The sequence below is a fragment of the Cryptomeria japonica genome, chromosome 7 (genome assembly GCF_030272615.1).
Source record: "Cryptomeria japonica chromosome 7, Sugi_1.0, whole genome shotgun sequence".
Classification (NCBI taxonomy): Eukaryota; Viridiplantae; Streptophyta; class Pinopsida; order Cupressales; family Cupressaceae; genus Cryptomeria; species Cryptomeria japonica.
This window is the reverse complement of record NC_081411.1, coordinates 663,274,465-663,346,553: the sequence shown is the minus strand read 5'-3', so window position 1 is coordinate 663,346,553 and position 72,089 is coordinate 663,274,465. Positions and strand designations below refer to the sequence as shown.

The following is a 72,089-nucleotide window of genomic DNA, read 5'->3' as shown; positions in this document are numbered from 1 at the left end:
GTATCCTTAAATCATTCAAAATCATTCATCGTCATTTAAGTTTTTTTACAATACATTCATCCAGATTCTTTTAGTTGCATGCATTTATTTATCTATCCATTAGTTAAGTGCATTCATCTATCCATCCAGTATAATTTTATACTCATTTATTTCATCTTAAAGAGATTTCATTTAGGATTCATTAAGATACATTTATTATCCTTTTCATTGCATTAAGGTGCAGTTATTCATTATCTCTTAGTTGCATTATCATTTTAATTCATCATATTTTAAGTCATTTAGAATCATAAAAATAAAAATTTATCTCAAACATTTGTTTATTCATTTTACAAGCGCATTCATTTAGAAATCATCACATAAACATTTGTACTTTACATTTGTTTATCCATTTTACATTCATTTTTAACCATCTATACACCTTTATATAAAACATTTTCATAACCCATTATTCATTACATTTCATCATATCAAACACAAGATACATATAATTATTTCATCAACATAAATACAAGTACTATCTAACTCATAGTCAACATCATTCATCATTATGCATACATAGTCATCATGGCATTACATACATCACAACATTACAACAACACATCATACACATATTAACCTGCATCCACATGTTAGCATCACATTCATAAACATGCATATAGACCTCATAAAATCATCATAACATGCATATAGAAATCATCTCATCAACATATACATCTAGCAAGTAAAAACATCTATCTAAGCATAAATCATAAATCATCATCCTGCATAAATCCATACATATCATCAAACATGCATATCATCACAAACATATAGGATCTCCTCATATATCACATCATATATCATCTCGCAAAAACATACATGTATCAGAGTACAGTGATGTCAAAAATATCGGCTACCAAGAGCCATCCAAGTCATAGTCCAAAATGATAATATAATAAAATACATAAGGCTCTCTCAAATGGCACTCTGGCCCAATGCTGCACCAACATCACCACCGTCTCCTCCACTACCCCCTGCACCACCCGCACTATCTCGTCGTGGAGGACCCATCACACCACCACTGCTCTGCATCCTCTGATACCACTCTGATCTCGCTCGATGCATCTGTGAATAGCTTAGTGCTCATTGACCGGATGGCACCACTTACTCATATAAACCCCGCCAATACTCTATCTCTGCCTGAGATCATCGTATCTCCCTCATCACCTCCCCAGTAGGAACCTATTCTCCTACCCCAACTCGTACACTCTCCTACAGCTCCATTAATCTCTCCACCACATCATCTCTCTCTCATAGCACTACAGTCAACTCTGACTCCCGTGCAAACAGCTGAACATCTCTAGCTGCAACCTCTACCTCCATATCCTCTAGTCGAGTCTGCAAAAATATTATCATCTGATCCCATAGATCTCCTCCTCCCATCCCCATTGGATCCTCTCCTCCACCAGTAGCTCCCTCTCCCATATCCATAGGTGCCTCTCCCTCCCCCATGTCCTTGCCACCTAATCTAACTCCTCCTTGCATCAAAGGCCCCTATGATAGTCACAATGATTGCCCACCTCTCCCTCTCTGTTGTAACCATCCTCCCCCACCACCTCCACCTCCAAATCCACCACTGCCACCCCCTCCACCTCCTCCTCCTCCTTCGTCACCTCTACCTCGTCCATCTAATATAGGTCCTCTACCTCCTCTCCTCCTTCGTCTTTGTCTCCTATCATCCTCAAAATCTAGAATTGGCTTTGTTGGATCCACTATACGTGGAATAGGATGTGCAATAATGTACTGTGTGTACTCATCTGTAACCCCTGCATCTACAATCCTCGACCCCATATGTCGTGGTCTCGCTTGTAAAGTTTGAAACTCTGTTAAGGATTGATCATACGCTAACATTGGCCCCCACTGGAATCTCTCCCGTACCGTCCATGCATACTCCCCTGATCCACTCGACAATCCCTGCCTCCGACCAAAATGCCTCATCACTCTGCCAGGTACCTATCTCTCCACATTGTAGGATGTCATACCAATCAAGTATCATGTCATAAATACATAAGGCAAGGCCTCTGCATCATCATCCCAAGGCTCACACTCAATATAGGGCCTCCGGATCACTATATCTAGATTATCTAATGCCCGTTGCCACCACTCTAAGTTCCCCAGGTGGGGCTGACTCATCATACCTCCATACATATACACATAGGGCTGATCCACTGCCCTAAATCTCAGACTAACATGTCGTGTCACATGTAGGTGCTTCCATGCCCAGATATGCAGGAGAGTGATCCCAACTCCTACAGAACTCGTCTCTCGATACACCACCTCATGCAACTCCCGATATAAGTGTGTCAAAATGCATGGTCCCCATGCAAAGTGGGTCCCCTTAGTCATCATCTTCTCTATAACTTGGCCCCAACCCACGACCATTCTATGTGATCGTCGATCTGGGCATAGCAAGCCCCCAACAATCCCTAATAGTACAGCTGGAAGTGGCTCATATAATGCAGCTATCTCCTCCCACGCTACCAAGCCGTCATGAATAAACACATCCTCATCAAAAATACGTTGCACAATTGTTGTCCCTCATGCTCGATCATATGTCACAAGATCCCCTCAGATAGGGATGTGTAAGATCTGCCACACATCCGCCAGTGTCATAGTCATCTCCCCCATAGCCAAATGGAACATGCAACTCTCGATGTGCCACCGCTCCGCTAATGTTGTCATCAGGTTGCGATTCGTCCGAATCACGGGCATGTACATCACATCATAAAGGCTTGTCACTGCAATGCAATCAATCTCGACCTCCGTCAACCGATCTCTCAACTCCTGTGTGGCTGGATGTCTTTCCCACATCTATAAGACGGGAAGATCCTCCTACACATCATCACACATTCGCATCATCATCAGTTGTTTTGTTTCAAAATTTCTTAAGTTTAAACCTAGACTATCAATAGATACTCTAATCAAGTATCTTCGGGTCTTAATAGGTAAGCAATCGTGACAAACCTAGACTACAATAGACATTTATCATAATGACCTAGTCTCAACGGGGCTACTATGGTTCAAAACAACTAACCTATCCATCCATCTACCATCGGCATCAGGAGATTATTTTTCTAAACACTGGGGCATCTATTTTTCAGACAATAGCGCTATTCTGCTAACAATCACGCTAAAAAAATTACACACTAGCGTTAAAAACCAATAGCGCTAAAACCACTGCACAACAACGCCATTCGAGGACAACAACGCTACAACAATGACTTGATTGCACTAAAACTACAATCGTGCTAAAACAACTGCATGATTGCGCTAAACCGTGCAAAAGCGCTAAAACCACTATGCAATAGCGCTATAGTGACACAAAAGCGCTAGTTTAAGTGACAACAATGCTAAAACACAGTTTTAGCGCTATTGACTTGACTCAACTTGGATGCTTGAAAAAAGACATCAAAAATGCGTGAAAAAAAAAATATTCAAATTTGCGTACTAGTGGTCCGTAGTCATCTGGCTGCTGGAATCAACGGACTCGCTCTAGCCGATGATCTTCTATAGGTACTGACATCCTGACTGTTGCTCGCTCTTCCAAAGAAGTCACTATTAGAGCTCTGAATTGCTGTGGAGATGGATGCAAATGACCTTGTTTTTACCCCTTCACCCCCATATATACCCTTCGCCCTCAAACCTAATTTTACCCCGCTCACCGTCGTGGTCCCCGTGAACTTCCAGTGCCTCCCATTTCTTCGTTTTATCTCCGATTTCTTCTATTCCTTCACTGTTATTGCTAAATTCTTCTCTTCTACCTCCCCACCAATTCTCGTTCTTTTTCGAGAGATCGCCTATTTTTTTGAAATTTTTCGACCCATCTCTCGAGGGGGCATACCACCCATTAAATTAACATTTATGGGGCATATTTTTTCACGCCTATTTTTCTTTCTTTGAAACGACACGATAAACCGCACCGTCTCAAAGAGGGGCAAATGTAGTCACATAAATCTGTCCATTTTGATTAAATGAATATTTGTTATTTATTTGATTAATAAATCCACTAGCCAACAGTTAATTAAATTAACATTTAATTAATTCATCTTCAAACATTCTCCTATTAATTAAATAAATTATTCAATTTATTTTAATTAATTCATTAAACCAAATTCACAATCAATTAAATGAATAAATCCTATTTTTTTAATTTAATCCTCTTTCCTCTTTTAAATAAATAAATAAAATATTTATTTAAATCATTAAATCCCCCCCACACTTGCATTTTCCTACAAGTACAAGTTGCAACCACAAGTTGAAATAAATTAATTTTATTTTAATTTAAATCTTATTTTCCCTCACCCACCAAATCCACTTGCAATCCTAAATCCCCTTCTAGACCCTTCTAACCACTTTCTAATCATTCCTAATTAGCCTAATCCATCTCCTAAATATTGTCACATCCCTAAACAACTTGAAGTCACTTCTCAAAGACTCCAAAGTATTTTAAAAGCATTTAATGCTTTATGTGTTCAACAAGTTAACCTCTAAAGTCTTACAAACCACTAATGGCTCTTACATAACCATTAATAGCTCTTACATGACCATTTATGGTTAAATCCACTTGCTCCCATGGTTAGAGACTTTACCTCTAACTCAACCCTCATTTAACCCATGGGTCTCTTCAAGTATTTATAGCTTTGACCATGGTTATCCTCACTAATTTTTGCACAAGAGTTTATCCATTGGATAAAGACATCATTTATTTGATAATGGCTTTATTCTTTCAACTCAACATTAACCTTACCTCTCAAGTTAACCCTCAAGTCATGTCAAGCATTTAATGCTTATTCCCTCTCCTCTCAACCCATCTTATGTTGACATTTGTCATCCTGGGATTGGATTGAAAGTCCTCACATGGATCTTAAGCCCTTCATTCCTAACCCTTGTTGAGATTGTTCAATCTCAACCTTCCATTGTTCCATTTTACCTATAAATAGAGCTCATTTCTTCACAATCTAGATCTTGAAAACTTGTATGCATTTAACCTATAGTGAAATTTAGAGAGAATTTAACATAAGCATTTACATTTACTCTTTTGGACTAAAATGAACACTAGATTAGATAATAATCTCAATTTTAGCTTGTTCACATTTGCATACTTTCACAATCATATCATGATCTTGAATCTCCATAAGACTTCCATAGCAGTGCACAACTGAGAGCTACACTCATGTGGAACTTGGAGAGGAGAGGAACAAGGGAGGAGCAACTATGAGCATCTTGGTTAGCATTTGGAGGAGCATAGTTTATCTATTCTATGTTTGTATGCTTTTTATTTCATGCTCAATATCTCTCTTGATATGCCTGCTTAGAATAATCTTTGGTTGCTAACACTAACGTTTGCTTCTTGTGTTCTTGTGTTCTTGTGTGTGTTGCCATCAAACAAATTTTCTAATCCTTTTTGTAGATCATCAACTATCATATTATTGCATTTTAACACTTGCAATACTTGTCTAAAGAGAATTGCATAACCACTTTCATGTGAAGCTCCATAAGAGAGTTTCATACCTAAGTCATTATCATTTCATTTTAGAATTTCATTATCATTTGCCTCTATTAGCCCTAGGTATTAGCCCTAGGGCACACACTCTTTTTACTCATCATAGTTGTTGTGGAGGTTGGAACACCAACACAGAGTTTGACACAAGTGACTATATGGCACAACCATTCTTCCCCATTTTTCATGTGTGCAAGTTTAGATATGACTATGAAAGAGTTAAAGGAACACAAAGTAGACTATTATAGGTTGTTATAAGAATTTGAACAAGTGAAAAACCTTGGACTAAGGAGGAGGGTGCCCTTGTGATGCAGATAATCCAACACACAAAAACTAGGGAATATCTTTCTCCCAACTCACCTACTAAATAGGTGATTACTCTTCACAAACCCACAGGAACCCTCACAAGGCTAATAGGCGCTCAATAGGCTTCAACAAACCAAAAGTGAACTCATGCTTCCCAAAAAATTTCCAATCATTTAAATACCTTAGACTAGGCTCATTTAACTTTCCCAAGGCCAATTTAGAACTATTAAATCACTAGACAACACGAAACCTTCAAGACCCTACTCACACAAGCCTATCTCCTAGTAGGACTCCAACTTGTGCATATAGGCACAACACACATTGACCAATAGTCATCCACCAACTCACAAACTTCAAGACACCCTTGAAAATACTCTTCATCATAATAAAATCATTGTTCTTTACTCTTCCATCCACCCCAAAACCATAAGAAGACCTACTGCTACAATATTGATTCATTGTGTCAGTCACATACATTTAGGACAGTCATAATAATCTGATCCATCTCCACTCTCTAGGGATTCCTAACACCTTCAAATGTCACTAAGGACTCCCACACAGCTTCCCCAATTTTCCTCCACTCATCAAACTCACTCTTTACATTGTAATCTCAAAATCTCAGTCCACTAGTTCATTAGGACAACAATATACATAGTTTTAGGACAATCATAAAATAGTGATTATTTTGACCAATCAAGGGCCACAAATAATTTATTAGGGTCTCCACTAACCCCTCACACCTCTCAACTCCTTCACCCAACCTCTGGGATCCCAATATTGCACTTATATCAACCCACACATCACCAACTTGCTGCCATTTTTAGTCTGAGACACAAAAATCAGATTTTGTGTCACTCTTAGCACATGCCATTCTCATAATGGAACCCTGAATTAAAAGGAAAATAGAAATAGAAATTTACAAGGGTCACCCCATCCATTTCCATGGGTTTTTGATGATGGGATGATCAAAAGTTACATTATTTTATGTCACCGGTTACCCTAGTAAGGGTTTGTGACAAATTTCACCAAAACTTTAATAACTTGCTCAAAACAAAGTGAAAATGAATGAAACCAAAAATAAAAATTCAAGGATTCATTTATATTTAATGCCCAATAGGTTTTAGGTATCCACACTAAGTATTTCACAATGAAAAATTCTTCATAATAGACTATAACGTCTAGGAAACTTAAGAAAATGCAAGGAAAAATTCAAGTTTTCATTGATTGTGCACCATTACATTAGCCAAACGACCCGTGGGTTGATGGCAAATAGATATTTATAGTATTTTACATCCCTTCAATGTCCATAGCCACCATTTAAACATCAACTAACACTAAACCACCCTTAATGCACTTTTTTGCAATAAAAATGCATTGACAACTTTTGGCAAAACTTAATCCAAGACCCAAAATAGGACCTATATGCCTTCGACCCATTATGAATGCATTAAAATAGGCCCAAATACCCTTTAAACATGATTAAATACCCCATTTGTTTCCTTTGACACACTTTCACCTAATAATGACAATTTTGACAAAATTGAGACAATCAGGACTACAACTTGAACTCAAACATTACGAATTGGTCTCAAGGACCTTATTACATAAATAATGGTCATTAATGACCTTATTACACCTTGACATAGCATAAAACTTGAAAACAACTCATGATGGCCAAAAAGAAGCATATGGGCCACCTAGGTGATCTTGCACCATACACCCCCCATAAAAGAAAACTCATGTCCCATGAGTGCCATCCAACTCCATGCTACCATGGAAATCCTTGAACACCTGCACCAAAAGGATATAAACCAGCATACAAACACATATCAGATGTAATGGGGTTAGAAACTATTGCCAACTGTGGTTCACACCTATAAGTGTTACTTGGTACTTGCTCTTGCACCCTTTCCTTGTCATCCTCAGTCCTTCCACCTTGGACTTGAACCCTTGTGGCTGAAAACTCAATTTGGGCATTGATCTTATCCTTCACAAATGGAAAAAAGACTACCTCAATGAGTATACCATCATCCAACCCTACTGCCCTAGTGCATTCAAGCCTTGAAATGGCTACAACTCCTTCACTCAACAAAGGTTCTCTCTTGCCAAACATGACAATCTTAGTTTTACCTTTCCCTTTATTTTTTTCCTGCAAAGAAGTGAGTTTAAAGGCATTTCCATCCTTCTTGATTAGGTAGGTGTTATTAATACCATCATACATTGATTGTCTATGAAATTGCCATGGTCTTCCCAATAGCAAATGACAACAATCCATTGGCAAAACATCACATCGGACCCTATCTTTGTACTCACCAATCTGAAACTCAACAAGTGCTTGCTCATTCACCAAAAATGACTGATTATCATTTACCCAAGAGACTCTATAAGGTTCCTCATGATGTATTTTATCCAGATTCAACTTATCTTCCATCTCCCTAGATACTACATTATCTTGTGAACTAGAATCAATAACAACTTTGCATACCTTACCTCTGCACTTACATGTGGTCCTGAATAGACTCCTCCTTTGGCTGATGTCTTTCTCCTTAGGTGTCTTCAACAAAGTTCTTCTCACCATCAATGATTCCCCTGATTCAGGATCAACATATCTACTTGGAGAGTTGACACTATCACCCTCTTCTTCTTACACCAATTTCACTCTCTTTTCAATTCTCCTTTCTCCACCACTTGAAGTGGAACCTTTTTTTTCAGGGCACTTGAATGCTAAATGATCAAACTCATTGTAATTGTAGCATCTTCCTGATAATGTGTTGGAACTTCTACCTCCTCTAAATTTTCCCCTAGAACCTTTGAATCCACCTCTTTGATCAACAACTTGGTCCTTACCTTTGCTTCCATCTTCTTGGTCTTCATGGGACTGTTTGGATGTAGTGAAGGATCCTCTACCCCTCTGATTGTTTCCTCTTCCTCTCATGGACTTGTCTTGTTTCCTCTTCAACTTGTCCTTAGCCTTGATTGCCAACTTATAGCATTCCTCCACTGTCCTTGGTGTAATGAGACTCAACTCATCTTAGATGTTGTATCACAGGCCATTGAGGTACCTTGCCACCATCTTCTCTTCATCTTATTCATGCTTTGTCCTTATACTTAGTTTGTAGAACTCTTCGGTGTAGGCTTGCACATCTAGTTCCTTTTGCTTAAGGTTTTGTAGCCTCTTGAACAACTGTACACTATAATCAAGTAGGAAGAAATTTCCCTTTCAGTTTTGCCACCATTCTATCACAAGAAGTTATCTTGTTTTTCCCTCTCTTTCTCCTCTCGGTTTGTACAAAATTCCACCAAAGCAATGCATGTCCCTTAAACTTTGACTTTGCTATCTTCACCTTTGGTCCTCTTGTACAACCTCATAATCAAAATGATTGTCCATGGTTCCTATCCAATCTAAGAGCTCTTCTCCATCTAACTTCCCTCCATGAATTTCACTCTTGGCTTCCTTCAAAAGCCTAGCCATCCTCTCTTCTTCAGGGTCCACTTGCTCCTCTTTCTCCTCCTAGGCTTCTCCTTCTCTCTTGTGACCTCATCCCTCCTTTTCGTTGGCTTCAAAGGCTTCTATTCTAGCAACCATTCTTTCTTTTAGTTCCCTCAACTCCCGAGCATGCTTTTCTTTGAGTTCAGTAACCTCTCTTGCAATGACACTCTTTGGAGGCATCTTGTATTCACAGTTCTCTCAACCTTCAACAAATCTACTCCCTTTGCTCTGATACCACTTTGATGCAGAGCATCCAACATACACAAACTAGGGAAGATCTTTCTCCCAACTCACCTACTCAAATAGGTGATTACTCTTCACAAACCCACAGGAGCCCTCACAAGGCTAATAGGTGCTCAATAGGCTTCAACAACCCAAAAGCGAACTCATGCTTCCCAAACCTTTTAAAATCATTGAAATACCTTATACTAGGTGTAGTGTCATAAAATTGTGACCTTAGCAATTTTTGACTGCATTAGGGTCCTCACGCACATGAGATCGAATCCTCTAACCTGATCGGAGACCGGAGATTGCTCAGCCCTTAGAAGCAACTTCTTCCTTGGCCTCTGCATCACTCTGTCTGCACTCTTCTATGGAGAAAGGGGTAGGACAAGGGTGTGGCACCACTATCCCCCCTTGGACATGGGCGTGGTTTCCTTATCCTCCCAAGACAGGGGCATGGCGCCCCTATCCCTGCCCTATTTTGGGGCAGGACCCTTCCTAGGGTTGCATTGTTGGTTGTGCATCGGGCGGGAAAATCCCCTGATGTTGGCCTGTGATGAAAATCAAATCCACTGACATGTATTTAAGGTGCATTCATCCTCTCATTTGCATAAGTTCGATAAGTTGAAGTTGGATAAGATTAGAGTTTTTTAAGTTGCATAAGCAATCAAGCATTCAAGCACTCTTTTTCAGCATTGAGCATTCTCAAGTCTCCCTTCAAGGCTAGGTGTTGCATTCAAGTCAAGGATTCAACTATTGAAGAGGAGATTGATTTTAATATTCAATTCCACACAAGCACTTCTATCAACATTACTATCACAACCTCCCTTGAGGTGATTTACAATTCAGTCTTTCATTTACATCTATTTGCAAGTACTTTATTTCATTACTTAATTAATTCCAAAAATGGGGTTTGACCTAAAGGCAAACCCCCAATCCCAACCCATTTTCCTCTCTTTTCTATGTGTAGGTTGTAGGTGCACAGTTGTACTTTTGAATTCAAACTTCATTTGCAGAGGCGGAAAAACCCTTTTCATTTCACAGATTTTTTGTAGGACCGTGTACATTCCCGCCATGGTTCGGGCAACTTTTCCTCAAATTCGCAATGCAATTTCGTCTTGACATATTACTGCCAAATCCAAGTGCGCAACTTCATCCCATATTTCGATCTCAAGTTATAATCAGTTCTTTGTCACTTTTGCACTACATAAATCAAACAATTTCCTTTCCATTTCAAACAAGGAAGAGGGGATCAACTTATCATTCCCAATTCATTCTGAATTCAATCTACCATCTTCATGTGGAGAGATTGAATCTAGTGAATTATCCTCTCATCTTCCTAATGTAACATGGTGAAAAATGTTTGAAGGGTAATCAATAGTGAAACTCTCATCTCTCTTTAAGGGAAAGGGTAACTTTCTTCTTGATCTATCATTCACCATTTTTGCACCATTACACTAGGCTCATTTAACCTACCCAAGGCCAATTTAGAACTCTTCAATCACTAGGCCACATCAAACCTTCAAGACCCTACTCACACAAGCCTATCTCTTATTAGGACTCCAACTTGTCCATGGGCACAACTCACATTGACCAATTATCATCCGCCAACCCATGAGACTTCAATCCACCCTTGCAAAGACTCTTCATCATAAGCAAATCATTGTTCTTTAACCTCCCATCCACCCAAAAGCCATAAGAAGACCTACTGCTGCAATATTTATTCACTATGACAGTCACATGCATTTAGGACAGTCATAATAATCTAAGCCATCTCCACTCTCTAGGGCTTCCTAACACCTTAAAAGGTCACTAAGGACTCCCACACCCCTTCCCCAATTGTTCTCCACTCATCAAACTCACTCTTTACATCATAATCTCAAAATCTCAATCCACTAGTTCATTAGGATAGCAATATAACCAGTTTTAGGACAATCATAAAAATGGTGAGTATTTTGATCAATCGATAGCCACAAATACTTGATTAGGGTCTCCACTAACCATTCACACCTATCCAATCCTTCACCCAACCTCTAGGAGCCCAATATTGCATATATCAACCCACACATCACCAACTTGCTGTCATTTTCAGTCTGAGACACAAAAATCAGATTTTGTGTCACTCTTAGTACATGTCATTCTCATCATGGATCCCTACATCAAAAGGAAAACATAAATATACATTTAAAAGGGTCATCCCATCCATTTCCATGGGTTTTTGATAATGGGATGACCAAAAGTTACATTATTTTATGTCACTGGTTACCTTACAAAGGGTTTGTGACAATTTTCACCAAAACTTTAATAACTTTCTCAAAACAAAGTGAAAATGAATGAAACCAAAAACCACAATTCAAGGATTCATTTCTCTTTCATTCTCAATAGGTTTTAGGTATCCACACGAAGTATTTCACAATAAAAAATGCTTGATAACAGACTGTAATATTTGGGAAACTTAAGAAAATGTAGGGAAAAATTAAAGTTTTCATTGATTGTGCACCATTACATTAGCCAACCGACCTATGGGTCAATGGAAAAGAGATTTTTATAGTATTTTACATCCCTCCAACATCCATAACCACCATTTAAACATCAACTAACACTAAACCACCCTTAATGCACTTTTTTGCAATAAAAATGTATTGACAACATTTGACAAAACTTAACCCAAGACCCAAAATTGGACCTATATGCCTTCAACCCATTATGAATAAATTCAAATAGGCCCAAATACCCTTTATACATGATTAAATACCCCATTTTTTTTTCCCTTTCACACACTTTCACCTAATAATGACAATTTTGACAAAATTGAGACAATCAGGACTACAACTTGAACTCAAACATTACAAATTGGTCTCAAGGACCTTATTACACAAAGAATGGTCAATAATGACCTTATTACACCTTGAAATAGCATAAAACTTGAAAACAAATCATGATGGCCAAAAATAAGCATATGGCCACTTAGGTGCTCTTGCCATTTCAAGCTAAAGTTTTGGGAAACAACATTTCAAGACTTCTTGACTACATTTATACACACCTTCATTAGTCACAGACACCTTCAAACTAAGGTATCTTGCACCCATTTCTACCACTTCCAGCTCCATTTTTTGTCTACAAGTTCCTTTATGTATCTCTTTTCTAGATCCGACTTCCTATATTTTTCATTATTTTTGTAATTTATTGTTATTTTTGAAATCTATCATTTTGTTATCATTAACCCTAGATCTTATACACGTACTTCACAATCTCAATTATATTGCAACAAATGAACAAAATCCAAGTGTCAATCTCTTTTATTAAGGAGTGTAGTTGAATATAAATTTGTATTCTAATGTTATGTGATGGAGATTTGAGATCTTATCTTGCACCCATAGGATTAAGATCTCATTTCCATACATATCAGCTATGGTGTTGTAATCGATACAAGACAAAAATAATTATTTAGATTGTTGCAACCATAACAATTCGTTGTTGAAACCAATGATATTGTTATTATATATTATGTCGTTGTTGTAATTGTAGACACCTAAAATTGTCCTGTCTAATTAAATAAATATTTTTATTTATTTCATTATTTTATCCTAAGTCTTCTGTTAATTAAATAAATTTTTATTTATTTATTTAATTCATTTATCCTTTTCTATCCTTTTTCCTCATTTAAATAAATAAATATATTTATTTAAATTGTCTTTTTCCTAAATTAAATAAATACTTTTATTTATTTAATTGATCCCACTTCCTCTATTAATTAAATAAATATTTATTTATTTAATTAATTCATTAGCCTTTTCTACCCATGACACATGTCATTCATCTCTTAATTCCTACACTAACTACCCTCTCATTATTTTCTTATTTCCTCTACCTACCCTATAATCCTAGCCGACCATCTATCTTTTACACCTTTTAATCCTATCCCTTCATTTTCTACAGTGTCTTCTATATAAGAGGATACTCTCCTTCATTATCAACTCTCCTAGCATTCTAATCAATCTTATGCAATCAGACCTTTTTGCGATCAAGCTATCAGCCACATTTTCATTCTTTGTTGAGCTCTTGTGCACACATAAAATTTGAGAGAAAATATATCAAGCAAGATCAATGGAGATTCAAACCCTAGTGGACATGTGATGGTATAATCTTTTTTATTTTGTTGATTTGCATTGTCTTAGGTAATCTTCATATGTTATGGTAGATTTTTGTTGTTGTTAGGCTAGGGTTTTGTGGTTGAATCTATTTTAGTCTTTCAATATTATTGTTTCCATTATCCACTTTTCACCATACACATTAATCATGTGTCAACTCTCTATAATCATGGCAGTTTGTAAGTCATAAGTTTTAAACAACAACATAAAATGGAGGGGCATGAAATTAGAAAATAGTGTTGAAAATTTGTTACTTCGGTATATGCCTAATTTTTTATATGAGAAATGGCATGAAAGAATAAAAGTTGGTTGAAAAAGTAATGTTGCAACAATGTAATAGCGCAAGGAAAGAATAATATAGAAATAAGAAAAGCAATGCAATATTTTATCTAAATACATTATAATATATATACAGTGGCTTATATTTTGAAGAATTAGAAACATTATAGCACATCATTCTCATGTGGATGTAGAGGAGGGCCCATTCTAACAAGCATTGGAATAATCTATTGTATTTTATTTATAATATTGTGTTATTTAAGTTTGAATTTAATTTTTACTTTGAAGAAAAGTAAAACTTAATTTAATTATTTATTTTTGTAATGAGTGTGATTATCATTTATCTTTAGATAAATTTTATTTTAGCATTTTGTTTTTGTTTTTGTTATTACTATCACCTACATATAATTCTATAGAATGATACAATTTTTCAATGTGTGTAGCAACCTATATAGTTTTGCAAACTTGTCCAGCTCTTGTAGAAAGTTTTAGCAATGTTCAAAATTTTTGTAGTAGTTTAAATAGTGGTTTTATTTTCTAGTTACATCTCATCCACTCTCACCTCACTACATGTAGCCCTTGTGCATATAGCCGTTGTGATTTTTGCAAGTTTATGCCCTCAAATTGACACACATACCAAACTAAAATCTTATTTAAATTAAACATCAAATTAATTTCCTACACCACCTCAATTTCAACTTATCATATTGACATTGTTGTTGAGGAAAGGCATTGAAGGCATATTAGCTTGGTGAGATAAGTTAATACCAATGCATTAGGAAGAAATCTCGTTAACTATCAACCTTTCCTTGGTTATTAATCTTAATTTTTATTGTTTAAGATAATATAGATGCATGATTATAGTTTGTAGAATATTTTTTTATAAGTAGTAATGTAGGTAAATCTTAGAAATGAACATTTATTTTCATATCAATACCCAATGTTGTGAGATAATTAGTAGAAAAGAAGAAAGATCAATTTAATTTGGATAAATAATCAAGAACAAGGGCAAGAGAGAATAAAAGCATAAAAAATGTTGCATTTTTAGAACAATCTAGGGACATTAATTCATAAAGAAAATTTCTCACAAGTTTTTTAAAATAATTGAAGGTCATGGAAGAAGGAAAAATTAAAAAACAAAAATGAAATTGGTGGGGAAATCACATTGAAACAAGGTGTTATTTTTATATCCCCTCTACCTAATAGATGCAAATTAGATGATCTCAATCCTCCATTGCCATTGTCACAACCATCTATAAAAATTATTCTCATAACTGAGAAAGAACAAACAATTAACGAATTTTTAGAGGGATAATGAATTTCTAGAAAGAAACTAATAGATGAAGATTTGACCATTTGTTTTTATAATTGTTGCAAGACGGAATTTTAGTGTAGATTGCAAGTTGTCCAAGCAAATGAAAAATAGATAGTAAAAAAGACACAATTTGTAAGTGATCCTAAACAAAATAAAAATTATGAAAGCGAACAAGTCTTATTTGTAACTCAACCATAACCTCACATGTGAAATCAAGAAGATCAAATATACTTAATTATTTCAACGTGTCTTATAATTCTATTGAATTAGAAAGACATCTTAATTATTTCAACGTATCTTATAATTTTATTGAATTAGAAAGACAATATGTTTCTTCACAAGATGTTTAGATCCACCTAGTAGGCATAATGGATAGAAACAAACCCCATTATAGTAAAAGTAGCAAAATGAACACTCACAACAATCACAATATCAACCATGAAAATAGTCATGGAGAATCATACTACCTCCACCATACCTATCCTACTTAATCGTGCACCCACTATCGATCCACTACAACTATTACTATTTTCATGATTCTAACTATTTCATCAACCATCCACTTTAAAATAGTCAATAAGTGCAAGCACAATGCATGATACATTATTATTTGATAAGGTGGCTCAAAATGTATATAATAATAATATTTCAAGGACCCCTTTACATTTCATTAATGCGCTAGAAGTTGGTAAATCATATTTAAAATATGTTATTACAACTAAGGGATGTGATTTTATTATAATTAAATTAGAAAAAACTTATCTATAATAAGGTACTCAACTTAGTTCTTCTTGTTTGACTAGAAAATCATCACAACTTCTAGAAAGAATTCACACACATAAAGAAGCATGTTGATCTGAGTTTAATTTTATCATTAGAATTTATCATAGATTAATAAATGTTGCACTATACATTATTTCTTCCTTGCAAACATTATTGTCCTCAAACATCTAGAACCTTGTAGGACAATGGTAAAAATAAGTATTCCTCACACACTTGTTGATCTAGGTCTAATAATAAATATTATAATTAGTACAACTAAAGAAAAATAAAATTGCATGCATTGATGGCTACAAAAATATATGCTACATATGGATGATCATTCATTAAACAAGGCTCAAGGTATTGTAATATATGTCATTGTTATTATTGTCTTTGTGTTATCATATTGCCTCATGGTTTTGTTGGTTGACTATTGATAAAGCCTTCATTAATTGTTTCTCTAATGGTTTTAATAAAATAATGTGTATGGCCTGTGGAGTGAATAAAGGTATAAATTCTTGTATCAGTTATCATATTTGCAAAAACATAATAATTATGGAATTGAATTGTATTCCTTTTACACAAACATTCATAGCAATAGTATGTTTTTTCATCTATTTTATCATTATATGAAAAGATATCAAGTATTTTTTCATATTAACCACTCTATCATTCATTTTATAATAAATAATCTAGCTATTAAAGCTAGATTTATTAAATCAATGTTGTTGCACAAATTTAACATTACTATACTTTATATGCTTGGTCATGAGAATATGGTTACAGGTTTCTTTTCCAAGATACCTGACACTTTTGCACAAATTACTTCTCTAGATAAGCATCTAAGGAAATATTTTGTTGGCCTTGTTAACTATATCAAGATGTGCAAACTTTTCTTTTGTGTTTCTATCATAGAGCCCATGAGAGGATTATGAGGAAAAGTGCTCAACATTCATGGGTAGAAGTTCTCTTTTGCTCCAACCTTGATGAGAACCATGATTCTTGCAATGCTATATTCTTAATTAATTTTGTACAAGCCACACATCTATGGATAAGTTGAAGTCATGAGAAAGGAGCTTAAGCATATTCTAATACAAATTTTCCCATGTGCACCATCATAGAGATCGAACCATCCATCTACCTAAAGTTGTATGTGCACAATGGATAAGTTGAGAGACTATCATTGGCCTTTTCTTAAACAACATTGTCTTTGGAAAGGAAGTTGTATTAATTGAAGCTACAGTATTTTATAAAACTTTTAATTTGTGTATGGATCTAAGATCTAATGCCCAAAAGGAAAGGATAATACAACTTCATGAGATATGTCAATAGAATTTGTTTCAAATAGAAGTCATAACACAATAGTGTGTCTTGTAGAAAGATTGCTTTCATTTTAAGCACTTATTTCCACCAAGTGATTGGGCATGTCTATTCCAAGACTTTGGAGGCAACTTCTAGATACATAATGGCATGAGCTGAATGAGATTGATATTTTTTATAGCAATGGTGCTATGAAAATATGTATGGTGGATTTTGATAAAGGTATATTTCTTGTTGCTATCATCATTTCAAGCTGTACTAGGATACCAATTTAAATATAGTGACATTCTTTAAAGGGCTCTAAAAGGAGATCTAGGTTTTGGATGATGTCACTTCAACACCCATATCAAAGTTTCACTTTCTTTGATTAATTACATGTATTTTATTAAGAGAAAAAATAATATATGAACAAAAAATAAAGAAAGAGGAAAAATAAAAATGCAACAATTTCCAACAATGAAAATCTTTGACCATTATTAGATAACTACAATTTAAAAACTATTTTATAGCATATGCAAGTTGAATAAATTATTTATGTTAATAATTATTTTCACAACAGTTTAGTAAGTGACAAGTGATTAAAAACTAGCTTGCTGGTAGTCACTTGACATGATCAAAATCAAAAGAAAAGGAAAAAGGCGAAAAAGAATTAGAAAGGAAAAAGGAGAAAAAGAATTAAAAAGGAAAAAAAAAGGAAAAGAAAACATAAAAAAATTATAATTATTTGTATTGTTTTATGAGCTTCTCCAACTTCCTTGTGATAATTTTTTATGTCACCAAACCTCTTTATCTTAGAGGAAATTTTTAGGGTTGTTCTAAATAGTGGTTGCCCATGTATATTATCCTCCTTGTTGGGTTCCATTGAAATCATCCTATCAAAATATTGATAAGATTTAAAGAGAATTTTATGGTTCTCCTCTTATCAATGAAAAGTGTAGACGTATAAAAATGACCATATTCCTAAAAGAATATTTAATGTTCATTTTATTCTCATTCCTCTATTTAGTTAAATCTAATTTATTTAAATCATCGACATTCCTCTATTTGATTAAATAAATTATTTTATTTATTTATTTAAATTCACTTAAACCTTTCACATCATTTAATTGAATAAATTATTTTATTTAATTAAATCCCTTATCTCTACTTTTAATTAAATTTACATTTAATTAAATAGTTCACCCCAAATAAATAAATCTAATTTATTTAATCCTCCACTTGCAACCACAATTGAAATAAAGCAATTTATTTTAATTAAATTCTATCATCCCTCACCCACTTGCATTTTCCTACATCTCCCACTTGCCTCCTAAACCCCCTTCCTAAATTCTTCTAGAACCCATATAATCCTAATCAATTAGCCTAAATCCTTCAATTATCCCCTTTCCCTAAATTTGAGGATGTCACTTCTCAAATTTGGAGTAAAGCCTTCCAAAGGCATTAAAGCCTTTATGCCTTCAACATGCTAACTTGTTGAAAACCCCCAAATTTGGAAGGACTCTTACAAATTTGTCCCCAAAGTCTTTTAAACCATTAATGGTTAACTAACCCTTTGTGGCATGGTTAGAGACTTTTGCCTAACTCAACCCTCATCTAACCCAGGGGTCTCATCAAGCATTCATTGCTTTGACCATGGTTATCCCTTTAACCCTTGCACAAGAGTTTATCCTTTGGATAAAAGCTTTATTCAGTGGATAACCCTAACCTAACCTTAACCCTTACCTCCTAAGGTAACCATGAGGTCTTCTCAAGCATTTAATGCTTCTTACATCCCCTCTCAATCAGTCTTATGTTGACAATTGTCACCATTTCATTAGTGAGAATTGTAAACATGGATTGATAACTTTCAATCCTGACCCTTGATAGGATCATCCAATCCTGACCATCCATTGCCCCATTTTCTCCTATAAATAGAGCCCTCATCCCTCATTCTTAGAATCCAAGTCTTTAGCATCATACTTATACTCATTTTTAGAAAAGCATTTAATCTCTCTTTGGAATAGAAATAAATCTAATAATCATTTTAGAAGCATTTCTATCATCTTAGTTAAATCATATAAACTAGTATATCATGTTAGGATAGTATTTTACTAATCTTGTCATCTTATCATCACTAATTTAGCTCATTTGTTAAAATCATGCATAGATAGGATGCATTCATACTAAGATTTATCAAAAGCATCCCTCATTCTCATGATTGTCATCCCTAGGTCACTTTGCTCAGTGATCTGAGAGAGCAAAGGCATTGGCTTGAGGGGTATTGTGAGATAGAGAATAATGGAACACCCCTTGGGAAGTTGAGCTATTCCACATAGCTCCATAACTTGCACCAAGAGTCCCATTGGTGTGTGGGAAAGTCTTTGAATATTGTTTGTAATTTCCATTTCATTGCACTGCTTTTCCTGCATACAAAAAGGTTTTTACAAGGAATTACCTAGGACTTTTGTTGTTTCTCTCATGATTTATATCGTCTTTTCTTTATTGGTGTTTAATGCTAGAGATTAGCTTTGTGTATTAAGTAGTTTATTAGAGGTCTATAAGGAAATGGATCCTAGACATTCATACTTCATCATTGTCTCTCTTCTAGTATTCCTTATGGTCATAAATCCTGAAAGGAAAGCAAGATTTCAACATTCTTATTATGAAAGAACCTGTTTAGATTTGGTAAGATTTATATTAAAAAAGAAAATGGAAGGATTGTGAAGTTACCAACTATTAGTTTCTATAGAAAGGGAATAGTTGTTGCAATTGATTATATAAATCAACAATCCATTTAGTAGTCTCACGTGATCACTTACTACAATATACCTCTTGCTCTAATTCCTTGGATTCATGTCCTAATGATTTTCACATACACATTGAGACTATTTCAGATATTTTTTCAAAAACCACAATAAATTTGTTGGCTTGGACTAAGGTCAAAATGAAATCTATAATCTTCGTTCAAGATTTTGATTTCATCTAGATAATTTTTTTATTGTATTCTTATTGAAAATCTTAAAAAAATAGAGGTTAGCTTTAGTAAACCCTAGAAGCAAGTTTAGAAATAAATTCTTAATATCCCATTTCATAACCATGAATATCACAAAGGATATGAATGGATCTCCTTGTTTCTTCATGTGGTATGTAAAACATCAATAATAGATGGGAATTATAATCCCCAACTAGCTCATGGATATACATATTCCAAAGTATTTGGACAACCATTTTTTAACCAAATCTTTCTCATTTTTCTTGGATTATTCTCTACTAGGGTCTTCCTATGAGATCTAGATTGACCCATCTAGGAGCTCTCAATCCTTGCTATAATTTATATATAAATTACTAATAAAATATCAAGCATCTTCTCTAGTTTTTTACATTATAGCTCAATTCCCTTAAATAATAAGACATGTGACTTCATTATTCCTTTTAAACCAAAGTCTTTTTCTTAGCATATAAGTATTTCAGGGGATTGGCTTGTATTTAGGTTAAATCTACTTAGATTATTAGGATTAAGGTGTCACTAACCTTGCAACTACTATGGATTTTTTAAGTGTCTATAACACTTTAGGAAGGTGTGTATGGATGCCTAGAATGTGATCGAAGAAATCATTTATAACTTAATTCTCTTATGATGCAAGACGAGTACTCTCCTACCTGCAAATTGAAAACTACAAATACCAAAAACAATACAAAGGCTATCTGTCCAATTTTTCACCTAGTTTGCAATGAGTTTAATTATAAATATGACCTTCAATGGCCTCTCTCGCACTCAAAACTACTCTCAAGCCGATGTTTCTTGGATTTCACTCTCTCTACTTCGTAGCCACTTTTATTTGGCCGATGCTTCAAAATATAAATATCCATTGTTTATTTATTCATATGCTCCATCCCCTCGCATTCTCAAATGTTTGTGCCTTTTCAATTGATTATTTTTATGCTGAGAGGCATCTATAATGACATCAAAATGTTTGTAAACAAAAAATCAATTTTGAAACAATTTGACATGCAAATGATGGGTAAATGCATGAAATATGTCATCTTTTGGTTTTTGTGGAGGTGTTATTTTATTACTCCAAATAAAATAGAATCCTTGCCACTTGTCTCCAACTATATGAAACCATTACATTCAAATGATAGTGGAAGAGTGCCATAATATTAAAAAGGGAACAATCAATAAAATTGAGTAGCAATCATCAGATTCCCTTCTATTATAAGATATCTCTTGGCTTAATTTACCTATATTTTTAAAATATAGATATACTAGTTTATTATGTCGAGAGGCATCTACAATGACATCAAAATGTCCATAAACAAAAATTCATTTTAGAAACAATTTGACATGCAAATGACAAGTAAATGCATGAAATATGACATGTTTTAGCTTTTGTGGAGGTGTTATTTATTACTCCAAATAAAATAGAATCCTCACCACTTATCTCCAGCTAGATTCACAGATTTTTGCATGTAGGACTTGGTGTTTAGTATTTTAGAAGAATATTTATTTTATAGATGATTATCTTCTATTATAAGATATATCTCGACATATTTTACATATATTTTTTAAATATAAGTATACTAGTTCTTTGCTAAGTCATTTTCCTCAGACCATTTCATATCAAATTCCAATCCATGTCTTTGTTTTATGCACGTACACTTTGTGAGAATCTCTGATACTAGGAGAAAATTGAGAGGGGGGGGGGGGGGTGAATCAGTTTTCCACAAGTATAAGCAATTAATGCAAATTATAAACAATTTATCGGAGCACAATATAAACAAAACAATGAAAGATAAAGCATGAAAGCACTTAACACATAACACCAATATTTTTGACATGGAAAACCCGGTAAAGGGAAAAACAACGGCGGGAAACCCTACCCACAATCAAATAATACTTTTGCAGCAGTATGTGAAATTATTACAATGATAATTGCACTTGCAATCAGGCCAACTGCCTAGAGCTCACTGCTCATCACAAAAACAAGTCTCACTGACTTACATAAACATCGAACTACAATCTAGATAAAATGAACTGTGAAGATAGCATCTACTAATGCTTGATAGAGTTTTGGTTAAGCATAGATTTCTGCCCTGCAACACCAAAACCTTCTCAAACCTTCGATGAATGATATATCTTGTTCGCACATAAACCTCTCTCTAATAATGCAGACATAACCATACCGACATCTAAATTACATGAATAAGTCACCTATAAATATAGATCATCAACCTTGATAACAAGGTCAGCTAAACCCTAAACCCATAAACCATAATTACAAAAATTGCATCACACGATACCATCAGACCAATATTATGATTTACATTACACAGCATGGACCTAATTCAAATTCCCAATCAATTATATCCATCAGAAATTCTGTTAAGACCTATAACAACATGTTTCACCAACTGGTAGAAACCCTTAGTTCAATAACACAGAATAACCAACCGGATCCAAATAGGACCACCAAATCATCACACCAGCCAATGCGAAGCCACCAAAAAATTAGGACATGATCAAGAACGCCTTCAGTATGTTAGAAACCATTTCTATAAGCCAAACCAAAATCAGTTAACCAAATCATCGATTATTACCAACCGATAAAGCCAACCGATACTAGGAAATACCAATAGATAATCCAAAACACAAGTGATAGCTTCTGGAACACCAAATCATGAACCAAATGAATGTGACAAGCATATAATCATCCTGAATAACCATCCAAAACTGAAACAACCAATCTGATCATTCTGGGTCAAAATCAGGCCAAAACCAATTCGAACCAGGATAGCAATAACCAACCAGGAAAGAACCATATCTAACCGGAGCACAGTGTTGACATCAATGACAACACATAAACAATTTCTACATATTGCCAACACACTTGTCATGTTGCGGTTTCATACCTCGTCTCCTTTGCTATAATTTCTTTCTTATCGATGTTTGCAATTCTTGATGGATATTCATTTGTTTGAGGAATTATTGTCAAACATTTAGTGTGCCACTCTATGCTACTAGATTTTGTATTTTTGCCAGAACATGTAACTTATCATAATATTAGACAAAAATCATCCTTTTACAGTGCTTTGATGACTTTAAATGCCATGTTTAAAGTTCCCATTTGGCATAGGCAAGGAAGATGTGATAGAGTTTGTTAAATTTAGCTTTACACCGACCAACCTGATCAACAAATCCATTTTGTGCACATCCTGGAGGGTCGGCCTTAAATCACACACAATGAAAAAAAAAATCAAGTCTAGAGGATGTTAGTCAACTCTGAGCGTTAACACTTTTAAGTCTAGAAGTGTATTCTTAGTGTGACAACATACATTAAGAAAAATATTATGCCTAAAAATTGTCAACCAACTCTAAGTATTTAACACTTTTAATTACCTAGAAATATAAGCTTAGTGTGTGTGATTTAAGCCATTCCATCCTGGAGTCGTTGCAGTCTAAGGGACATTGTCTATTTGAAGCATTTTTCAAACAATTCGCATACCCGATCTATGCTTACACATCTATATACATGTTGACCAGGGCAATCACAACTTCAACATGTGACAAGGTTTATATCCCGTTTATGATTCGAAGGATGTTCATGTGCCTTGTGCATATCAAGTAGTTGCAACTCTAATCATGCTCATGGCTAAATATGTATTTTAAACTTTCCCTTTCACTCTTTATAGTCACAGTCAAACTTCTGCAAGATGAAAACGGGACGTCATCGACTACCAAATCAAACCAGAATTGAAAAATGAATAATAAACTATTTTTGGTTGGTGTTGATTGTAGGTTCTCCCGGGTGCTCCTGCACCATCTTAGAATATTGTTATAACTTGTCAAATGCACTCATAAGGAAGGTGGAGCACTATGATGATGGTTGCATTTGATGTTGGATTCACTATTTATGCTATATTGAGAATCCACATCTCTTCATCAGTTCCCTTCCAACACAATTTTTTAACAGTCCCTTGAAATTATCAATTTACCATTTAACAACTTCTAAGATCTATAATCATTAGTTACAATAACATCCCATTTGTTTTTTTATCTTTCAATCTCTTCTCATCTTCCTTCCACTAAGAGGAATCTCCAAATCTAGAAGAAGAGGAGAAGGTATCAAACTAGGCTACTAAGGACACACATGCTAAACTTGTAGACTTTCAACATTTTGGATTCCTTGTACATCATATGTACATGAGATCAATTTATTTATATATGTTTTGATTATATTAGTTTATATATGTTTTAGCCGGTGTGAGGGGAATGACCTAAGTGGGAAACGACTTTGAAGCCAAGTGTTCCAACCCACTATAATCAAAAGTGGAGGGTGACGAAAGTCCCTTTCAACGGTTGCGCACAGCGATTAGCCTTCCCCCAATATCTTTATGATATGTAAAGCCTTTGTTTTAAAGGTTGGGAAGCCTCCTGAGGGAGTTTATCACTGACGACTGAACACAAAGCCTGATTATGAACCTTAGCATTAGAAACCTTGAGCCGAGTTAGTATCCAGACATTTGCAATATCATAGTGCAAGGGTGGGGAATAATCCACCCCCAAGATTACTCACCATATATCTCCCAAGATAGCTACTCAATTGTGAAACAATTCACTTTGAGTTAATTTCTGACAAAAGGCAAAAAAACGAGCGCCCCCTAGGGGGTGACAAGGTTGTTTGACCTGACGGAGTATCAAGACTAGTGGGCTATGGTATTGTCGATGACCCTTGAATAAAGAGTCTAACTGAATTGTATTTTCTGTATCCAAACCTATCAAAACACTAGGGATTTGAACACATCCTTGCAAAATATACACTGGTTGTTTAGACTAAGCAAAATGGTTATCTCTTTCATGTCGTGTTTTCATTTTATAATTCAGAAAATCATCCATCACAGTTGAAAACAAGTTTAAAAATCATAGAAAAACCTAAACCAGGGCAATTTAGCGCATCAGAGTAACATCTTAGCGCTTTGGAACCATATTTCAGTGCATACAAGCTTCAACATAGCACATCGGTTCTGAATTTTAGCGCGTAAACAATCCAAGCATTCAATAGTTCAAACCTTAGCGCTTATTGAAAATAGTCTAGCGCTTTGGAGCAACAACTTAGCGCGTTGAGATAAAAAATTGGCGCATTGAGGTCAAAAGTTAGCACGTCGACAGAACATATTAGCGCATAGCTTTCAAGACTAGATCAAAAGCAAATAGTCCAAATTAGCGCATCAAAAGGGTAGCTTAGCACATTGAGATCATTCTCTAGCGCATTGATAGTATTCGGTAGCGCATTAGGTTTCTGGTTTAGCGCATAGCCAAAACTGAGAAAACAGAGAGCAAACATAAACTTTTTTTGAAAAATTCTAAAAACAGTTTAGGAAGCCATTTTTCCTCGCAAAAAAACCATCAGGTAGAAATTCAAAATCAGAGTATCAAAACTATTCTAAAAACAAGATTTTCTTAGAACAAAGTTGTCAAAATCCAAAAACTAGTCAAAAGATAAACACAATTTTCCTATCAGAATCAGGTAACATCATCACACACATCAAAAGGTCCTCCAATCAAATAGATTTTATCCCAAAAACATACTTGTTTCAAACTAAAGTTGTCAAATCGAGTTTCCATATCGGGAAAGCTCTTATTCCATAACATTTGACGCACTTTGTCGTGAGGGGGCATCTAAACCTTCATATGATAAAATTAGACTTAAGTTTCCAAACAAGATATATTGAATCCAAAACAAATCAAAGGAAACCATTGATCACCTGTGCATGATTACTCCTCATATTCTGAGAAGAAAGAGTATTTATCACAACATTAAGTTGAGGAAACAACAACCTAGTTCTCACAAACTTGCTAAACGAAATAGGTTTCTATACATCAATCACCAACTCTTCAAATCTCATCGAACATTCCTCCATCATATGCGCTTGTATCTTCAAGACAAATCAAATGAATTTAACGAGGAACCATTGAGGAGTCGAGCATTCTATCAAAAAGCGGCATTCAGCTAGCGCTTGAATCACAAAGGAAAAATCAATCCATCTTTCTTCCTAGAAGTTTGCATTACTTTCAATGTACCTCGAGTAGAGCTGCCAACTCTTGAACATAACACGGATGAGGAATTTGTTCCCTTCATCACATAAAGTTTCTACTAAATGCCCACCATCACTCACTCTCAACAAAGAAAACAAAGCAAAACACAACCAGAATCCAGTATGGGGCGAAGATTATCAAATCTTTTTTGACTATCCGAATCTTGAAGAAATGGAGATTACTGAAGAGCTCCTCCAAGAATGTCAAGAAAGTGCCTCATTTCAAAGACTTATGGAAAGACTCATAGAAGATGACAAATAAAAATACCTACTCATGCTCGCAAGCAAAGGAGTTAGGATTCCTGAAGACTTTGATACAAAGACTTTTAGAACAAGGTCTAGACTATATACTTATCAAGAACAACAAAGAGAAGAGGACACATGCGACCCTGAGAAAAACATACCTGAGAAAAACATACCCGAGCAAAACATCCTTGAGCAAAACATACTGCTACACATGCCATTCCAAACTAGAAACAATGAGAAGGAAGATCTCTTCCCTTGACAAACAAATGCACCCTTGGTTGCTCTCACACAGCAAATGCAAAATTCTACAAAAGCAAATGCAAGACATGCAATAAGGATCAACAATACGGTATTCATTAAACGAAATTTGTCCTTACCCTTTTGACAGAAGATTAAACATGGTACCTTTTCCCCCAAATTCGGACATTCCCAAATTTGACAAATATGATGGGAAAAGCGATCCGCGTGATCATGTTTGGGAATTTTGTACCATGAGTCTGGAATTTGCCCATGATGATACCTATTTGATGAGGTTTTTCCTAAGAAGCTTGGGAGGACAAACAATGGAATGGTTATCCAAAATCACACCTCCTGTCAAATCCTTTGATGAATGTCAACAAATTTATCACTCAATACTCATACAACATTCAACATGCCATCACCATGCTAGATGTCTGCAATACCAAACAGAAGAACAACGAAACATTCATGGTGTTTCTCCAAAATTGGCGATGGATGGTTTCAAGATATCCTCGAGATGTGCCCGAAAAAGAAAAGATGGAAATTTTCATTGACAATTTGAATAACGAGATGAGTTACATACTCAAGCTCCAATGCATACCATCTTTTGCTAAATTGATTGAAAATGGCATCCAAGTAGAGGAGACATGTGTAAAGAAAGGAACATTGAAATTCTTCAAAGAAGGAACAAACTCATCCAACTCTCATTACAATAACCAGAACAATAACAATAACCTAGACAAATCCAGGTTCTGGACCAAAAACAAAAATACTGGAAATGAAGGAGGAAACAAAGCTAATGATTTAAAATCCAAACAACCAGTGTTGGAATTATCAAGCAATCCTCAAGCTACCAACAATCATAAGGGTGCTAACCAAAGCACTAATACTTATACACCCAACACCAATCAAGATCATCTCAACACAAACAACACCAACAATGCCCAAAACAATAACACCAATAGAGGACCTAAAACAAACTCACGAGGTAACACCAACAACTTTCCTAAACGCATTTACACACCATTAGGGCAATCATTGGAGTCTGCATTCAGAGAACTCTTGGCAAACAAAATTATCTCCTTACCAACGATCAACAAATTTGAACCACAAGTCAAACCACCTTGGTGGAATGACACACTTTTTTTATTTTCATAGAAACAAAGGACATCAAAGAAATGATTGCATAAGATTGAAAAAACATTGTTAAAGACATGATTGATAGAGGCGATTTAACAGTCGATGCTCTCAAGACAAATGGTGACCATGGCACCTTTAAGAATCCTCTTCCTAACTATGAGAAGGATGGATCTTCAACATCAAATGATACACGTGGAGCTCGTATCAATCACATATACAATAACACCATCAATCATCTATCAACTGATGACAATCAAGTAAATTTCATTACAATCAAGGACAAACACAAACATGAATCAATCAATGTAACCACCAGAGCTCAAAAATATGTCTTGAAGGGACATACATCAGTAGCAAACATCATCCCCAAAATTCAATATGATCTGGTTAGTCAACTACGCAACTCCCACTCAAATATCTATACTTGAGTTGCTGAAACTTTCACCAAAACACAAGGACATCTTGGAACAAGAACTATTGGAAACAAATGTACCTCAGGATTTGGATACTGACAAATTCCAAGCCATGGTGGCTCACATGATAGGGCCTCATAATCTCACCTTTTTTGAGTATGATAATATTTCATTAAGCCATCCACACAATACTCCACTCCACATTGAAGTCTTGGTCTACAAACATTGAGTCAAAAGAGTATTAATAGATGGAGGAGCTGGACTCAATATCTGTACCTTAAAACTTATCCGTGCATTAGGCTTCTCTGAGCAGTCTATTGATCCACGCAAAAAGATCACTATCAAAGCATATGATGATGAAGAAAGATCATCCAAGGGAACAATGGTGTTGCCAATACAAAAGGACACTATGTGCCAAGTCTTAGACATAGACCTCACATATAATATCTTATTAGGTCGACCTTGGATACATGAAATGCAAGCAGTACCCTCAACTTACCACCAGCGTGTCAAGTTCCCATACAATGGACAGGAGATTTCTATATCAGCAGATCATAACCCTTTTCAATATTATAATTCTATGGGGGCAGCCCAAGACAGTTTGGTTCCACATAACAGAGAAATATTTTTTTCCTCAACACCAGATCTTCAGCAAGAAAAGCCTAAATCTTTATCTATGGAATTCAAACAAAAGATGAAAATCAAAGAACAAGGCATGGGAAAGTACTCTTTGGAACCCTTGTGTTTAATCAACTTACCAGTATTGCCTAAATCTCATGGGTTACCTTTGACATCAATACATCAAGAAACACAACCCATCACCAAGTTTGATGGCAAATTTATTCAACTAGGCGCACTAGCTCATGCATCATAAGAAAAGGACATCCTTAGTTGGCTATACAAGGATGAAGGAGAAGTCAGAGAAGCTACTATGGAAGTCGCTATACCAACATAGCTGTATGGAAAAGGCTACCTGATCATGCAACAAATGGGATACAATGGAAAAGGACCTATCGACAAGTGTCAGGAAGGTGTCACAGAACCATTGGATCCTCCTTCACAGTTTTCTAAAGACAAAACACGATTAAGCTATGAACACACTCTACCCCCAAAGAAGACACCAAATAAATATCCAAAACCTCAGTGGAAGGAAAAGAAGAAATACAAGGAAGACTCATGGAAGGAGGCATTATTTGAATCAACATAGACAATACGAAAGGAACGTGAATACTAGGAAAAAGAGAAACAACACGCGAAGTCAATCATTCAAGAGGCACCTTGTGTAGAAGTACATCATGTTCAAGAACCTATTTCAAACAAAGAAGAATCAACCCCTGATAACATCAATACTCCTAGAGGAGAGATAGTAAATAAACAAATGCAAAGAGTAGAAGAGGGATTTGATACAGAATCAGAGAAAACTATCAGACTAGTATCAATCATCAAGGACCTATTTTCACCCTACAACATACCAGTCCACAACACTGAAAGAACCTAGGATAATACCTCTGAGAATGATTCAAATGAATATGAATGGGGTAGTTGTTCCAATGTTACTGAAGACATTGTTGCAAATGCTAGTCATACACCCCTTTCTCAAGAAGAACAAGGCACAAAGCCTAGACTACTTGAATTTGGTCCACAAAATATCTATGACGCCAAGGAAAATGAGCAACGACATTACGAGCAAGTTTACATGGAAGATGATACCATTGAAGACCTCAACAAAATCATTAACTTATTTAATATCCCACCCAACCTTGATGATACCTCCATCCTAACACTTACAACATCTGAACTCGAACCACCCAATGACTCTTTACCACTCATTTTTCTTGACCTCATAGACTGGGATGAACCTAAAAATCATGACATACCAATTTTCCTAAATGATGATTCCATTATCAATTACTTATGTACCGTCAACTCAGAAATAGACTCTACCAATGAACAAAGTAACGACATCTGCAATCAGGGGAGTGCCAAGTCTCTCAGTCACAAAAATGAAAGAAATAAAGAATCTACTATTGAAAAATAGTCAATGGTAGCACTAGATCACAAAAAGTAAAAATAAAGGACGCATCTACAAGTGAAAACCTTTTTGAGGCACCTAAAGATGGGAGACTTGACACTCTTCCTGAACATTATCAGGAGCGATCACCCATATTGATTGAGCCCACTCAATCAATCAACCTTGGTACAACAAAAGCATCTAAAAACATACACCTAGCAGAATCTCTGACAGAGGAAGAAAAATCAGAGTTTATCCAATTTTTCAAAGAAAAGAAAATCAATTTTGCATGGTCATATGCAGATATGCTTGGGATTGATCCACACTTAATCATGCATCACTTATCCATTGCTCCATGAGCTAAGCCAATTAAGCAAAAATTGACAAAGATGAATCCACATGTAGCACTCATGGTCAAAGTTGAGCTAAAGAAACTATTAGACGTCGGATTTATTCGACCTATTGAATATGTTGAATGGATTTCCAACATTGTGCAGGTTTCAAAACCAGATGGCAATATCCGGATATGCACCAATTTTAGAGATGTCAACAAAGCCTGTCCAAAGGATGACTTTCCTTTGCCTAGTATCGACATAATTGTAGACCTCACAGCAGGCCATGCAATGCTATCACTAATGGATGATTTTTTTGGCTATAATCAAATAAAGATAGCTCCAGAGGATCAAGATAAAACAATGTTTACCTATCCTTGTGGAACGTACTATTGGAATGTCATGCCTTTTGTCTTAAAGAATGCGGGGGCAACTTATCAATGAGCAATGACAATAATCTTTCATGACATGATGCATACCTTCATGGAGGACTATGTGGAAGATTTACTAGCTAAGTCATTTACTCGAGCAGAACATCTAGGCATCTTAGAGAAATTTTTTGAAAGGTTGGAGAAATTTCAATTTAGGCTCAACCCTAAGAAGTTTGTCTTTGGGGTAACATCAAGCAAGTAATTAGGCTACATCATATCAGAAAAAGGAATTGAAGTAGATCTAGCAAAGGTACAAGCCATCATGGAGATGCCACCACCTAAGAACATCAGCCAACTCAGATCTTTGCAAGGACGACTCCAGTCAATCAGGTTCATCGCCCAATTAGCAGATAAAAGTCTACCATTCAATCATTTACTACATAAGAATGTACCATTCAGATGGGAAGCCAAATATGCAGAATCATTCTATCAAATCAAGCAATATCTAATGAACCCACCAGTTCTGGTACCACCCATAGCAGGGAAGCCACTTATTCTCTACATATCAACAACAGACATATCATTAGGGGCACTATTAGCACAAGAAAATCAAGAAGTCAAGGAACGCGCTATTTATTACATTAGTAGAACTTTGAATGGACATGAGCTCAATTATACATTCATTGAGAAGGCTTGTTTGACAGTGGTATTTGCTTCTCAAAAGTTTTGACACTATATGCTAGCTCACACAATCAAGCTAGTAGCAAAAATTGACCCTCTTAAATACTTACTCAGCAAAGCGGCTTTCACAGGCAGATTGGCTAAATGGGTAATGATTCTCAATAAATTTGATATCCACTACACAGAGCATTGACCTATCAAAGGACAAGTGACTGCAGATCAATTAGCCGATGCACCACTCCCAGATAAACAACCAATGGAGATTGAATTTCCAGATAGGGATGTTCTTACTATTATCACCATGCAATGGACCCTATACTTTGATGGTTCCTACACTCAACATGGCTCAAGTGCTGGCATTCTATTCATCACTCCTGATGGACACACCATACCAAGATCATATAGGCTCATGTTTCCATGCACAAATAACATTATTGAATATGAGGCACTGGTTACAGGGATAAAAATGGTCATGGAATGGAGAATCACATAATTAAAAGTCTATGGAGTGTCACAACTAGTCATCAATCAGATCAACAATGACTATCAGACGAAAGATGACAAGCTGCTACCATACAAACGAATGGTGGATGATTTCAAACAATATTTTGTACACATACCTTTGAGAAAAAACCAAGGTTGGACAACAGAGCAGCCGATGCAATGGCTACTATCGCTTCACTCCTACAAATTCCAGAACAACAGAGTCATTACAAGTTTCTGGTAGAGCAACTGTTTTCCCCATCCTATGACAATTTTGCATCCCATGTTATCTATGCCCTAACCGGTTCAGACTCTCCGTTATACGGAACAATATACGACTATCTCAAAACCAATACCCTACCCATTGACCTATCTCAAAATAAAAAATGTAACTTTATCCGGCAAGCTACCCGTTACACTCTGACTGCTGATACTTTTTACCGTCGAGGTCTAGATGTACTCTTCTCTATTGTGTTGATCGTAACGAATCTGACTCTGCTTTACAAGAGCTTCATGAAGGTATATGTGGCACACATTCAAGTGGTCCTACTCTTGCTAAAAAACTTCTAAGAATGGGATATTACTAGTCGACAATGGAGAAGGATTCTTATCATTTTGCAAAGAAATGTCCTAAATGCCAAATCCATGGCAATGTTATACATGCACCAGCACAGGAATTGCAGCCATTCACAACATCCTGGCCTTTTTGCCAGTGGGGATTGGACTTAGTAGGTAAAATACACCCTTCATCTTCAAATGGACACAAGTTCATTATCACTGCAACAGAATATTTTACCAAATGGATTGAAGCAGTCCCCATGACCATAGTCACTGGAAAACAAATTGCCTCTTTCATTCTTAATTATCTAATCTACAGATATGGCATTCCCAGTTCTATCATCACAGATAATGGATGACCTTTCAAAACCAGGATGTGCGAGAACTATGTGAACGATTCAAAATCCAACATCATTTCTCTACACCTTACTACCTAGAGGGGAATAGTCAAGCCGAGGCATCCAACAAAAAAATATTGAAAATCCTCAAGAAAACAATGAATGATGCAAGAAAAGATTGGCACGTGCAACTCAATCCCACAGTTTGGGCATACAGAACTAGCATCTGCACACCTACAGGAGCTACGCCATATTCATTGGTGTATGGATTAGAAGCAATTTGACCCCTAGAGGTAGAAATCCCATCTCTCAGAGTATCTTTGAAAGGCCTCATTCAGATGAAGAGTATCGAGTAAACCGACTGCAAGAGCTAAAACTTCTAGATGAAAAGCAACAACATGCCTATACTCACCTCAAAGAATATCAACAACGCATGTGCCGAAGCTACAACCACAAGGTCATCCCTAGGATTTTTAAAATCGGTGATCTCACACTCAAAAAAAATCCCATAAATCAACAGGATCGAGAAAAGAAAGGGAAGTTTAAGCCTAACTGGTTGGGTCCCTATGTCATCATATCAACCTATCGATCAGGCACCTATCAGCTAACAACTTCAAAAGGAGATGTGCTCGACGAACCAACCAACATCATCCATTTGAAGAAATAATATACTTGAGCAATCTAAAGCACGAAAAAATAAATAAATAAATAAAATACAAAAAAAAAAAAAAACAGAAAAGGCAAACAAAAAAAGTGCAATAAAAACAACTGGTGAAAACCTGGCAACAGGCGCTATTGTGAGAGGACAGCTCCTCTATCTATCTATACTCTCAAACTTTTATATCCACAATCAAGCACTATCGGCCATCGCCCAACACTTTATCAAAATAGCATCATCTAAGATATACTTAGCGTAGTCACTATCCTAGTTTATTCAAAAATCATGTCATCATATCCCACCATGGCTTGGTAATCACTGTACATATCCACATCAGGAGGTAAATTTAGCTAGGGGCAACATTGATCAACATTCTGTCGTAAGTCAAAACTTGCAGCAAACTAAGAGCATCATTTCCAACAAACAAATCAACAATCAAGAGAACAAAACATTGATCACTTAACAGATTCACAACACATGATGGATGATTTTCTGAAGTATAAAATGTTTGCATCTTGCTTGAAGTTTTGACTATTTTTGCACTTAAACTTTTTTGAACTATTGGATCCTCTAAAAATTTTCTTACCAATGCATCGAGCTAGAGAAAGTAATTGGGACTCCAATATTTTTTAGTTTTCTGTCTATGAAGCGATCACTTGTACTGTGCAAATACTTATCTCACAACATGATTCAAAGCATATCATTGAAGACATGGTTCCACTTTGCACATACAAATGGTTTAATCTTGTTTGTTTATACGCAAGCCACACTCAGGTCATCTTGGTTCAATTATACCTCAACGTTTGTGCCATCTTGCAAAATAAAAAATCATGTAAATTTTTCTCAGGTCATTATGGTTTAATTATACCATTATGCTTGTATAAATTTTCAACATATCCCAATAGCTCAATGATGATAAACACAAAGAAAGCAACAACATGTGACTATACAGGAATGACAAACTAAAGAATGGGGATGATCAATTAGTTGCATATCATTTTACAATTAGTTGCATATCATTTTACAATTAGTTGCATATAATTCTAAAATTAGTTGCATATCATTACATCTCATTTTCAAGATACATCTCACATCATATCATTATCATACATCTCATTTTCAAGATACATCTCACATCATATCATTATCATACATCTCATTTTCAAGATACATCTCACATCATATCATTATCATACATCTCATTTTTAAAATACATATCACATCATATCATTATCATACATCTCATTTTCAAGATACATCTCTCATATCATACATCATGCATCATCATATCATATCCATCAAATATCAAATCACATGCATCTATCTAAGCATTTCAACATCATCATAGAATCATCAAGATCATATATAAAGCATCATCCATCAAACATATCACATGTGGATCAAAGAAAACGGTGTTGTATGTATATATATATATATATAATGATCAAGTATACAAAATATGTCATGTCTGTCCCAAATACAACAAATGATCAAAATACAATAGAGACAAGGTCTCTCAAGTATGACTATCTCCTGAGGGTAATAGTCTCACAATAGATGTCCCAACACTTGGATCTCTAGGTGGATCCTAACGAGTCAGCTCGGTCACACCTCTGCTCTCTGTCCTCGAATCGGTCTTCCTAGATTGACTCGATCTCATTGCTGCAAAACTAGGAGCTCTGTGCTCCCTAGGCACCAACTCCTCATATAGCCGCCAGTAGTACTCAGCCTCCTTGGTTGTATACTGCATCTCCCTCAAAGTGTCTCTCATTGAGCCACCAGTCACCGCTCTCTCCAGACTATCTGCTCGAGCCTCTGCTCGACCCAAGCACTCCAACACTATATCACGCTCTGTGGTCAGTTGTGTAATCTGACGCTGATGCACCAATAATTGTGTCTGCATATGATGCATTGACAACTGTAAGGATCTGATCTGAGCATCCTCTCGGTGAGTGGGAATCCGAATCTGGAGGGGTACCTGTGTCGTGGTACCTCTTGTCCCTCTCCCTATCCTTGGTACTGGTGGGGGTAACACATCTGACCTCCTCCTCTGGGTAGGTTGTCTTAAATTATCTATCCCACCCACCGTTGCTATAACCTCCCCTGCTCGCCAACCACCCCCAGCTTCAATCGCCAAACCTCCTTTGCCTCTATCCTCCACTGCTTGCTGCACTACTCTCTCAACCCGTATCCCTCCATCCCCACCAACTCCACCTCTATCTCCTCTCCTCCCCTGATCTCCTCTCCCTGTTCTATCTCCATGTTGAACTCGACCACCTCCTCCACCATCTCCACCTGCCTCATCAAACTCCTCTCCCTCCTCTCTCCATCTCCCTAGCCTCTCGGGTTGCTCATCCTCATCGTCATCAAAAGCGAGAATCATCTCCACTAGATCAGATATCCTGGCTACAACATGAGCCACAAAAAGTGCTGAGAACTCCTTAGTCATCCCTGCATCCACTACCCCATAGGCATAGTCCCATATCTGGTTGGCTAGGTGTATATAATCCTCAACAACTGCAACACTATCAATGGTCGGGCCCCACTCTAGCACATCCTGCCTCCGTCAAGCATATAAGCATGCTTCCTATGGTATCCCCTGCTGTCATCCATACTGCCGCTGAACTCGGTTGTGCAGGAATCTCTCGATCACAAAGGGCGTCCGCCCTATCAAAAATCGGGACATGTACACATAGGGCATCTCTAGCCCATCCTCCTCCCACACCTTGCACTCCATATACGGTCTCCAGACGACCATATCAATATCATCAAGCACCCTCCTCCAATGCTCTAGTTTGACCAACTTACGCTAGACAACTATCCCTATATATACATATGCATAGGCCCGTCCAACTAGCCTATCCATGTCTGCAAGTGGCCTCGCTATGAGAATGTGCTCCCACGTCCATACATGTAACAAATTAACCCCAACTGATAAACTGTTATACCCCAAGTATACCACCTGATGCAAGTCTCTGTATAGGTGGGCCAACATAGCAGACCCCCATGCAAATTGGCGACCCTGTGTCACCATATCCTCCAGGACCAACCCCCATCCCACTGCCAGTCCCTTCGACCTATGGTCGGGACATAAGAAGCCACTTATGAAACCTACCAGTACTGATGGTAGTAGAGCATAATCCAAATCAATAAACTCCTGCCAGGGGATCTCATATCCACAAATCATATCATCCTGCAAAATCCGACGAAGAGCCTCTGTCCTGCCCTCCTCAGTCTGCTCATATGGAAAAAGTGCACTTACCACAGGAATCCGCAAAATTCGATAGCAATCCTTTGGTGTCACTGTAATCTCACCTATTGCCAAGTGAAAGGTGTTGGTGTCACTATGCCACCTCTCTGCCAAAGCTGTCAATAAACCTCGGTTAATGATATATCGGGGCATCTCTAACAAAGAGGATAATCCAAATCTCTCAATAATGTCCCTGTCTTCCTATGTCAATCGTGGAATCAAAGACCACAACCTTGGAAATTGCTCTCGCGACTGCACAACACCAAGTTGCTCCTGTCACAAGCAAAACATGTCCAATATCAGTTCCCCCATCAAATAAAAAATTCATATCAACATCAAATCCATATCAACTTGAAACACTGAAAATATAATTAAGTTTCACATCAAATCAAATTCACATAAAATCCATATCAACTTGAAACATTGAAAAACAAATCAAGTTTCACATCCATATCAACATCCATATCAACTTGAAACATTGAAAATCTAATCAAGTTTCACATCAAATCCATATCAACTTGAAACACTGAAAATCTAATCAAGTTTCACATCAAATCAAATTTACATCAAATCCATATCAACTTGAAACATTGAAAAACAAATCAAGTTTCACATCCATATCAACTTGAAACATTGAAAAACAAATCAAATTTCACATCCATATCAACTTCATATCAACTTGAAACACTGAAAATCAAATCAAGTTCCATATCAAAATTCATATTAGTAATCAAAAAACTATATCAATATCAAGTCCATATCAACTTGAAACAATGCAAATCAAATTAAGTTACCCATCACATTCACATCAACTTGAAACAACACAAATCAAATCAAGTTATCTATCAAAGATCCATATCCAAAAAACCATATCGGAACTCATATCGGACATCAAAATTTTTTCAAAACAACACACAGAAGGCACATAGATTGACTATCACACCCATCCAGGAAAAATTGGCAGACACCTACTTACCCCAACTTATCTTCATTCATCTCAAAAATCCCTCAACAAATCCTAATTTCCACTACATTTTCTGCCTACGCGCTAAGAACTTTTTTCTATGCGCTAAGCTGCTACCTATGCACTAGCCAAATCTCACCATGGGCTGTCGACTTTACCCTATGTGGTACCCTGTTCTACCCTTGCGCCACCCCTTTAACCCCATGCACTAAAAAACCCCTGTGCGCTATTCTAATCCACCCATGGGCTGCAACCCTAACCCTACGTGCTATCTTATTCTACCCATGCGCAACCCTGTTGACCCTATGCGCTAGGTTTCACCTATGCGCCACCCTTTACCCCCTAAGCGCTAGCCTGTTAGCCCTTTGCACTAAAAGTACTTGATGTGCTATCCTAAACTACCTATGCGCTACGCACCCTAACCTCGATGCTACCCAAATTTTTAACACTCTACATGCTATGGTTTTTATCGCATGCGCTAGGGTGAAGGCCCTACGCGCTAACCCGTTAAATTCCGTGGTAGAAAATGAAAAATGTAACCAAAAACAACAAAACAAAAAACAAAAAGGGGCAAAATTTGATGACTTACTAGTGGTCCATATGTGGCGGGCCTCTGGTACCGATGAACGTGCTCGAATCGATGAGAAGCATGGGGAACCGACATTTTGTCTTTCTCTCCAAAGTCAACAAGCACAAATGATACAAATAAAACCACTTTTTACCTTTTTATAGGGTCAACAAAAAATAGGGTTAGGCAGTGAGACATGTATGTTGCTCGTGGTCTTGCTTCTAACCCTAACAAACATCATTATCGAGAGATGAATCAAATTGGCGCATTCAACATAAACAAAATTTTAAAAAATATGCGATCAAATTCTACAATAATTATCAAATCAACCAAATTTTCAATTTTTTTGATTCATCTCCCGAGGGGGCATTATCAACATCATTTATCAAATCTGGGGCACGACATGAATATCTCGATACTCGACATTACACTGATAATGATCAAATTTTGACGACACATCAATTTTCTTTGAATCAACATGTGCTCACACGTCACTTCAAAGAGGGGCAAAATGTAGACGTATAAAAATGACCATATTCCTAAATGAATATTTAGTGTTCATTTTATTCTCATTCTTCTATTTAGTTAAATCTAATTTAATTAAATCATCCACATTCCTCTATTTGATTAAATAAATTATTCAATTTATTTATTTAAATTCACTTAAACCTTTCACATCATTTAATTGAATAAATTATTTTATTTAATTAAATCCCTTATCTCTACTTTTAATTAAATTTACATTTAATTAAATATTTCACCCCAAATAAATAAATCTAATTTATTTAATCCTCCACTTGCAACCACAATTGAAATAAAGCAATTTATTTTAATTAAATTCTATTATCCCTCACCCACTTGCATTTTCCTACATCTCCCACTTGCCTCCTAAACCCCCTTCCTAAATTCTTCTAGAACCCATCTAATCCTAATCAATTAGCCTAAATCCTTCAATTATCCCCTTTCCCTAAATTTGAGGATGTCACTTCTCTCAAATTTGGAGTAAAGTCTTCCAAACGCATTAAAGCCTTTATGCCTTCAACATGCTAACTTGTTGAAAACCAACAAATTTGGAAGGACTCTTAAATTTGTCCCCAAAGTCTTTTAAACCATTAATGGTTAACTAACCCTTTGTGGAATGGTTAGAGACTTTTTGCCTAACTCAACCCTCATCTAACCCAGGTGTCTCATCAAGCAACCATTGCTTTGACCATGGTTATCCCTTTAACCCTTGCACAAGAGTTTATTCTTTGGATAAAAGCTTTATTTAGTGTATAACCCTAACCTAACCTTAACCCTTACCTCCTAAGGTAACCATGAGGTCTTCTCAAGCATTTAATGCTTTTTACATCCCCTCTCAAGCAACCTTATGTTCACAATTGTCACCATTTCATTGGTGAGAATTGTAAGGTCCATCCTCGACTTGACTTGTTTTGACTAGAGTTGACTTTTAATTCATGCGTGATAGACATTATTGGGCATATGCTATTTCAGATGATTTATATGATGTTGATACTATCATTATTGATCATGTCATTTATTAGACACTATATGCTTATTATGTGATTGACTATCGAAAGATTATATTGACCATGTGATTTGATGAGGATAAGTGTTAATAGATTTTGCATACCTTATTATAATCATGAATTATACTAATCATGCACTTGATGATGTTTTTATGTACTAACCATATTTAATGATTATCTATGATGAGTTGATCTTATGGTGTGTTTGATTGTTATATGACTGTCTTCGGGATAGAGACAATTCCACATCACTCATTGTGAGCGGGATGTGTCGTTGCGATTCTCTAACCCTTGTTTGTTATAATATATATATGCATATGTCGTATCATTGCTTGTGAATGCAAGATTTGCAGGTACCAGACATCAACTCCACCTGGCTCCACAGGTCTGAGCGTGTCTTTAGATCCTAATGGTATGTGATTCAGAGTTGGCACAAGTTCCCCTCACATACTTTAGGTCTAAGTTGTTCACTGTGAGTCGTCAGCATCTTGGCGCAATTTGCCATGTCAGTTAGTAAGCTTGATTTCTTCTGTGTTGTGAGTATGTTAGTATTCGCTAGTTAATCTTGTTATGTTGAGGCTGATTGATTATTGATGCGAGATTAAATAGTCAATAATGTTTATTTTAATTATTTTGATTAATAGCGATTTGATTATTTGGTTATCTAATGTTTAATTTTATTTATTTAATTCTTGCCCCTTTTGGGTATTTAATTACTTAATATTTAATTGTTTACTTATCTTAATGATGATTTAATATTTATTGTTTAGCTTATGTTGTGGCATTATATCAATTTGTGATTTGACCTTTTATTGGTATTTAATTGTTTATTTGTTTATTTATTTAATTGTCTATGATTTAATATTTATTTGGTATTTAATGTTATTTGGTTCTTTGATTTATTTATGAGCCTTTGGTTTATTTAATTTAATTTCCCCATTTGATTTATTTAATTGTGGCTCATGCTTATTTATTAGTTGACTTTTATATTAAGTGGGTTGTATAAATATACTTTAGAATAAAATAATAAAACATTCCCACCTAATTGTAAAAGCATGATTTATATTTACCTTACCCACCCTCTTCTTTTATTGGTTGAATTTGGAAAGGGAGGTAAAATTATATTAAATGGTGGGGTTGGTAAAATATATTATAGATTGGAATATTTTGATTGGTCGAGATTGAGGCTGGGGTTTTTGGTTAATGTTTGTCTTTTTATTTTCTTTTCCGTGAAGTTTTTGGGGGTTGGCTCTCCTCTGGAAAAGTTTTTCTCCAGCAAGTTTTCTTCTTATCTTTTGATTTCTTCGTTTTTGGTTTTGGCTGGAGCTTGGATTGGATATGGTTTGGCTTGTGGGAGCTCTTCTTCAGCTTCAATCCATTACTTCAAAGTTGCAGGTTGGAGTTCTTCACTTTGTATTTTGGTTTCAATGGCGTCTGCATTGTTTTGGGTATTGGGCTAAAATAATATTATATGCTATAGTTTTATTATTGCTAAAGGGAAATATTTGGGGAGAACTTTATATTAGTTGGGTTTTGTATAGTTGCTGGAAAATGAGTATTTGGTATTTCATGTGTATGTCATTCCTGGTTCTATGAAAACTCTTGTGAAGATATTTGATTAAATTTTGATCTATAGTTGGAGATATTTTATTGTATTTATATCCAAGTATTTCTTGTTTCTGGGTGTCTCTATTCATATGTTTTTCGTGGTTTTTTTGTAGAGTCTGGATTTTAATATTTACCCGAAAGTTTCTGAGTTTTCCATAAGTCTTGCAAAAGCGCTGTCTTTTTTCGGCAGAAACACTGTCTTTTATTTTTCTGTAGAAACGTTGTTTTTTGTTTTTTGGCAGAAGCCCTGTCTTTTTTTTGGCAGAAACGATGTCTTTTGTTTTTCAGAAAAAACACTGTCTTTTTTTTTCAGTAGAAGCACTGTCTTTTTTTGGCAGAAACGTTGTCTTTTGTTTTTCGACAGAAACGTTGTGTTTTGTTTTTCGACAGAAGTGTTGTCTTTCTTTCAGTAGAAGCATTGTTTCTTTTCAACAGAAGCACTGTCTTTTTTGACAGAAACCTTGTCTTTGTTTGCGACATAAGCACTATCTTTCTGGCAGAAGCGTTGTCCTTTTGGCAGAAGCGCTGTCATACTAGGCAAAAATCATAACTTGCTTGTGTGTTGTATTTTGTGAGTTTTTGGTCATTTCTGAAGTATTTTTCCCGAATGGATTTTTGCATCAGAGGCTATTTTGAGGTCTGTTAATACTTTCTAGATTTGGCTTTTATCAGTCCTGATGTATTTTGATGGTTTATGTATATTTATCTCTCTATACCATTGTGGTTATTTTAGACTCTCTTCCATGTGAATAGGCCATGGATGATTGAGGTGAATATCTATGTTGTTTTGGACCAACAAGTGAGTAAGCCTTGTTGTGATGTTATCTTTTATTTGATGGTAGCATTTGATGGCTTGTTATGCCTTTGTTTATTGCTAGCCAAGAGGCTCATTTTGCTATATTGATGTTGTTGTAGCCTTGCATATGTTGTGAGAGTATGTGTGGAAGTTATTGGCTGCATTGAGTATTATTTTCATGTATTTATGTTGGTAGAGCCTCTTGTGATGTGTTTTTGGGCCATGTTAGGGGGAGTGGGCTTCCTTGTGATGATTGGGGTCATGAGAGATAGGCTTGCATGAGGTTCCTTGTAAGGATGCATGAAGTCTAGATTGCCAGGGCACATTGGAGTTTTCCATGATTTGTAAACAAGTGATAACATTGAAAACGAATTAATGGGGATGAGAATTTATAACTCATTTAAACAAGTTAATAAATAGTTTTGGTGCCTCATGGCTTAGTCCTAGGGAGGATGTTTTAGGATAAGCATGAGCAGGTCGTGAAGATGGTAAGCTAATCTCCCTTGGTCTCTCATAGGTTGAGATGGCTCCACATGTCCATTAGGCTAGTGCCTTGTATTATTATGTTATTATGTTATGAGTATGGCATGTGATGACACTCCACTCCTACATGTGTTCCCCCTTTCTGATTTATGATTATGCTTATTGGAGCATTTATGTTTGATAAGTTTTATGCCTCTGGAAGTTCATTCTTGTTATCTTGTGATTGGTTCTTGCTTGAGTGTTCTTGTGTTGGTTAGTATATTTGGTTTTGAGTGTCAGCCTAGATGTAGAGTGTGTGTTGGGACCTTGCGTCATCTCCTAGCACAGGGGGTGGTTCCTTTGATTCCACATGGTCGGGTGGTTGGTGCTTTTAAACCATTGGGATGTTCTTGTCTTTGGATTCTTCTTGCATGGATGAGGATGCTTCTTCAGATTGTTCTTGGATAATAATTACAACAAGAAAGTAAATGATGATGCAATTTATGTAATCAAATTCTTATGTAACGGTTATAAAAGAAATCATGTATATGATAAATGACTATGTTGTTCTAGTTATAGTGATAGCTTTTGATTATGGTAGATGATTATAATGTTGAACCTTGAGTTGTAGTGTAGCACATTTGTATTAAATGAAATGGAAGCATGAGATGTGGATAAGTATTGTGGTTTAGAATTAAATGATGCATTTTGTATTCTTGATAATCCATGTAAAAAGAAAATAGTATAAATGTTATGATAATGGTATTAGACTTAAATGATGTCTTAAACTAATGCTTGACTAGAGGAAATGTTATGCCTTGGTAAGATGTATGAGTATGAGTAATATTGGAAGGCATCTTAGGACATGTTTATGAGTTGCAATTAATGAATTTGAAATTATAGTATCATACTTCGTAGATAGTGATCTAATGGTTGGATTGAAATCTTATAATGCTTGGGATGTAATTGAAGGTTCCTTATGAAATATTGTATGGATGTTCTTAGTGAATGAATTGCTAATCTTATTAATGGAAAATACTAGTAAGTGTATGGGTAGATGGTAAAATGAATGCTTGTCCTCTAGGAAAGGATTAGAATGTATCATGTGTTATGGTTTAAGATTATGTCTCCATTTGGTGGATGCTATTAGTTGTTATGGAATTAGGATATTGTATCTGAGTTGTGTTGAGATGAATTTGTGTAGTTCTTCATTTGTAATAAGATGATTATTGGTTAATTGATTTAGTGTAAGAGATTTTATGAAGATTGAATGGGATATGGATTAAATGGTTTGTGAGTATTTCCTTATGTACTTTAGGAATCATGATGAAGTAATAAGTATTCTAGAAACATAGAATCATAAATGATTATGTGGAAGTTAATCGTAAATGGAAATTATGTTAATGCAACGTAAGGGTTAATCTTGATATATGAATGGTGATGTCCATAGTCGAAGGTTGGTTAAAGGAAATAGGAATAGTTGGGCTTGGTGTATAAAATGAATCTAAGTGAAAAGGGAAATAGATGTGCATTGAAAGATAAAATCTCATGTTAAATGAAATATTAAGTAGATTGCATATCATGAGTGTTAGGTATTGCTATGATGTATCTATGTTTGTATAATGATTAAGATTATGTGGTTGATCTAGAAGAAAGTAAATGCTTATTGCTTATGTAGGTAGATTAAATAATGACATTGAGATACCCTAGGGAGTTAGTAGTAATGATTTAATGTATTCCGCTTGTATAATTGTTCAAATAGCTCGAGTGATCTACTCTATGCTCATAATACTTAAATGTTGTTGTGTGCTCGCTACATTGCTAATGAGATGTTATGTGTTGTATTGTAAAAAAATTAAATTAAATTAGTATGTATTTAGCTATATTTCTCTAGGGTATTTTGGCAGGCATTACATTTGGTATTAGAGCCCATGTTGCAATGCTGATCTCTGGTTAAGGATGTTGATATTAGTCTTGTGAATGTGCCTTTATGTTCCTTTGAATCAAGTTACTCTTTGAAGTTTGTGTTAGAAGAAGTGTTATTGGAATTTTTGGAATCTTAGATATCTGTGCCTTGTGTTTCTCTCTAATTCCTTTTAGGAATCATAACTTTAAGTAAATGGTGTATTTATTCCATATGCATGTCTTCAAAATAAGAGAAGTGTCTATATGTTCTTACTTGCTCTGTAAATTTCTAGTGCTTACTTGAATAATTAAGGTTGCTTTCCTTATACATAATTAATTATGTTGTAGAATGAGAAAAGAATGTGTCTATCCTCTTAACTAATGGGATGATCATAAAATTAGTCTGTTATGTTGATCTTCCTATGAATAGAAGGATGATGTGTTTGTATTATACATTTAGGAAAAAATTAGTATAGATCATGATGGGAAAATCGAAGGAATTGTATGTGGTGTTTAATAGAAGTAGTTGGAATGCCTTTTTCCTTATTTTAATCTCCTATGTGAAATGCAAGGAAGTTAGATGGTAATGTAATGATTACCCCATAGAACTATTGGTTATTTTGGTATATGTGTGATTTTGTATGTAATAAAAGATCGTTTGAGGAAATCATAGCTAATAAAGGATTTGGGATTGCTAGTTGCACGTGTATTGGTAGGAGATCTTATGGAAGTTGAAATTGCATACCTTTAAAAGTGGTAGTTGTATTTGGCATGACTAGGAAATTCAAACTGAGTTTGCATAAATTTGTGTGTACTGATTTGTGTGGCAGTATCCCTTCCCTCATCTTCTCTCTTTGGGGTAAAAAATTCAAATACTTGGGGGTTATTGATATTAAGTAGAAGGATTGGATAATGATTTATGAATATGAATTTTATACGTTAAAGGAAAGATTAGATGAAATTAATCTGCATTGAAAACTGAAAATTAGGTATTGCATTTATGATCCTTGTTCTTTAAAAGGAAGAATTGATTAAATAGAATATCCCATCATTTAAATAGGAAATGTATCGTGAAACTAAAGGAGATAAATATGTTTATTGAAGCAAGGATTGGTGCATTACATATGTAGAAATCATAATGATACCATTGTGTCTTTATTTGGTTTGGCAAGATAAAAGTTTTAGCTTTGTGTAGGAATTGTGTGGCATTGAATAAATATTTCTCTTAACTAGATGGATAAATTAAGAAAGGTTTCTATATCATTGCCTTATTTGAATTTTAAGAAGTGCTTCCTTAGCGAATTCTAATGAGATAAAATGATATTTAGTTATATGAAATTGTGTTGGAATTCTAAATGCCAATTTTTCTTGAAATGCTGAAAATACGTAGTTTATGAATGACAGTAATCAAGTAATAATAGGAAGTGATTTTAAATAGAATGATGCATGCATTCCTGGAATTTTAAGTGGTACTAGATGAAAAGAAAACTAGATTTTGGAAGTAGGACTAAGATATTCCTGATTTAGATAATTAGAAGTATGTCAGAAGATTATTATTGGTAAGAGTAGAAATTGATATTAAACTTTGGCGTTTGTAATGAGACCTATTTTGCTTGTTTAAATATATGATTGACTAAATTTCTTAAAGACCTTATGAAGAAATTTATAATCTTCTATAGGTTATTAGTTGTGCATTAATGGAAATGATGCGTGTTGTAGTTTACTATCAAGTGAGTAATTGAATCTCTAACCTTTGTTTCTATTATAACTTGGTGAATATGATCATGGTAGATATAAGATATCTTGAACATTAGTCATGGTATGAGTATATTCCTTGTGCATGTGTGAGTGCGTAGTTGCTTTATCTCTTCCTACCTATGTCAACCTTTATAAAGGGTAATTGCCTAGATTTTCAAAAAATATTGAATTGCTTTAAAATAATGAAAGTAATATGGACATATGGATAAAATAGAAGTCTTAAATATGACGTGCACTCTCTAACACATTCAAGGCATTTCACACTTGGATGTTGTGTAGTGATTACTCCTTTTAGTGTGACTAATGTTGGTCACCTCGTGATGTGGGTTGGATGAGTTGTTTATTTTGCCTTGAGTTAATTTAAGATTTATGTGATGTGTCATTAGGATTAATGTGTCATTTTGAGATGTCTTTACTTTTGGATGACCACCGAGTTCTTCTTTCTTTATTTTGCTCTTGTGGTGGCACTTGTCACACTTAAATTTATTGATTGATTTTGCCGACAACTTTTCTTCTCTTTTAATTTAATAAATTGTTTTGAGGATATTTCCTTTGACCTCCTCTTTTGTTGTTTGTGGTGGTCATTCTGAGTGTTGATGTATTGTGGCCCAAATCTTGAGCCAGTGTTGTCTCTATCATGTTCATTCTGAATCGCTAATAGTGTGTGCGAGGGAGGACATCGCGGAAAAGTGCACTAGACTAAGAAAACAATTAGATAAGGTTGTTATTAGATGAGTAAATGAAAAGTGTTAATAAGATGAAACTTATTTGTAACTTTCTGAATTTTATAATAGATAGAAGTGCCTTGGAATTGTGAAGTCTGAAATTATGAAATAGTTAAAATGAAAAGCAGTTGTTGATTTCTTGCCTTCAAAATCTTTGTGTATACATAATGGGTTAAGGATGCCTTTTGAATGATTTGATTTGATAAGGATTGCATCTAATGTTTGTATAAAGTGTAGCACAATGTAAGCATGATGGAAATTAGGACATTTGAATGCCATGAAATTTGTTCTTTTAAATAAATAGGTTATTTATTCTTGGTTATTGTGTGATGTCTTGAGTACATTTAATTTGAGGAAGCTTATTTCTGAGAAATTTTCCCTCATTTAGGCTTATGATGTGATTTGTTCAATAATATAATAAGTGCATATGTGTAACATATTGTGTAAATGTATCTCTCTCTCTCTCTCTCTCTCTCTCTCTCTCTCTCTCTCTCTCTCTCTCTCTCTCTCTCTCTCTCTATTTGCATGCAACTAGATGTTGAAGGAGTGTTACTATGAATATTGGTGTGAATATAGTGATTTCTTCTTATTGATGCTTAAATTAGTGATTAAAGTTACAGTTGTGTGTTGCAAGTGTGGTTAAAATGAAGTTCCCCTTGTAAATATTTTAACAATTTAGTGTACATATCGTAATTAATGACAGTTGGTGCTTCATTTACCTCTTGTGTAACGTGTTTATTTCGAATAATTGAAGCATAAGGCGGAAATTTAGTTGTCATTATCTTTCTTGGAGTTAGAAAATATTATAATATGTTTATGTTAAAAGGGAGTTTTTGATTTATTTGTGCTAGTTGTCACCCTAACTCTTACGACTTCCAGGAGTAAGTCGATTCTAAGGGGGGGAGGATGTAAGGTCCATAATATGTTTATGTTAAAAGGAAGTTTTTTATTTATGTGTGCTAGTTGTCACCCTAACTCTTATGACTTCCAGGAGTAAGTCGATTCTAAGGGGGGGAGGATGTAAGGTCCACCCTCAACTTGACATGTTTTGACTAGAGTTGACTTTTAATTCATGCGTGATAGACATTATTGGGCATATGCTATTTCAGATGATTTATATGATGTAAATACTATCATTATTGATCGTGTCATTTATTAGACACTATATGCTTATTATGTGATTGACTATCGAAAGATTTTATTGACCATGTGATTTGATGAGCATAAGTGTTGATGGATTTTACATACCTTATTATAATCATGAATTATACTAATCATGTACTTGATGATGTTTTTATGTACTAACCATATTTAATGATTATCTATGATGAGTTGATCTTATGGTGTATTTGATTGTTATATGATTGTCTTCGGGATAGAGACAATTCCACATCACTCATTGTGAGTGGGATGTGTCGTTGCGATTCTCTAACCCTTGTCTGTTATAATATATATATATATATATATATATATATATATATATATATATATATATATATATGTCGTATCGTTGCTTGTGGATGCAGGATTTGCAGGTACCAGATATTGACTCCACCTGGCTCCATAGGTCTGAGCGTGTCTTTAGATCCCAATGGTATGTGATTCAGAGTTGGCACAAGTTCCCCTCACATACTCTAGGTCTAAGTTGTTCACTGTGAGTCGTCAGCATCTTGGCGCAATTTGCCATGTTAGTTACTAAGCTTGATTTCTTCTGTGTTGTGAGTATGTTAGTATTGGCTAGTTAATTTTGTTATGTTGAGGCTGATTGATTATTGATGCAAGATTAAATAGTCAATAATGTTTATTTTAATTATTTTGATTAATAGCGATTTGATTATTTGGTTATCTAATGTTTAATTTAATTTATTTTATTCTTGCCCCTTTTGGGTATTTAATTACTTACCATTTAATTGTTTACTTATCTTAATGATGATTTAATATTTATTGTTTAGCTTATGTTGTGGCATTATATCAATTTGTGATTTGACCTTTTATTGGTATTTAATTGTTTATTTGTTTATTTATTTAATTGTCCATGGTTTAATATTTATTTGGTATTTAATGTTATTTGGTTCTTTGATTTATTTATGAGCCTTTGGTTTATTTAATTTAATTTCCCCATTTGATTTATTTAATTGTGGCTCATGTTTATTTATTAGTTGACTTCTATATTAAGTGGGTTGTATAAATATACTTTAGAATAAAATAATAAAACATTCCCACCTAATTGTAAAAGCATGATTTATATTTACCTTACCTACCCTCTTCTTTTATTGGTTGAATTTGGAAAGGGAGGTAAAATTATATTAAATGGTGGGGTTAGTAAAATATATTATAGATTGGAATATTTTGATTGGCCAAGATTGAGGCTAGGGTTTTTGGTTAATGTTTTTCTTTTTATTTTCTTTTCCGTGAAGTTTTTGGGGGTTGGCTCTCCTCTGGAAAAGTTTTTCTCCAGCAAGTTTTCTTCTTGTTTTTGGATTTCTTCGTTTTTGGTTTTGGTTGGAGCTTGGATTGGATTTGGTTTGGCTTGTGGGAGCTCTTCTTCAGCTTCAATCCATTATTTCAAAGTTGCAGGTTGGAGTTCTTCACTTTGTATTTTGCTTTCAATGGCTTCTCCATGTATGCATTGTGTCTGCATTGTTTTGGGTATTGGGCTAAAATAATATTATATGCTATAGTTTTATTATTGCTAAAGGGAAATATTTGGGGAGAACTTTATATTAGTTGGGTTTTGTATAGTTGCTGGAAAATGAGTATTTGACATTTCCTGTGTATGTCGTTCCTAGTTCTGTGAAAACTCTTGTGAAGATATTTGATTAAATCTTGATCTATAGTTGGAGATATTTTATTGTGATTATATCCAAGTATTCCTTGTTTATGGGCATCTCTATTCATATGTTTTTCGTGGTTTTTTTGTAAAGTCTGGATTTTAATATTTTACGCGAAAGTTTCTGTGTTTTCCGTAAGTCTTGCAAAAGCGTTGTCTTTTTTCGGCAGAAGCGTTGTCTTTTTTCGATAGAAACGTTGTCTTTTGTTTTTCGGCAGAAACGTTGTCTTTTGTTTTTCGGCAAAAGCGTTGTCTTTTTTTTGGCAGAAACGATGTCTTTTCTTTTTCGACAGAAACGCTGTCTTTTGTTTTTCGACAGAAGCGCTATCTTTTTTTGGCAGAAATGTTGTCTTTTGTTTTTTGACATAAACACTATCTTTTGTTTTTCGACAGAAGCGTTGTCTTTCTTTCAGCAAAAGCGTTGTCTTTCTTTCAGCAGAAGCGTCGTTGTTTTCGACAGAAGCGTTGTCTTTTTCAGTAGAAACCCTATCTTTGTTTTTGGCAGAAGCGCTATCTTTTTGGCAGAAGTGTTGTCCTTTTGGCAGAAGCGTTGTCGTACTGGGCAAAAATGATAATGTGCCTATGTGTTGTATTTTGTGAGTTTTTGGTCATTTTTGAAGTATTTTTTCCAAATAGATTTTTGTACCGGAGGCTATTTTGAGGTCTGTTAATACTTTCCAGATTTGGCTTTTATCAGTCCTGATGTATTTTGATGGTTTATGTATATTTATCTCTCTATACCACTATGGGTATTTTAGACTCTCTTCCATGCAAATAAGCCATCAATGATTGAGGTGAATATCTATGCTATTTTGGACTAGCAAGTGAGTAGGCCTTACTGTGATGTTATCTTTTATTTGATGGCTTGTTATGCCTTTGTTTATTGCTAGCCAAGAGGCTCATTTTTCTATATTGATGTTGTTGTAGTCTTGCATATGTTGTGAGAGTATGTGTGGAAGTTATTGGCTACATTGAGTATTATTTTCATGTATTTATGTTGGTAGAGCCTCTTGTGATGTGTTGTCGGGCCATGTTAGGGGGAGTGAGCTTCCTTGTGATGACCGGGGTCATGAGAGATAGGCTTGCATGAGGTTCCTTGTAAGGATGCATGAAGTCTAGACTGTCAGGGCACATTGGAGTTTTCCATGATTTGTAAACAAGTGATAACATTGAAAATGAATTAATGGGGATGGGGATTTATAACTCATTTAAACAAGTTAATGAATAGTTTTGGTGCCTCATGGCTTAGTCCTAGGGAGGATGTTTTAGGATAAGCATGAGAAGGTCGTGAAGACGATACGCTAATCTCCTTTGGTCTTTCATAGGTTGAGATGGCTCCACATGTCCATCAGGCTAGTGCCTTGTGTTATTATGTTATTATGTTATGAGTATGGCATGTGATGACACTCCACTCCTACATGTGTTCCCCCTTTCTGATTTATGATTATGCTTATTGGAGCATTTATGTTTGATAAGTTTTACGCCTCTCGGAGTTCATTCTTGCTATCTTGTGATTGGTTCTTGCTTGAGTGTTCTTGTGTTGGTTAGTATCTTTGGTTTTGAGTGTCAGCCTAGATGTAGAGTGTGTGTTGGGACCTTGCGTCATCTCCTAGCATGGGGGGTGGTTCCTTTGGTTCCACATGGTCAGGTGGTTGGTGCTTTTAAACCATTGGGATGTTCCTGTCTTTGGATTCTTCTTGCATGGATGAGGATGCTTCTTCAGATTGTTCTTGGATAATAATTACAACAAGAAAGTAAACGATGATGCTATTTATGTAATCAAATTCTTATGTAACGGTTATAAAAGAAGTCATGTATATGATAAATGACTATGTTGTTCTAGTTATAGTGATAGCTTTTGATTATGGTAGATGATTATAATGTTGAACCTTGAGTTGTAGTGTAGCGCATTTGTATTAAATGAAATGTAAGCATGAGATGTGGATAAGTATTGTGGTTTAGAATTAAATGATGCATTTTGTATTCTTGATAAGCCATGTAAAAAGAAAATAGTGTAAATATTATGATAATGGTATTAGACTTAAATGATGTCTTAAACTAATGCATGACTAGAGGAAATGGTATGCCTCGGTAAGATGTATGAGTATGAGTAATATTGGAAGGCATCTTAGGACATGTTTATGAGTTGCAATTAATGCATTTGAAATTATAGTATTATACTTCATAGATAGTGATCTAATGGTTGGATTGAAATCTTATAATGCTTGGGATGTAATTGAAGGTTCCTTATGAAATATTGTATGGATGTTCTTAGTGAATGAATTGCTAATCTTATTAATGGAAAATACTAGTAAGTGTATGGGTAGATGGTAAAATGAATGCTTGTCCTCTAGGAAAGGATTAGAATGTATCATGTGTTATGGTTTAAGATTATGTATCCGTTTGGTGGATGCTATTAGTTGTTATTGAATTAAGATATTGTATCTTAGTTGTGTTGAGATGAATTTGTGTAGTTCTCAATGTGTAATAAGATGATTATTGGTTAATTGATGGTTTGTGAGTATTGCCTTATGTACTTTAGGAATCATGATGAAGTAATAAGTATTCTAGAAGCATAGAATCATAAATGATTATGTGGAAGTTAATCGTAAATGAAAATTATGTTACTGCAATGTAAGGGTTTATATGAATGGTGATGTCCATAGTCAAAGGTTGGTTAAAGGAAATAGGAACATTTGGGCTTGGTGTATAAAATGAATCTAAGTGAAAAGGGAAATAGATGTGCATTGAAAGATAGAATCTCATGTTAAATGAAAGATTAAGTAGATTGCATATCATGAGTTTTAGGTATTGCTATGATGTATCTATATGTGTATAATGATTAAAATTATGTGGTTGATCTAGAAGAAAGTAAATGCTTATTGCTTATGTAGGTAGATTAAGTAATGGCATTGAGATACCCTAGGGAGTTAGTAGTAATGATTTAATATATTCCGCTTGCGTAATTGTTTGAATAGCTCGAGTGATCTACTCTATGCTCATACTACTTAAATGTTGTTGTGTGTTCACTGCATTGCTTATGAGATGTTATGTGTTGTATTGTAAAAAAAAAAAAAATTAAATTAGTATGTATTTAGCTATATTTCTCTGGGGTATTTTGGCGGGCATTACAAGAATTGTAAACATGGATTGATAACTTTCAATCCTGACCCTTGATAGGATCATCCAATCTTGACCATCCATTGCCCTATTTTCTCCTATAAATAGAGCCCTCATCCCTCATTCTTAGAATCCAAGTCTTTAGCGTCATACTTATACTCATTTTTAGCAAAGCATTTAATCTCTCTTTGGAATAGAAATAAATCTAATAATCATTTTAGAAGCATTTCTATCATCTTAGTTAAATCATATAAACTAGTATATCATGTTAGGATAGTATTTTACTAATCTTGTCATCTTATCACCACTAGTTTAGCTTCTTTGTTAGAATCATGCATAGATAGGATGCATTCATACTAAGATTGATCAAAAGCATCCCTCATTCTCATGATTGTCATCTCTATGTCACTTTTCTCAGTGATTTGAGAGAGAAAAGCATTGGCTTGAGGGGTCTTGTGAGATAGAGAACAATGGAACACCCCTTGGGAAGTTGAGCTATTCCACATAGCTCCATAACTTGCACCAAGTGTCCCATTGGTGTGTGGGCAAGTCTTTGAATATTTTTTATAATTTCCATTTCATTGCATCGCTTTTCCCGCATACAAAAAGGTTTTCACAAGGAATTGCCTAGGACTTTTGTTGTTTCTCTCATGATTTATATGATCTTTTCTTTATTGGTGTTTAATGCTAGAGATTAGCTTTGTGTATAAAGTAGTTTATTAGAGGTCTATAAGGAAATGGATTCTAGACATTCATACTTCATCATTGTCTCTCTTCTAGTATTCCTTATGGTCATAAATCCTGAAAAAAAAAAACAAGATTTCAAAATTCTTATTATGAAAGAACTTGTTTAGAATTGGTAAGATTATATTAAAAAGGAAAATGGAAGGATTGTGAATTTACCAGCTATTAGTTTCTATAGAAAGGGAATAGTTGTTGCAATTGATTATATAAATCAACAATCCATTTAGTAGTCTCATGTGATCACTTACTACGATATACCTCTTGCTCTAATTCCTTAGGTTCATGTCCTAATGATTTTCACATACACATTGAGACTATTTCAGATATTTTTTCAAAAACTACAATAAATTTGTTGGCTTGGACTAAGGTCGAAATGAAATCTATAATCTTCGTTCAAGATTTTGAGTTCATCTAGATAATTTTTTTATTGTATTTGTAGATGTATAAAAATGACCATATTCCTAAATGAATATTTTAGGTTCATTTTTCTATTTGATTAAATCCAATTTAATTAAATTATCCACATTCTTCTATTTTATTAAATAAATTACTCAATTTATTTAAATAAAATTCACTATATCCATTTAATGAATAAATCATTCAATTAAATCCCCCTATCCACTTTTAATTAAATTCAAATTTAATTAAATAGTTATCCCAAATTGAATAAATCAAATTTATTTAATTTCTCCAAATACAATCAAATTGAATGAAAATCATTTAATTCAATTAAATCCTATTATCCCCCCCATCCACTTGCAAAATCCCAAACCCCTTCCTAATCCCTTCTAGAATCTTCTAATCGATTCTAATTAACCTAACCCTCCTCTAAAATTTGTCACATCCCTAAGCAAAGGGAGGTCACTTCTCAAAATGACCCAAAGTCTTGGATAACCATTGAAGGTTTTCAACCTTCAACCACCAAAACCCTTAAAGTCTTTGAAAACCATTGAAGGCTTCCAACCTTCAACCACTTAATCCCCAAAGTCTCCAATAACCATTGATGGTTATTTCAAACCCTCCCACATGGTTAAAACATTTGTTTTGACTCAACCTCTACCCAACCCAAGGGTCTCATCAGGTCATTAATGCTTTGACCATGATTATCTCTTAATCATTTGCACAAAGGTTTATCTTTGGATTAGATCCTAATTCATTGGGTAATCCTAATTTAGACTTGACCCTTAGCCTTTAGATAACCATGAGGTCTTCTCAGGCCTTTAATGCCTCCAACCTCTTCTCTCAACCCAATCCTATGTTGACACTTGTCACCATTTCATTGGTACAAATTGTGCACATGGATCCCCAACTTTCAAACCTGGCCCTTGATTAAACCTTTCAATCCTGACCATCCATTGCCCTGTTTATGCTATAAATAGAGCTCTCATTCCTCCATTAAAAACAATCATCTTTCAAATTTGTAGCATCACACTTATGCTCAAATTCTTTCAAGCTTTCATTTCATATATGCTCATCATTTAGCCTCTTTTAGATCAGGAATTAGACTAAATATGCATGCTTAGATTACTTTCTTTATCATTTTAGTTCAATCATAGACTAAATATAGTATGCTAGGATAGTATTCATACTAATCTTGTCATCTTATAGTTAGTTTATTGCATTTTAGCATCATACATAGCTTACAACACATCTCATACTAAAATCTAAAAAAAGCATCTCTTGTTCTCATATTTGCCATCCCTAAACCATTTTGCTCAGTGATCTGAGAGCAAAAACATTGGTTTGAGGGACATTGTGAGATAGAGAACCATGGGACCCTCCTTGGGAAGCTGAGTAACACTACGTTACTCCATAGCTTGCATCAAGAAGTCCTGTGTGTGTGTGTGGACTAGTATTCTAACATATTTTCACATATTAAGTTTTATTCGCCCACTTTTCCCACATACAGTATTCTTATTGAAAAGCTTTAAAAAATAGAGGTTATCTTTAATAAACCGTAGAAGCGAGTTTAGAAATAGATTCTTAATATCCCATTTCATAACCATGAATATCACAAAGGATATGAATGAATCTCCTTGTTTGTTCATGTGGTATGTAAAACATCAATAATAGTTTGGAATTATAATGCCCAACTAGCTCATGGATATACATATTCCAAAGTATTTGGACAACTATTTTTTAACCAAAGCTTTCTCATTTTTCTTGGATTATTCTCTACTAGGGTCTTCCTATTAGATCTAGATTGATCCATCTAGGAGCTCTTAATCCTTGCTATAATTTATATATAAATTACTAATAAAATCTCAAGCATCTTCTCTAGTTTTTTATATTATAGCTCAATTCCCTTAAATAATAAGACATGTGACTTCATTATTCCTTTCAAACCAAAGTCTTTTTCTTAGAATATAAGTATTTCAGGGGATTGGCTTGTATTTAGGTTAAATATACTTAGATTGTTAGGATTAAGGTGTCACTAACTTTGCAACTACTATGGATTTTTTAAGTGTCTACAACACTTTAGGAAGGTGTGTATGGATTCCTAGAATGTGATCGAAGAAATCATTTATAACTAAATTCTCTTATGATGCAAGACGAGTACTCTCCTACCTACAAATTGAAAACTACAAATAAAAAAAACAATACAAAGACAATCTGTCCAAATTTTCAACTAGTTTGCAACGAGTTTAATTATAAATATGACCTTCAATGGCCTCTCTCGCACTCAAAACTACTCTCAAGCTGATGTTTCTTGGATTTCACTCTCTCTACTTTGTAGCCACTTTTCTTTGGCCGATGCTTCAAAATATAAATATGCTTTGTTTATCGATTCATATGCTCCATCCCCTCGGATTCTCATATGTTTGTGCCTTTTCAATTGATTATTTTTATGCTGAGAGGCATCTACAATGACATCAAAATTTTCGTAAACAAAAATTCAATTTTGAAACAATTTGGCATGCAAATGATGGGTAAATGCATTAAATATGTCATCTTTTGGTTTTTGTGGAGGTGTTATTTTATTACTCCAAATAAAATAGAATCCTTGCCACTTGTCTCCAACTATATGAAACCATTACATTCAAATGATAGTGGAAGAGTGCCATAATATTAAAAAGGGAACAATCAATAAAATCGAGTAGCAATCCTCAGATTCCCTTCTATTATAAGATATCTCTCGGCTTAATTTACCTATATTTTTTAAATATATATAAATACTAGTTTATTATGTCGAGAGGCATCTACAATGACACCAAAATGTCCATAAACAAAAATCCATTTTAGAAACAATTTGACATGCAAATGACAAGTAAATGCATGAAATATGACATGTTTTAGCTTTTGTGGAGGTGTTATTTTATTACTCCAAATAAAATAGAATCCTCACCACTTATCTCTAGCTAGATTGGCAGATTTTTGCATGTAGGACTTGGTGTTTAGTATTTTAGAAGAACATTTATTTTACAGATGATTATTTTCTATTATAAGATCTCTCGCAACATATTTTACATATATTTTTTAAATATAATTATACTAGCTCTTTGCTGAGTCATTTTCCTCATACCATTTCATATCAAATTCCAATCCATGTCTTTGTTTTATGCCTGTACACTTTGTGAGAATCTTTGATACCAGGAGAAAATTGAGAGGGGGGGGGGGGGGGGGGGTGAATCGGTTTTCCACAAGTATAAGCAATTAATGCAGATTATAAACCATTTATCGAAGCACAATATAAATAACACAATGAAAGATAAAGCATGAAAGCACAGAACACATAACACCAATATTTTTGACGTGGAAAACCCGGTAAAGGGAAAAACCACGGTGGGAAACCCTATTTACAATCAAATAATACTTCTGCAGCAATATGTGAAATTATTACAATGATGATTGCACTTGCAATCAAGCCAACCGTCTAGAGCTCATTGCTCATCACAAAAAGATGTCTCAGAGACTTACATAAACATCAGACTACAATCTGGATAAAATGAACTGTGAAGATAGCATCTACTAATGCTTGATAGAGTTTTGGTTAAGCACAAATTTCTGCCCTACAACACCAAAACCTTCTCAAACCTTCGATGAATGATATATCTTGTTCGCACATAAACCTCTCTCTAATAATGCAGACATAACCATACCGACATCTAAATTACATGAATAAGTCACATAGCATGGACCTAATTCAAATTCCCAATCAATTATATCCCCCAGAAATTCCGCTAAGACCTATATCAACATGTTTCACCAACTGGTAGAAACCCTCAGTGCAATAACACAAAATAACCAACCGGATCCAAATAGGACCACCAAATCATCACACCAGCCAATGCGAAGCCACCAAAAAAATAGGACATGATCAAGAACGCCTTCAGCATGTTAGAAACCATTTCTATAAGCCAAACCAAAATCAGTTAACCAAATCATCGAATATCACCAACTGGTAAAGCCAACCAATACTAGGAAATACCAACCGATAATCCAGAACATAAGTGATAGCTTCTAGAGCACCAAATCATGAACCAACTAAATGTGACAAGCATATAATCGTCCTGAATAACCATCCAAAATTGAAACAACCAATCTGATCATACCGGGTCAAAATGAGGCCAAAACCAAGTCGAACCGGGATAGCAATAACCAACCGAGAAAGAACCATATACAACCGGAGCACAGTGTTGACATCAATGACAACACATAAACAATTTCTACATATTGCCAACACACTTGTCATGTTGCGGTTTCATACCTCATCTCCTTTGCTATAATTTCTTTCCTATCGATGTTTGCAATTCTTGATGGATATTCATTTGTTTGAGGAATTATTGTCAAACAGTTCATGTGCCACTCTATGCTACTAGATTTTGTATTTCGGTCAGAACATGTAACTTATCATAATATCAGACAAAAATCATCCTTTTACGGTGCTTTGATGACTTTAAATGCCATGTTTAAAGTTCCCATTTAGCGTAGCCAAGGAAGATGTGATAGAGTTTGTTAAATTTGGCTTTACACCGACCAACCTGATCAACAAATCCATTTTGTGCACATCCTGGAGGGTCGGCCTTAAATCACACACACTAAGAAAAATATCAAGTCTAGAGGATGTTAGTCAACTCTGATTGTTAACACTTTTAAGTCTAGAAGTGTATTCTTAGTGTGACAACATACATTAAGAAAAATATTATGCCTAAAAAATGTCAACCAACTCTAAGTATTTAACACTTTTAATCCTAGAAATATATGCTTAGTGTGTGTGATTTAAGCCATTTCATCCTAGAGTCATTGCAATCCAAGGGACGTTGTCTATTTGAAGCATTTTTCAAATAGTTCGCATACCTGATCTATGCTTAGACATCTATATACATGTTGACCAGGGCGATCACAACTTCAACATGTGACAAGGTTTATATCCCCTTTATGATTCGAAGGATGTTCATGTGCCTTGTGCGATCAAGTAGTTGCAACTCTAATCATCCTCATGACTAAATATGTATTTTAAACTTTCCCTTTCACTCTTTATAGTCACAGTCAAACTTCTACAAGATGAAAACGGGATGCCATCGACTACCAAATCAAACCAGAACTGAAAAATGAATAATAAAGTGTTTTTGGTTGGTGTTGATTGTAGGTTCTCTCAGGTGCTCCTGCACCATCTTAGAATATTGTTATAACTTGTCAAATGCACTCATAAGGAAGGTGGAGCACTATGGTGATGGTTGCATTTGACGTTGGATTCACTATTTATGCTATATTAAGAATCCACATCTCTTCATCAGTTCCCTTCCAACACAATTTTTTAATGGTCCCTTGAAATTATCAATTTACCATTTAACAACTTCTAAGATCTATAATCATTAGTTACAATAACATCCCATTTGTTTTTTTATCTTTCAATCTCTTCTCATCTTCCTTCCACTAAGAGGAATCTCCAAATCTAGAAGAAGAGAAGAAGGTATCAAACTAGGCTACTAAGGACACAAATGCTAAACTTGCATACTTTCAACATTTTGGATTCCTTGTACATCATATGTACATGAGATCAATTTATTTATATATATTTTGATTATATTAGTTTATTTTCCATGGGATAAATAGATCAATTAAAAGGTAGATATTTACATTACTCTAGATTAATAACCTTTAGCTACATTCTCGAAACTTGGTGTAGAAATTAAAATTATTAGATTAACTTTGTTTTAGTGAAAATCTCTCATGGACATGTCAATAAGACAAGCAATGTTGGTATTGTCACAGTGTGATGAATGAAATGTGGTGTTGTTTTTCTTGCTACCAAGGTTCAAACCCTTATTGAAGTGTTATTGTTGAGTGCTTACTTTGGATGAGGTCCCTCATTTGTGACCTCATTGATTCATAGCTCCAAATCAAAAGTGTTTACCCCTCCTTAAAAAAAAAAATAAGACAAGCAACAAAATTCAAACAAACAATCAAAAAAAGGCTAAGTGAAAACAGTCACACCCAAACAGTTCATGTAAGACCAAGCCTTAAATCATATAATTAAAGAGAGAAACAAGGAATAAGGAAACTAAATGACAAGAGCTAAAGCACTAAAAGGAGGTGGAGGATCATGGTCATTTGGGTTCTTCAAACATCAAGAATATGCCAAGCATCAACAAGAGGCTCCCATCTATAAATCACACCCTTTTTATTTTATTCTTTGGTGGGAAGATAAGTGTTATATAGGAGAAATAGCCAAAGAAAGAAGTGAAAATTTTCTATTATCTAGCCATCCAAGGACACCTTGTTCATAAGACTCAAAAGATTATAAAGACACTCAAGATGGTTGATCCCAACCACAAGAAAACCAATCCCGACCTCTTCTCAAAGGGGGTTGGGAAGCACGTGACTTAGAGTCAAGTTCACGATAGAAATTATGACTATGTCTAGGAGGAGGGAAGCAACCCCTACTAGATGTTAGAGGTTGTGAAGCTTTGGCAATATATATGAGGTATTGCCCAATGGTCCAAAAGACCTTAAAGGTCTGCCACTTTAAGTGAAACTTTATTTTCTTGCACCTGAATATGCAAAAGAACATTAGAACAAATCGTAACCTTAACATAAATAGAGAAATACATATGAATTTGACAACCAAGGAATAACATAGTTTTTACCTTTTCAAATGCTAAAAATAATTTTCACCTTCGAAAAATGCAAGTATGGGTGAACATAACATGAATTATGGGTTAATTGTCTAAAAGAACCATATCCTAAGAAAATTGCTTAAACTTATAAGGCCTAAAGAAGTCTTAAATCTGATAGGAAGCAATTTGAGCTTTGGGACAAATGCATAAAAGGTGATTGAGAATCTTTTGTTGGCCATAGAATGGACAAGGATTGACAACACGCAATTGAGTTAACTCAGTGTCGTTGTGGAGACCTTGGTATAGAATACACCAAGCAAGGTAGGCAAATTTGAGCTCAGATATTGCTTACCAAACAATATTAACTAACCAAACTTTTTTTTTGTATTTATTGTCAATTTTTTTTACAGTCTTATATAGATTAACAACCTCAATTTCAATATATCTCGACACTTCGTATCTAACATGTCTACTACTATTTAGTTAAATAAAGGAGCTTACTTGTGATGACTATTTGGCATCTATAGACACATTGTAATGGTTTAAATAGTTGTGAATTTTGTGTAGGCATCAAAAAAGTTACAAGATCAATTTTTGCCATCTCGTAATTAAGAAAAAAAAAATGGGATAGATATCAAGTAAATATGTTTGATTTCAGGAAAATTTCATGTTTAACTGTGTTTCAATCAAAGTGGTAATTTCAAGAAGAACAAACTCTTATAAAATCTTGTTACTTTCTTACTATGAGCATCACCTAGATACAAAAAAAATTCAAATAAATCATTTATAATCATAAATATAAATTTGTAAAAAAAACCACCATTCATAAAATATGTTGATAAATTTGACTCAAAACCCACATGAATGAATCTGGATACAAAATCTATTTCCTTTTATCTTTAATATCATTTTCCATGAGTTCAAAGACTAAAGAACCTCACTTTTATTACTTTCTTCTTATGAGCATCACCTAGATACGACAAAAATCAAATAAATTATTTAATCATAAACATAAATTCGTCAAAAACTACTATTTATAAAATATGTTGATAAATCTGACTCAAAACCCACATGATTGAATCTCGATACAAAATCTATTTCCTTTTATCTTTAATATCATTTTCCATGAACTGAAACTAAAGAACCTCACTTTGAATGTGGACAATGTTGTTGGTGTCCAAGGGGATTACAGATGTTTCCATCTTTGTTTGGTAGGGTTAGAAGTGGTCCTTGGTGAGTTTTCTTTTGTTATTCACATCTTTTTTGTCTTATTGCTTGTTAGTGCTCTTTACCAAACACATACTAGCTTAGTATGTAACCATTATGTCAACAAAGGAAATAAAATAATATACACTTCGAATTTAGTATTGTCAATGCGTGTGGATGAACAAAGAAAATAAAAATAATACACTTTGAATTTATTATAGTCAATGCGTGTACATGAACAAAGAAAATAAAATAATACAGACTTTCAATTTACTATTGTCAAAGCGTGTACATAGGTACACAGTCATTCAAACGGATTCTAAAACAATTCCTGACATGTGTGCGTACGCCGGCGACTAAGGCTACCGAGTACGGCCGCACGAGCCCGTTTCCCGGTCTTTTCCCGTGTTTCTATTCTCAACGACAAAAACACGTATAACAACTGTATGACATTTTCTGTGAGATATTTGCCCCCCCACCGCACTTATATATATTTTTTTAATTAAGAAAAAATAATAAAAAACAAAAAAATATATGAAATGGTCTGTTTTATAATAAAAAAATAAAAATGAAAACTTCAGCTATAGTGTTAGTAACTAGCAATTGCACTTTGGATACGCCGAATAAAAGATGGGAGTAAGAGAATAACATAAAAACTATTAAATGGTATAGAATAGGTCCTTTGCAATCAATGAGAAAAGTTTGCAATGTTAGATTTTTGTAGTATATATATAAATGAAAATTAGGTCAAATGGAAAAGCAATTTGAACCATGTAGAGATATTTCACTTTGAATGTCTCACGCTGTTACACAACACAATAGATATGTAAAATATTGTTTTGTAAAGAACAGTTCATTTGAAGCAAGTTTGTAACCGTGTAGAGGTCTTTCATTTGTCAGTAACAACAAGGCTTAGAATTTCTCATGCTGTTACAAAGCACAATAAATATGTTAAATATAGTTTTATAAAGCACAGTTCATATAAGGACAAACAGTATTCGGATTGAACAAATGGTGTACATGTATTGTTGTTTTGGTGTAAAGAAAATAACGGAAAATGAAGAAGATTCAATGTGATAAGGGGTTGAAGAGCAAAAACCTGGAGAAGTGTTTTCATTTGATAACGTTGTTAGTCGTTCCTCTTCTTCTTTTCACCGAGCAGCATATGGACTCTTTCGTATACGTGAATATCTTTGGAATGTGAATGGAGGGTGTATGCGAAGACTTGCAAGGTCACGGACCCTTGAAATTGCTGTGAATGTCAACCCTTGACGATCCGTATTGTCGATGTTGATTGTCGCTCTTTGAAGTGTCAGCCCTTGTGATTTGTGAATTGTTAAGGCCCATGCCATTTTTAGTGGTATTTGACGTTGAAGACCATGACTTATTGGAATAAGAGGGATATTTTTTGGGTTGTGTTGGTCCCAAACTGGGCCTATGTATTTTTTGAATTGAACAACAACAAATAAGGGGAGTTCAGGTGGTCTTTCACCACCATTATATACAATTTCTTTGACTTGTCCAAGTGCACCATTGACAAGTCCTGTTTCCACCCACAAGTTGGCAGATAACATAACTTCTTGGCCAATACATAAGAGGATCTTAGATTCAAGTTGTTCCTCATTAGGATTTGAGCATGTGATTCCCTTGAGTTGTTCTGCAGTAGATAGGGCAATAGGCTTTGCCAAAGACAGCAACATGCGTTTGTTATGTAATGATACCATTTCATTTGTTGCAAATAAGTGTGTGGATGATAAGAATAAAGATTGCTCTGCAGAGGAAAGTGTTGAATTTGCTCGAGACAGTAAAAGTTGCCAATCTGCAATAGTGGGTTCTGCATTTCGTAAATTGGAGAGAAGTGCACGAAAGGCAATTTGTGCAGGTTGATCTCCAATTTGACGAAATATTTTTTTCAATGTTATAATTGTTATGAAGCTACGCCATAGTGTCCCTCCATATGAAGTTGAAGCATACATAGGAATGTCTTTGACAGGTGGTAGTTGGCCCAAGTCACCAAAGAGAATGATTGAGCGTCCTCCAAATGGGAGCTGGTTATGGGCAGGGAATGCCTCACGTAACCTTATATCAATGCGTTGTATCAACCTTGGACCAATGAAGCTCATTTCATCAATTATAATGTAGCGAATGAAGTACATGCTTTCTTGGAAGCTTGCCAATGTTTGTCCTTGTAGAGGGTGCACTTCTTTGATTGGAATTCTTAGTGCTGAATGAATTGTTGATGCTTGTATATTGAATGCCGCAACTCCAGTTGGTGCAAGGAGCAATAATGGTGATTGGCCATTTGGTGCTGATCTTTTGAGTGCTGATTTTATGCTTGTTATGAGGTGTGACTTTCCTGTGCCTGCAGTTCCTTGAACAATCATTTTCAATGGTGCTTGCAAACTATTAGCATGTAGATGTGAAATAACTATATCATATGCCTTTTGTTGTTGTATACATAGGTTATTTTGGCTTTGTTGTTGGAGAACATGATGGGGCTGAAATGTTCGGCGATTGGAGTGTATGAAATTTGTAGCAATTTCTTTTTCTTGGGACTGAAGTGATGTACTCCCCAGTCATTCTTCAAGTCAATATCACGTTGGCCAAGCATATCAAGTTCATCCAGGTGAAGAGGAAGTCCTAGGTATGAAACTGACAGTACTTGCCATTCATTATGGATGTTTTCTGGCAGTTGTTCTGTGTCACTTGAAGGAGTGGTAGGATTAGATCTTTCATCGGCTTCTGTATATGTTCGACGTACATGCCATGGCTTGTACTTGTGCGAGAACCTTTCCCACAGTGCTTGAATTTCATCATCCGTTGAGCCGAAATCCATTTGAATGTTGCGGAATGGGTGGTACAATAAAAGTTCAGTCCAACAAAATGCTTGAAAACATTTTTCTTCCTTTGTAGGGATGGTTGTGAATCGTGGAGACACTCGAACTATGACTAGTGTGGCTCGCTCTTTCCATTGATCATGCTTTCTTGATGCGTTGAAGTACCATTTTTGAGTTACTTCGATAAGAGACATTCTCTCTGAATGTATTGGTCTTGCCATGTAAGATGCAATATAGTTTGGATATGTGGTTCTTTCTGTGGATGTGATTGGTACACGTTGGAAATTTTTTTGGTTCACATTTAAAGAAAAAAATGTTCGACTACAAAGGGAGAGTGGTCGCTTTAGCAGAAGGTGGCAACTTTCTTGGGCACCTATATCACGATCCACAAGGTTGTCAAGAAGCATTTTGCGAAAAGCATTAGGAGCTGGTTTATCAGACTCAAAGTTGGTTGATATTTGAGATAACATTGCATGGTATGTTTCTGATTTGTTTTCAGCTTTAGCAGCATATTTTGCAATATATTTGATCACAGCATCAATTGAGAGAACAGGTTGGCAATCTACATTGGCCCTCCATATTGAGAGTATAAATGGGTTGTGAAGATTTAGGCGGTCATCATTGCGAGCAGGGGTGTGCTTAGGTTGGCCATTATCATCATTAGAAAGAGACGACTTCTCTGTAATGTTCCAAGGGGCTTTATAACGACATTGAAGAGATGTCCCCTTCCTGCGAAGGCATGTTTGGATAGTACATTTTGTATGTCTTTGAACACGGTTGGCCAAATAACAATAGTCAATGAAAGGATCACTTGATACTATCATGCTTGTGTCCATCAAGCAAGGGTTGTCAACAATGGATCGGTGGAACATTTGATTTCTCAATGCATGACTTCGTGGGTTCCACGCGGAGACATATTTATCAATGTATGCAAGTGCATTTTGTACTAACTGAATGTCATTCCATTGTAATTTGCCAATGCCAGGTGCTTTTGGTAGCCAAATGAAACCATGGATGTGTGCGGAGCCTCTATGTTGCCATTCATACCTGGGAAAAGAGGTTTTTAGAAAAAAACAAAAAAACTAAAAGAAGGGTAAGAGCTGAAGGTAAAAGTAGTAGGTTGCAAGAATTATACTTATACCAATAGTCATTTGCACCAAGAAGTTTTTCCAACACTTCTTCACGAAATGCAGTAAATCTGTGATGCATGTACATTGCAGTAAGGTGTGGATTTTGAACTATATTTTGTAATCTCCACCTAGCAGTTGCATATGGATTTGTAGGTGTGGTGGTTGGCATGATATTATGCAAGTCTGGTCATTTTGTATCAGCAGCACTGAGTGTGAAAAATAGCGTTGGACAACCGATTTGGATGACCATGTCTATAAGTTCCCTTCTACGTTGATTCCAGAATGATTTAGTTCCATGAATTGACGAGCTAAAGTGCATTAGTTGATCTGCTAGTTTGTCATCAGGCAAGTCCTTTAATCTTTGTCGAAGGTCAAAAATTGTTATAGGCATTGAATCATCAAGTTGTTTGTGGACAAATACAGATGCGGTGGCTTGACTTCTATGGCACATTAGTATATTCAATATGAAGTACCTAAACCTTGGTTGTTGACCAAATCTATTATCATGGTATCTTAAAAGATGTAGACCATACTCATGTAGCTTAACTTCTTTAAGACGTGGTTGTTTGAATGCAGCGATACCTTTAGGGAACAAAGTGGGGAATGACATTACAAACAATCCTTCAGTAGTGTATTCATTTATAGGAGATGGGGAAATGGGTGGCCATTTAACTACAGGAGTTGGGCGTCCTTGCCCTAGTTGTAGTAAATCGCGAACTTCTTCGACCTCTCGACGTGTAGGTGGAAGATTTGCCACAAATGAATCAGTCATTTGCAAGTTCTCTATCAATGGACCATCCTCTATAACATCTTCTTGCATGAAGCTTAGGTCAATGGGATCAGGATTTGAAGTGGTCGCATATAGTAGGTCAGATATATTAGTGGGGTTAATGGGTAAAGATGACAATGCTAATTCATCTAATTGTACATCTTTGTAGTATGGGTCATAACAAATCTTATATTGTAATGCCTCATGCACACGTCCTCTACTAACATAGAAGTTGTATTGTTGTTGGCCACTGTTTTCTTTGTTTACTATTATCATGTCCAATCCATCTATATGCCTAGGCAAGTGGGATGCAATTGAAGAAATATCTTGAGGAAAACAAATAGTGTGGCCACTATATTTTAGTTGGCCTCCTCTTGCATAGGTAACTTGAAGGATAGGGCTAATCCTTGCTATCAACATCTCCTCAACTTGAGTTAGTATTTGCAAACATTGAGGTTGCTCACCAGGGTCCATGTTGTTCCAATTTGAGTAGCGGTGTCCATTTTTTTCTGTTGTGCATCTGTAACAAGTATTTTTTCCATTAAATTTTTTAGTTTTAATTCCTGGGTATCTCTCGAAACATATTAGACATGTTGAAATCTTTGAAAGCTTGTCCAATTTTGAATGAAAGTTATTTTTGGCGATGCAATATTTTTGACAAAAGTTTGGGGAGCTATGGATTTCGGCAATTGGGGTAGCTTGATTTGTATGTTGAATTTGGGGTACATGTGTTTCTACATGGGGTGGAAAGTGGGGAGAAGATATTGTGGATGTGGAGGGTTGTCCAGCTAAAAAGTGTCTGGTTTCTCTTCTTCTTTTGTTAAGAATAATTTTCCTCTCATGGTACCTTGCGCGTTGCATTTGATTTCGATGAGCACGTCTTTCTTCCACTGTATCATTTTGTATTTCCTGGCACAGTGTGTTGAGAATGAAAGGTATATGATATATCTATGAATGAAAATCTTTAAAATATAAATATATACCAAATTAATAAAAATTTCTATATACCAAAATAAGTGCTAGTGTAATGTGAAATAGCATATGAAACGATTATAAAGAAAGTTGTGAGATTAATTGTTTGAATAAATAAATTTTGATCATAAATGAAAAAAATACAACATATGTTGATTTATATATGATTTTTTGTATTGTGTAAATTTAAGTATATTTAAAAGCATTTTTTTAAGTAACATGACTAAGTACAATACATGATGACGACATAATACTGTAAACATAATATGGACAAGTGAAATACATAATATTGAAAAAGATATACAAAATGCTTTCATATATGGACAAGTGAAATACATAATATTGAAAAAGATATACAAAATGGATACACATCCATGAATAGTATTATATGTAACTTTTAGGTAGGCTTAATGGTTGTAATAACAATGCTTTGTGTTTCTTGGCTAGCAAATGGAACCATTTTGATGTTGAGATCAAAGAAAAATTTGCAATCAATAACATTGCTCAATATAGGTTCCACAGCATTAGGTTCTGCTAGAAGTAGCTGGAAATCTTCTGCAGGAACACCCAACAAGGTATTTGATGGTCCTTCGAATGCAGTAACTTTAAGAAGCTCACCTGTTTCATCTTGCAAGTCCATTTTAAGCATGTAGCTAAAATCGCATTCAGAGAGATCAGTAGAACACTTTGGGCATTGGAATGTGTTGGGTGAACTTTGCACAACTTTTTTCTTACATTTTTTTTTGTCCACTACCTGTGGACAAGATAGGTAGTAAAAGTTGTCTAAGTGAAGTTTGTAATAGTGGCCTTCACACATACATTCTTTTGGCCAGGAAAGCTTTCATTAGTAATAGATGAAATATCTATTGGATTTTCAAATGTGTGGGGGGAAAGGTTGGTTTGTGACAATGAAATGTAGGGTTCGTCAACCCCTTTCTTGGCATACCATGTTTGTAATGTTGTGGTTTCCAATAAATCTGGATTGATTAAAAGTGTAGTTGAAAAGATAGTATCAAGTGATTTTCCATTCCAAGATACTATACGACCAGACTTGATCAAAAGAACAGGAGGATTCGGTTCTAGGGACATTTCAAATATTTGTTTGCCCTCGATTTGACAGTGGCGACCCCAAAATGTAATATCTATGGTACAACTTGACATGTCTATGATTGTAGCAGTATACTTTATTGTCTCAGTGCCATCTCTTTTACGTATGGTTGATGTAGGGGAGATTGATAAAACTATTCCAATGACATCTACAAGGGCATTAATAGGGAATGATTGTAGTGAATCTATGCTCTTAATGTGGAAACTATGCTTGGGTATGGTAGAGTCTATGCATGTGGTAGGAGTTACTATGGAAGAGTCGTGGAGGATTATTTCAAAAGGGTTTGTAGAGCTACTATATTTTGTGTTTTCCACTTTAATACGACCATTGGAGATCACATAAAGACTACCAGAGTGAATAACATGGTAAAAGCTATCAACAAGTTCATTAAAACAAGTCACATGTATTTCAGATCCTAACATGTCTACAAAATCAAATCCAAAAACTTTCCCATCACGTCCTACATTTTTGAAATTGTGAATAGGGGTTTTTGCTAATGCTCGACCTTGAATGGACCATTGTTTGTGATATGGGGTCAATGCTTTAATGGGAATAATTGGGAAAGGGTTCAATGGGTCTTCATAACTATTTGATGGAAAGTAGGCAATAGCTTGTAGGAGTGGAGTTGGAGATCCAATTATAGCTGCATTATTTGAAATTATGTCGAAGCTAAGAATTATAATAGCCCTGCAATAAAATGACATGTTTATTTAGTGAGGAGGTCTATAAGAAGAAACAAGAATACAAAAAAAAAATTGGAAAATGTGGACATACGTGTATTTGTCGAATATCTTGCAAGAATATTCTGTAAGGCAGAGAATAGAACCCGTGACTAAAGCTTCTTCTAGAACAAGACTGTTCATTTGGTCAGGAAGCAATGTTGGATGGGTGTGCATACCATCAGAGAGTTGTAGGTGGTATTTGACATTTGTAGAATGAGGTTGTTGAATGGAATGTATTGCTGTAACTTGTAAAGAAGGGTCAATAAGAGACATGCCTGCAAGAATGTCTGCTATGGCATTCACAGTTAATGTTGCCATCATTCAATTCAAACTGAGTGGAAGATGTTGGCTTGTGAATAAGTTGAAATAGGACAATTAGGTTGCGACAAAGAAATTGCGGTCAACGTGAAATTGAAATTGAGTGGGAATAGCATGTTTATTTATATAAATTGAAATTTGTTAACTTTTCTTTCTTTCTACAAATGTAGTATTAAAAAAAGAAGTCTTCAAAGTAGTATTCAAGTTAAGATTGGTATGTTTGAAAAAAAAAAGTGTTTGAACAGTTGTTGAAGTTATGCACCAATCTTTCCTATTTTTTAATTATCTTTATAAACAATAATAGTTCATCAAACTTAATGCATCTCATCTAAGCTATTTTTAAAAGATGGAGAGTATATAATGATAACAAATATTTTTTAAAGTATTCCTTGTGATACAACTCATCTAAGCTATTATTACACTATTTAGTTCAAAAAATAAAGTTATGAAGTAAACTTTTTAAAATTGTGAGTAAAAAACATCTATTTCTAAAATGAATGAGTGGTTGAAGCTCAAAGAATCATATTACCAAAATAAAAGTTTATTCACTTACTTATGTTGATGATTTACACTGATAGATTAGGTAGGTCACATAATACCAAAATAGAAGTTTGTTTTTTTAGTTTTTAGTATCTGTACTAATAGTTGTAGCGCAAATATATGATTACGATATTTACATTGTGAGAAGCTAAAATAGCTAATCACATTTTTTTTAAGTATGCCTCATATGCATCAATGAAAAAGGAGACAGATGACTCTTTATCACTTGAATAGTGTCAGTGACAGTATATCTCCTTAAGGAAAGTGAATAGCCCATCTAATTTAGTGTAACTGGCTTGGAATGTTGACATCGTCTCCTAAAGTTTTTCAATATCCAATTCTTCCACAAGAGGTGTTGATTGACATGTAAGTTTGAATTTATGTACAATATCATGACAGCTGGTGGACACAATTAAAGCAAGATTTTGGACATTAGTTGCAAGACAATCTAGTTTATTCACAGAAAAACATGATTCTGCTGGCATGGTTGTGATATCCATTGCCAATAAAGGGTTTTCAATACTTTTGGTTGTATCTCCAGTAGGCAGTTCAATGATACCATCACAATTTGTATCTTCGGCCATTTCCTGATAGGAGTAAATTTGAAGAATGTATAAGTATCAAATAAATTTGATTCTCCATGTTATTAAACTATGAAAATTAAAATTTCAAATTCTAAATAAGTTTTTAAAATGGAAATAACTATTAAAATGTTCGTATGCACTAGTTCTGTGGAAGAGGTGTGGAAAGGCAGTAAGGAAAGAAATGGATCTTTTTGTACAAATATATTTGTGTATCACATTAGGGCTATTGGTACGATAGTTAGTGAATGATGTTATGTATGCAAGAAGAGATTAGGTTTCGTTTTTGCCAATAGAGCATTTCTTTAGTCACATATAAATTTGGTTGCAAAAATAATTTTCTTCATTCCTTTCATCAATACATGAGTTTATAATTTAAGATAATTAATAATTAGGATCACAATCATACTATATAATATAATTGAATCAAATAATTATAAATATTTTATAATTATGTTTAAATTTGAAATAACAATTGATAATTTAGAAACATATTTTATATATATAGAACCCTAAAAAATAAATAATTAATAATAAAATAATTGATATAATATCAATTATGATTATAATTATAATTAAATACTAACTCTAATTTACAACATTAAATCTTATTCAAACCAATTAAGCAAATTCTAATTCATATAATTATGATTTTAGTC

At 34.9% G+C, this 72,089-nt stretch overlaps 1 protein-coding gene across 1 annotated transcript; it reads right to left on the bottom strand.

Annotated features, from left to right (window-relative positions):
* Window positions 1-35,515: 35,515 nt before the first annotated feature.
* LOC131856900 (uncharacterized) lies at window positions 35,516-66,505 on the bottom strand. Its single transcript, XM_059208857.1, has 5 exons — window positions 66,432-66,505; window positions 64,943-66,337; window positions 63,609-64,856; window positions 36,482-36,594; window positions 35,516-36,222 (listed from the first exon to the last, which is right to left on the bottom strand). Exons 1-5 carry the CDS (start codon window positions 66,503-66,505, stop codon window positions 35,516-35,518), a joined length of 3,537 nt encoding a protein of 1,178 aa, XP_059064840.1.
* Between the last annotated feature and the right edge of the window lie 5,584 nt (window positions 66,506-72,089).

Bases quoted from the DNA above. Each gene is read 5' to 3' on its own strand.
- LOC131856900 (XM_059208857.1), bottom strand. From the start codon at position 66,505: ATGTACATGCATCACAGATTTACTGCATTTCGTGAAGAAGTGTTGGAA. The intron at 66,338-66,431 runs GTATAAGTATAA...CTCTTTTCCCAG, and splicing joins CTTGGTGCAAATGACTATTG to GTATGAATGGCAACATAGAG. The intron at 36,595-63,608 runs GTGAAAAGAAGA...GATTTTTGATAG, and splicing joins AAGAGTCCATATGCTGCTCG to GGCGGACGCCCTTTGTGATC.